The 63,907-nt window shown below is 43.9% G+C and overlaps 2 protein-coding genes across 2 annotated transcripts; both read left to right on the top strand.

The window, feature by feature from the left end:
• The first annotated feature begins 13,303 nt into the window (after positions 1–13,303).
• On the top strand, positions 13,304–22,939 carry DUSP5 (dual specificity phosphatase 5). Its single transcript, XM_058810541.1, has 4 exons — positions 13,304–13,697; positions 17,811–17,953; positions 19,355–19,574; positions 21,344–22,939. The coding sequence occupies exons 1-4, from the start codon at positions 13,304–13,306 to the stop codon at positions 21,742–21,744; spliced, it is 1,158 nt and encodes a 385-aa protein (XP_058666524.1). The 3' UTR covers positions 21,745–22,939.
• Positions 22,940–35,299: 12,360 nt separating this feature from the next.
• SMC3 (structural maintenance of chromosomes 3) lies at positions 35,300–58,651 on the top strand. The gene is made up of 29 exons (XM_058810114.1): positions 35,300–35,390; positions 38,267–38,342; positions 39,892–39,930; positions 40,747–40,814; positions 41,171–41,242; positions 41,430–41,509; positions 42,067–42,145; positions 43,505–43,622; positions 44,167–44,342; positions 44,948–45,028; positions 45,369–45,533; positions 45,681–45,802; positions 46,153–46,366; positions 47,981–48,084; positions 48,303–48,402; positions 48,837–48,997; positions 50,262–50,403; positions 50,702–50,852; positions 51,890–52,042; positions 52,954–53,105; positions 53,307–53,465; positions 54,158–54,265; positions 54,658–54,766; positions 55,244–55,491; positions 55,613–55,825; positions 56,549–56,740; positions 56,902–57,079; positions 57,616–57,722; positions 58,036–58,651. The coding sequence occupies exons 1-29, from the start codon at positions 35,376–35,378 to the stop codon at positions 58,105–58,107; spliced, it is 3,654 nt and encodes a 1,217-aa protein (XP_058666097.1). The 5' UTR covers positions 35,300–35,375; the 3' UTR covers positions 58,108–58,651.
• The last annotated feature ends 5,256 nt before the right edge of the window (positions 58,652–63,907 follow it).

Genomic DNA, 63,907 nt, shown 5'->3' on the forward strand with positions numbered 1-63,907 from the left:
TAAATTTGCTGGAGTGAAATCAAAGGTAACTGAGGTATCAGTCATGGCCTACCTAAACTGGAATACGTGCCCTCACAGCTGCTGGCACTGTAGGACCCACAGGCTGCTCTGCCTGGGCATCTCTTCTCCTGTGTGGAGGTTGGCCATGGACAAGGGACAGAGGAGGGCAGAGCTGCAGAGGTGTCTTGGTGCAAGTGCAGGAGCACAAATGTGGCAGCCAGACCTTTCGTGTGTGTTAGTCAAAGCAAAGTTCCCCTTTATCCTGTCTGCTGGCCAAGGCTTGGTTGGAAGTGTAACCATAACCCAGCTGGGTTTTGTGCTTGTTTCTAATATGGCAGTAAGAGATTTCTCCAACTTGATGGAGGAGAACTTGCTGAAGGATTTTACATTGCACCCACTCAAATTCTTAGACATGGGAAATTAATACAGATTCAGTTAATTGTTTGTGCATGGGTGATCTTTCTGCCCATGGACAGGCGAGAGATTTGTGTTGTCTCACATTTGAGTGCTCTTCACACCAGGACCAAGAGAAATGAAGTTGAAGTTGAAGTTGAAATGACCTCCCTGTAAGGACAAGGTAGTCCTTGGTTTGGTGGAAGCAGAGCTGTACTTCAGAGACTGTTTTCACAGCTGTTGGTCTCAAGTGGGCTGTAATCACAAGAGAGATAAATTTGCAACTTTTTCCCCATTTTTCTGGGTTGTCTGAGGATCTGAACTACACTCTGCATGTTTGGGCCCCGGGGCTACATAAGAGCAGGCACGGGACCATGGGGAATTGTGCTGATGGGGACCTGCCAAGGACAAATCCTCTGTCATTCAGACATGCTGAGGTTGGAAGTTTTTCAAGTATAATGTGTCAGCTGTATGTGAACCTCATCCTTTTATGTGACAGTGGCCATAGTGAGGTGGAATTCTGACTTTGTGGTGTCTTTAGGGGCCCCATTCCCACTGTGAGGGCTGGGGAGGTCAGCTCCTTCTTAGAAGATTGCTAGTGGCACTGCTTGTTGCAGAGACCAGCATCAGGAGCTGTAGGATCCCTGACTGCAGCCCCACACCTGATCACACTTGGTGGCTCTGATCCCTCCCTCTCTGCAGGATGGTGTCCTTTTCCTTATCTATTTCCTTTCTGTAAGTGCTTTGATCTCTGGGTGGATTCAGTGCCAAAGCCAGGTGTTCCCAGATACTTTTTTTTTTCATTTGCAAGTTATCAGTTACTTTGATTACATGTTGCAAGTTTGCCTTAAAAATATTGATTTAGTTGAGGACTGGTGTTGCAAGAGGGCAGGAAGACGCCCTGGTCAGCTTTTAAACACTTAGAGCTGTAAACCAGCAGCTTTCCTGGGAGAGCAACACCCAGCCCAGGATGTGCTCCTCTGCCTGCTCACTGCACAGACACGGGGGCCAGGCTGAGCTGGTACAAACACCTCATGTGTAATTCACTACAGCCAGCTGCTGATGGGCTCCAAGCAGTGTGTCTGATCACGGGACAGCCGTGTGATCCCTGGGTCTGCACAGCACAAGCTCTTCATGGTTTTTGAGGTGTGATGAACTGATCCAGAATTCCTGGTCCAAACCCTGTAACTCCTACTTGACAACAGCATTTTTTGTTTTGAAGACATCAGAGTAGGGAAACTCCTTCACTTCGGTAGTTTTTTCCAGTGGTTAATAATTCTTGCTGCTAAAAATGTGAGTCTCATTTCTCTCATGAACTTGGTTGACTTCTGCTTCCCGTTTTGTCTTTTATGCTGGTCTCATCCAGTGTGAGCAGTGGAAGTTGGCGAGATGACTAAGAGCATCACAAGTTCAAATTCTAGTAATCCAGCTAAATTTTCTGGAGGACTGCAATTTATTTTCTCCAGGGAAGTGATGGTCAAAATATTCTGCAGTAACTGGTGAGAAATAACCCTTCTGACTTTAAAGAATTGACCCCCACGCTCTCCTCTCTCTCTGCCTCCAACACTGTTCTCCAATCTTTTTCTGCAGCTGATTAAGAGGGAATCCCCTGCTGGAAGAAGAAACTGAAATAGAAAAATCCCTTTCCAGGAATGAGCACTCTATGGGTAATCAAGCTGGGATTGCATTGTTAGGAGGAACTTTTCAAAAATCAGGCCCCCAGCAATGCACAGCAAGAGAATCTTTTTAAGATCTGCAGAATAAGCTGGCTGGCAGCTTTGTATAGAGATGCAATCCAGTTCTTGTGTTTGGAAGCAAAAGAAAAATGCTTGAATATAAGTTTAATTACAGTTGTTTTTATAAATCCTTTGCAGTGCACATTTCAGCTAAAACAACCTTGCAATTAATCTGGTAGACGAAAGCCTGATGTAACAAAAATCTGATGTAAAATCTATCTCTACTTCCATGTCCCTTCTTGAATTCTAATCTAAAAAGAGAAGAAAAAAAAACTTTAAGGAGCTGAAAGAGAGAATTTCTGTATCTGGATGTTTTTACAGTGCAGTCCTACAAGCCTGAGCTATTAGCATTCAACAACAAGGAAATATCACCACAATTGTTGCCTGTTGATGGGCTGTATCTCCCACTGACCTGTGCTCACTGGAGAATTGATGATACTTGATGTGACAGCACCACTCTCATAGTGTCTCCTAATCCCAAATCTCAGAGTCAAAACTCCTGTCAATAACTCCTCTGGTTTTTTCTCTAACATATCCAGCTGACATGGGTGCCTGGGAGGACTGGGAATCATTTGCAGCCAAGTATTTATGAGTGTCCATCACCAGACAGGGTTTATTTGTGGCTGTGTGGCCACCTCCTTCTGCACTGAGCTCAGCATGTCACTACAGCCCCTGCCTCCCCAGACAACATCTGCATGGCAGCCAATGTGACAGGCTTCACTGTGCCTTCTCCTGGGGTGTCCAAAATGATCCAATATAGGCTGACAACTTAGAATAAACACACTAGAATAAATATGTATTATGATGATCCTGTCAGTTGAGACTGGACTGGAGAAATATCCTCTGCCTAAGTGTTAAATTTGCAGACAAAAAATTGAAGCTGAGCAAATGGATAGAATTGCCTGCTGTAAAAATGGTAGGTACCAAATGGTCCTAAAGCCTGGACCCAATTAAATGCTTTGGGGTTGGTTTGGGGTGGGATTTTTTTTTTTTCTTTTTGATGGTAGAAGGCTTTCCTGTGTGCCTGTGTCCAGGTACAGCCCTCTGGGGGATGTCAGGATCAACCTGCCCAAGCCATCATCTGGTGTGATGCTTTTCTCACAATGGTTTCAAGACTCTGTCCATGCCAGATGCCTGTGTAGCCCTCTGAGCTCCTCCCTCTCCAGGATGAATTAAATTATTTGTGGTTGCAAGTTCTTGCCTAACTGTAGACAATGCCACAATTCTCCCCTTATCTTCCTAATTTCAACCCTTTTTGTCTTTTTTTTAACCAGAGGTGGTGGAAAAAAAGAGTCCTTTCCACCCTCCAGGGAGACAGTCAAAGAGTCTTTCTTCTATCACTGACTGACATGTGTGACTTGTCCTAGAAGAAATGGTCCTGTGTTTGGCTTTGGACATGGGTTTCCTCCTCCTCCTCTTCCTCCTCTCTGCAGGTCTGCATTCAGAGGGACGTTTGAATCATCCCCATAATTCCTGTCTTGGTTGTCTTGGTGCATGACAGGAGGCAGGAGTTTGTGTTTTTGGAGTGCAGAAACCATTTGTAAAGAACAACACACTGTAGTTGTCCTCTGAAGTAGGCAGAGCATTGCCAGCAGCAAAAAGCTGCAGAATCATACGTGACTTTTCCAAACATCAGGCCCCACTTTTCCTCTTGTGCACCAGGGTAGATATGCAATGCAGGAGACTTACTTAAATGCCAAGTGAAACACAAAATGAGTATATTCATGTCTGAAGCATCTGAAGTGCTCCTCTTATTGAATAAAGCCCCAACACCTCCTACTTCCACACTGTCCCAGAGCACTTCCTGCTGAAGGCAGGCAGCTCTAAGCCCTGAGCACTTGTGCCTGCAGCTGACCAACCCATGGCACCAAAATCCAAAGGGTCTCAGATAGGGAGAATGGGCTTTGGCTGCCTCTGGCCCCTTCCTGGTTTCCAGCTCTTTCACAGGGTAAATTGAGCCTTTGTCCTGCTCAGCATCATGAGGCCAGGCTCCTGCCAGCAGGGACAATGCCCTCTTGTGAAGGAATAAGCCTGTAGGGAGGGGGCTGAGCTGTGCAGCACCTTCCAGCACCAGCCTCTGCTGTGGCTGGTGCCAAGGTGAGTGTTGATGGAGGGAGGGATGCCCACCTGCTGCTCCTTCTGGGGAGTGATTGCCCCCAGCACCCACCTGCACCATCTCCCTCCTGCAGGTGTCTGTCCCCACAGCAAGAGCAGCAGAAGCAGACACATCTACCTCTCTCCTGTGTGTTTTGTTTTTTTTTTTTTTAAACCTGGGAATTATCTTAAAATAGAGCCACCTACACCACACTGAGGTGAATGGCCAGCACACGCAAATTCATCACTCTGGGCTTAAAGCTGCAGCACGGAAAGGGCAAAGAAGGGCTAAAGTGTGAGCTGGCCAAACTGAGGCCTCTGGAAATGTCAGCAGAATCTGTGTCAATCAGAGAGAAATTCCACAGGCTTGTCCCAAATCTACTGCAGGTCTGCACTTGGCAGGGAGGACTCATCAAACCTCTGTTCATGGTCCCTGCAGGAGCCCTGTACTGCTCTGGGGCACCCTGAGGAGAGGGCTTGGACCCACGGTGGGAGAGGGGAGCAGATACTTAAACCTGCCTTTAGGAATGATATTGGGGTATGCCAAAATATGCAAATTGATCTTCTGTGCTCTCCCTGTTGCAGTGAGGATGATTTGTCCCCTCTTTAAAGACATCAGGAGAAGATGCACAGACAGTCTTGTCACGCTACCCTTGTGACAGAGCAGAGTCACCATACAGGAAAGCCACGCTGAGCTGAGATTCTCCAGGCCTGTCTCAGCCTGCTGCTGCCTTTCTGTGGACCCTTTGCTGCCACACCACCAGAAGGGACCAGGCAGAGGTAAGCCCTAAGAAGCTCCATTGTTTGCACATCTCTCTGCTTTCCCTCTCTGCTTCTGGAGGTTTGTGCTCAGGTGTTATACTATGTGTGGGACACCTATAGGGGCTGGTGGTATTTCTGGCTAGCTAGAATGCACAGAGTGCTGTTCTGATCTGTGTGGAAAAGAGTGCCTGTCACCATACATTCATAGCTCAACATGGTGCCAGGCACAGCCCCAGGAGCAGACTTGCAATATCACAAATGTGTTTTATTCCTGGAAAAGCTCTAGTTGTTCCTTACGGGTAGGCACTTCTGGGGTTGTTAGGATAAAAAAAGGAGCAGCAGCTTGAGCAGCCAGTTTTCTGTAGGCTCAGTAGTAGGACAGGAATGCCATGTCTGCACAGTGAGCAGTTTCTCTAGGACTGACCTCCCTTGGTGGAATAATTTCTAAAGGAAAATCTGGGTTTTTTTATCTTTAAGCCCCTTGGGTTCAGGTGCCCAAGGTCTTTCCAAATCAGTCCAAATATACATCTTTCCCTTTCCTGGTGGATGAAGGATGTGTTGTAAACAACTGGAACTGTCAGTGATTCAGCTGGTGGAAGATGTGTCAGATGTCCCTATTCCCAAAGCACTACTGCTGAGGTCTTGGTATATGTCCCAGTACCCAGCCTTCCCAAAAGGGACACTGCCCCTTAATCCACACTCCTGATACAGCACTGCTTCCCAGAGCACTCTGTTAAGGGGCTCCTGAGGGATCCCAGGGGTGCAGGAAAGGAAACATTCACATCTGTGCCACGTTCCTGGAGGAGGAGGTTGGTGGGAAGAGAGATGAGCAACTGCCATGGAGGCTCACTTTGCCACCCACTCCTAAACTGGACTTCCAGTATCACTGTAAGTAATGCTGGACAAATGTTCTGGCAAGTGACAAATTGTTTCCCAGCTCAGCTCCATTCTCTTCCCACCTTTTTTTCCCTGTGAGTCAACTTCTGCCTACACAGATGCTTCCAGAGCAGCCCGAATGCCCTCTTCGTTTTGTGCTGATGGGATGGTGAGTTTGCACTGAGGCACAGTTTCTACCCCTGGATTTCCAGATTTTCCTGCATGTGGGCAGAGAGCAGAATGATGCTGAGTGACTGAAGTCCCTGTTCACAGTTCAGGAATAACAAAGACTGCCAAAGTTTGCAGCCCCAAAGCCACATTCCATGGGACCTCCTGTGCACAGTCAGGCAGCAAACAGCTGTAGTGATATGAAATGTGATGTCTTTGTGCTGATCTTCAGCCAGAGGTTACACTCCTCACCCCAGAGCTGGAGTGGTGATGGTGATGGATGGTCCAGGCCCTCCAGCACGGCAACCACAGGCTCTGTTGGGACCTTTCTGCTGATATCTTGGCAAAGGAAAGCAAAGCTGAATCTGCAGGGTGCAAAAGGGGTGGAGCAAGCAGCAGTTTACAGGGGGAGCATTTTCCTCATGCTCTGAAGGACTGACTGTAGGATGAGACCCTCTGCTAGCTGTAGGCTATAAGGTAGCCCTAGAGATCCTTCACTGTGAGCAGTCTCTGTCAGAATGGTCATTTCCCAGGACAAACTTCAGCAGGGCAATGGGAAGGGCTTGACTTTGAATGTTTTTTTCTCTTTAATAAACAAGAGACTTTTAATAAACCTGGAAATTCCTCTTTTAAATTTGATACATTGGCCTCTTCCAGACTCCCAAGCTTCAGGTTGGAAGCAATAGGAAGTGAGATTAAATGTGCTGGAAGCTGAAGTATTGAAGACCCAAGTCCTGCTTGCTGAGGTGCAGCTTGCACACCAATGGGAAAGGCAGTTTCTGGTGCAAGAGCTCCTGTGCAAGAGGCTGTTTGCCATAGCTGCAGAGGAAATCAGCTGTGTCACCCCACAGGCTTTTCTGTCAGAAGGAAACTCTGGTGAAGGCTCATATTAGAAGCAGCAGCATTGTACTGGCAAGGGTTTCCAACACAAAGTTGACTTAGAAGAAATGATGATGTTGCAGTGGTATAACTGCATGTTTGATGATACCAATACAAATCATTGCTCATTTCCTGCTGGTCTCAGATCTTGTTCTCCCTACAGGACAGAGGTGAGCACAAGCATGGCAGGTATCAGCCATTATTTTTAACTTTTTTGTTTTTAAAGGAATGGTGTTGTTGCTGGTATTTACTTCCATTTTACCTTACCTTAAATATGATCTCCTCTTACTCTGCCTGTGAAATACAGGGGTGGAATGCAGTCCTACTTGCACAAAACACTTTGGTGCAAAGAAAACTATCATTGGCCCAAAGTGATGGGGAAGTTTTATTTTATAAAGATGCTCAAGTGAGCTGTGCCATCAAAAGGATACAAAGTCGAAGCCACATCCTGCCGGCTTGGCTAATCCATAAAAGAGCTTTCAGTGTTTTCCCTTGGAGTAACAGCTTTAAATTTTAATAAACTGTAGTGTACTTTCACCGGATGTAATAAGCTGATACAAAGTTTAAATGGGGTTAAGTAAGTAGATACCTAGGAGAAAGGAACATAAAAGATCTAAAGTATTTCCTCTCTTTTACAAGTTTATTTCACTGAGTTTATTTTGGGAAAAACATATTTTGTTCAAATTATTTTTTTGTTCTCTGGATGATTCAGTATCAGGGGAGGGAGACAATATTTGAAGCAACCAAAGAGCAACTTTAGCAGAGAGGGCACTAGGTAAAAAGAAATAAATTTATCAAGTTATTAATTCAGGTAACTTTGACATTTAATTTTAGGACAGTTACCAAGTCGCAGGCATGTGTGCCTGAACATGACCCACATAATCCTGTAAAACAGGGATTTGTAGGAAGGCTCCATTGAAGGTCATCCAGCCCACCTGTACCCCGAGGCAGGATCGATTCTGTTAAGTCTTTCTGGGCAGAGTTTTGTTGAGCCTGTTCCTGGAGCCCTCAGCCATGCTGAGCTGCAGCCGCAGGGAGCGACCCCAGGGCAGGCTCTCAGCTTCTCTGCTCCTGCAGCGCCTGTCCTGCCTTCCCTGTGAGCTTCACCCGTGGTACTGCTGGGAGAGACAAGCTCTGCTGTATCTGCCCCAGCCTCCCCCAGCCCACTGGCTCCAGCTCTCCCTTTTTCCCCACAGCTGCCCTCTAGACACCCTGAGCAGACCCAAACTGCACTCAGAAACACCCTCCAGGGTGATGTCCAAAGCCAAGATCTACTTTTTGTGTGTTTTCTGTTTGCAAAGGTGGGATAAAGAGCTTTGTGGACATGGGATGTGCAATGCCGTGCTTGTGCTGGAGTGAGTGAGGTGGTTTGTAGTCTGCACCATGACCCTCTGGTTGCCCTGTCCTTGCTGTGTCATGCCTGGGGACCCCTGTAAACAAGCAGGGGCTGTGGGGTGGGAATTTTTCTTGTTACTGGCAGTGCTATAGATAACAGAGCCATATGGGGGTTTACTGAATGTGTTTGTTTGCTTATATCTGTGTAGCCTACTGAAATGGCTCCAAAACATTCTCAACTAAAAGTGTGAGCTGTTCCATTTTGAGCTTAAAAAGTCATTTCTGTACCCAGGAGCTGTACTCATTCTCGGTGGAGTGGGCATAGTAGCACACACTGTGCAGTGGATTATACTTATGTGATTATAGCCTCTAGGCAACAACCTGGTGCTTAAGAAATGAGTCAGTCAGAAAGACCAAGGCAGAGGGAATCAGATTCAGCAACGATGAGATGTGCTTCCAAAGGATCTGGACTGAAGTATACAGCATTCCTTCAAGGTATGCTTGTCCTAATAGCCAATTAAACAGCATATGTAGGAATATTTTACCTTACTTGGTGTCTCACAACAGTGTAAAGAAGCAATAAGCACATACAAGGTCTTGCAGTATGACAGGTTAGTTGGGTACAGAAAGGCAGGAATAGCTGAGAGAAGTGAGGGAAACCCCAGCCAGGCTGGTGAAAGCTGTGTTAGTGCAAGGAGATCTGCCTATGCAGGTTCCTGGGAAATACATCCAGGAAAAGGGAAGAGACAGGATGAGAAGGCAAGAAATGCATATGTGGGGAAGCAGTGGCAGGAAGAGAAAAGAACAAATGAGAACTGGCAAGTTGATAAAAGAACAAAAAGGCTTTGTCTCTCATTAAAGGCAGCTAACTGCAGAAATCATTTTCCCATGTAAGCAATTACTGCAGCTACCCCAGGGATAGTATGTGGTTGGAAATGGGAAGACAGGTTCTTTACATTCATAACTGGGTCTGGCAAGTGTTCCACCAATATGGCTCATGGTGCTGGGGGCCATATCAGGCAAGCAGAGAAATTGAAACTTGATTGTGCAGATAGATGGATTCCCTGTTTTAAAAATTATCTTCCATCTGTATGCAGGGTTAAGCTACCAGCTAGTGGAACAGAAAGAACAGAGGCTTCTAAAAGGTGTCAGGAGGTTTGGTTCATTCCTCTTTCACTGCTGACTGTAGCTGTTGACAGCAGCTTCCAGCAGTCAGTGCAGTCACAGTCACACAGGCATGAGTCAGGTAAAAATCAGACTGAGACTGAGATTCCCTTTCAGCCTGATTTTCAGAAATGCTGAGTGCAGGCAACTCATGTCTGTGTCTGATAGTGCTTTTCACCCTGTAGAATCAGCTTTTGGCAACAGGTGTTCTTTTGGGGCTGAGAGAAATTCATAATGAGATGAATGATCATGATCTGATCTTACATCCTAGACTGTATTTCATGAGTGGCCAAGTCATGACACCAATGAGGTCTGAGTCTGACAATCTCCTGTTGCCACTGCTCAGCTGACCTAAGCCCTGGGTATAAACTTCAGTGTCTTGAGACTCTCCATTTACTGGCACAGGCCTGTCTCACTGCTTGTCCTGTAAGTGTTTTGACATCAGCCACTCCAAAATTAGAAACTGATGAGATGGAAAGCTTAATAATGTTAAAGAAATGCCAACCCATCTTCTCTGCTGCCTTGTGCTATGCTTTGTTCATCTGAGGAATTTCTTGCATTTCCCAACCAACAGGAGGATGTGGGGTGAGGATTGTTCCCCAGCAGGGGTATGAGGCAGCTCAAGCCCCAAACTAGGACCCATGGCATTCAGGTTACTCTCTAGAACACCTCCCTGACCTATCTCCTGTATGATCTTTGGTCTTCTCCTCATTCTCCTTTCCAGGAGCTCACTGGCTTTGTCTCACCTTTGGTCTTGCTGAGGTTTGGCCTTAACTCTTTGGAGTTACAAGCACATTTGTAACATCCAGAACAGAGCATCCCACGTCTCAGCTGAGACAAGTCAAGCCCTAGAAACGTGGCTGAGCCTGTGTCTTTTGCTCCCCAAGAAATGGTGTTCATTTATTCATGTAAGCCTCCTTGTAAAACACGTTTTGAGTTTCATTCTGTCCAAAAGACATTTTTCACTCTTGGGCAATACCTTCTGGATGCTGTTCCCTTGGGTGGAGGTCCAGCCGCACCCCTGGGGACATGGGGTTGGCCGCTCTCCTTTGCAGAGAACAGGCAGAAACAAAGAGCCGAGAGGAGGTGGGGAGGGCAGAAGGGAAGAATGAGCTAGGTTAGGGGAAACAGCCTGGAAGAAAATGAAAGGACCAGCTGATCTGAAAGTCTCGATAAAAGCCCAAGACAAAGGCAGAAAGAGCCTGGGAGATTTTTAGGGGAAGCGGGAGGAGGAGCAGAGAGATGCAGCAGAACCTAAGTGGGAATGATGTAAAATGCTGCAGGGAGGAGGGGAGTTTCCTACCTAAAGCGGAGAGTGGTTTAATTTTCTCAACCACTTCCATTTACAGGAATCCAGGCCCTTTCTTTCTTCTGGCTGGGAGCGCCCGACAAACGAAGGAGCTGCTCCAGCAGGAAAGAGCATCCATGTCCATCCTATACTCCTGACAGCTCAGCCCTGATGGCTCATCTGTTCCCAAGTACAGCTGAGACATTTTGCTGGTGGGCAGAGAAGTCAGGGACACTGCATCCAGCACCCTGCAGCAGAGGAAGCATTAGTATTGCTGTTGTTAGCCTTGTTATTTTCTCCTAATAAAAAGGTGGTCGTGACTCACTCCATTAAGAAACAAAAGCAGAGCTGTAATCTGCTGAAAGGGAGTTGTTTGGATGCTCAGCGTTGGGTGTGTAAAAGGAGGAAGGTCAGCTGCAGGTCAGGTCTGGTGATATACACCCTGCCAGCAGCACGGCCCAAGCTTCAGGTACTCCCTGGAGAACCGATTTTCTGGGCTGGGGTAATTGCCCCGGCTTCAGAGGTATCACTTCAGGCAGGACTGTGCAAGGTGAAAAAGCTCTTCTTCTCACCCTTCCATATTTCAGTTGGGTTTCCTGAGAGGAAATGATACTGTGACTGTGCTGGCCCCCTCCTTCCTCTCAGTTGGGAGGAGCACACCAGCATCTGCTCACAGCACCTCTTCCCTCCCTATGCCCCACTGGGACCAGTTTGCCAGCTGGGCTGTTCCTGGGCTCTGAGTCCAAGGGAAGCAGGCTGCTTGTCAGGCAGGAAACAGTGGCCCCTGAAGCTGGGGGCTGAGAAGCAGCAAAGGCAGGTTGTGTTCAGGTGGTGTGGAGGTTTCCTGTGTGAGCAGGACTGGGTCACAGCACCCCTGCCTATGCCAGATCTCCCATCTAGTCCATGTGAAGGCTTTTGGCACAGCTGTGGTGATCCAGTTCTGACAGGAACCGTGCTGGCACGTGGGTCTCACCCAGCCATGTGGCTCTGCCAATGCCCAGCTGCCTCCCAGGGTGGGTGCAGGGCAAGGGAAGGAGCCAGGCGGCCAGGATGGCAGTGGCCAGGTGAAGACAACACCCACGCTGAGATGTGCTGTGAACATCTGCCCCTACCCACAAGCTACTTCTATTTTTGTTCCATCTCATACCCTGGCTGACTCAGAGGAGGGGAGTGAGGGGGGGGTTAGGTTAGAAGAAGCCAGATGGGAGGACTGCAGGGGAATTGAAAGAGGAAGAGGAGTCGCTTCAAAATCGGTAGTTGCCATTCTTTCAATCAGCTTTTCTTTGCACACTCTTTAGTGCTTCTCTGTTTCAGCTGCAGGCAATTTGAGGCAGGGATGGCACTTCCTGCCTGCTCTTGAGGTGAGCATTCTTTCAGGGCACCATCAGAATAAATGACACCCTGCTCTTAGATAGCTCCACTGTCATCTGCCTGGGCTTTAATGAGCTTGACTGGAGTTCACCCTTTTGCTTAACTTCTTCTAGGAATTTCCACTCATCGTTTTGGTGCCTTTACAAAACTACCTACAATGAAAGGGCAAGTGCCAAATTTCCTAATTCCTGTGTGTCTTAGTGTCATGACTTCTGGATACAGGCACAGTCAGTGGTCTGTGGTGTAAGTCTTGCACGTCATTGAGACACAATCTTGCAGCCACATGGAAAGGGACCCTCCACTCAAACAGCCATAGCAGCAATTTTCACATTTATTGAAGGTGGCCCTCTCATCCTTGTCCCCATTGCTTCAGAGCTTTCACTAATTTTGCAGAAATGGCACATCATGCTTTGTCCCAGTCTACTGCTCTTCGTTTGTTCCTTAGGCTGTAAACCTTGGGCTAAGTACCAGCATCCTCGGGGTTGTTCCCCAGGCAACAACCTGGGGATCGGTGTTCTCGCTGATCACTCAGTTGCCAAAGCTGCCTTAACGCAAACCATGGCCTAAACAGGGAACCCAACTCTTTCCGAGGGGATCCAGGAGCGGGCAGCTCCCACCCCGCGAGCAGCAGAGCTCTCGCAGGCAGGAATGCCTGGGCTCAGGCTTTTCTGGGGGTGAGAACACACAGTGAAGGGGGAATAAAGGGAAATGCAACTCCATTCGCAACCTGGTGCGAGAAGCCTGCCCCAGCGCTGCCCTTCCTTCCTTTCTCCCTTCTTTCCTTCCTTCCCCTCCATCCCCCCGCACGCTTCCCGATTCTCCTGACGCGCTGGGGAGGGGGCGGGGGTGATGTCGGGATGACCCCCATCCGATGAGTGGAGAATTTTTGCAGCGTTTTTCAGCTTCCTCTGCTCCGATGCTGACCTACCGCCGCTAGGGAGGGAGGGAGGGAGGGAGGGGATCCCCGCCAGGGGGCGGGCGCGGGGCGGGGGATCTCCATCTTTGGGAGGCGGGCGCGTCACTCCCCTTATATGGGCAGTGTCGTCACGGCCCGGCCTCCCATTCATATAAATGCCCGGCGGCGCCGGCCGGGATTCCCTGCCCGGGCTCGGTGCGGCCCCGCGGTGCCTCCGTCCCTCCCGTCCCATCGCCGCCGGCTCCGCGCTAGCACCGGGCACCCTCCCGCCGCTCTCTCCGCTCCCGCCCCGGCTGCGGCGGGGCGCGACCCTCGGCCGGCATGAAAGTCACGTCCCTCGACTGCCGCCAGCTGCGGAAGCTGCTGCGGAAGGAGCCCTCCCGCTGCCTGGTGCTGGACTGCCGGCCCTACCTGTCCTACTCGGCCTCCTGCCTCCGCGGCTCGCTCAATGTCAACCTCAACTCGGTGGTGATGCGGCGGGCCCGCGGCGGGGCCGTGCCGCTGCACTTCGTGGTGCCCGACGCGGCGGCCCGGGCGCGGCTGCTGCCGAGCACCGAGGGGGCGGCGGGGCCCGCCCGCCTGGCGGCCGTGGTGGTGCTGGACCAGGACACGGGCCACTGGCAGAAGCTGAAGAAGGACAGCACAGCCCAGATCGTCCTCAACGCCCTGCTGTCCAGCCTGCCGGAGGCCGGGGCCAGGGTCTGCTTCCTGAAAGGTGAGAGGGGCGGCGGGGACCCGAGGGACCGGGGCTGGGGGAGAGCGGCGCGATCCACCCTCAAAACTCCCCTGGCTGGCGGCGGCCGCCCCGAGGTGCTCCCGTTCCCCCTCCTTCGCCCTGCAGTGAACCTGATTATTGGTGGAGGGCAGGGAGGTAACACGGGGATTTTGTTTCTTTTCCACCTACTGGAAATAAATCCCGGATAGACTCTGCGGGCTGAGCCGAAATGCCTTTCCGCTCACCCCCGCCACGCTTTTAAGAGGCCGAGGGGGAAAGCAGAGAATATCAGTAAGGAACAACAAAAGTTGCCGATTATCAAAGGGGGAGAGACATCGGCGCTGTGAGGGGAACAAAATCAGCCCTGAGGATATGAGAGACGAGGCCACCGCTACTCGCTCTCCGCCCGGTGACACACGGACACCCGCACTGGGGACCCGAAACTCGGGGACCGATGTCCGCCCCTCCACCGAGGGCGGAGAGGTTTCTCTCCGTCGGGCACATCGGGACTCTGGCAGGGGAAACCTAGAGGCGAAACTCCGGTGCTCTCCGGGAGACAGAAATACCTCCTCCCCTCACGTGTATTCGGGGTATTCGATTGCGGTTCTTTGTTTTCCTTCCGTGTAAGCCGGGCTAATAAAACGATAAATAGCATAGCGAGCATAGCAGCCCGCCCTTTCCCTGTCCTTCCCCCCGCTTCTGGCAGCGCCTTTGTCCTTCTGCCCTCTCGGTTTCCCAGCGCGGCCCCCACCTGCCCCGGGAGCGGGGCCGTGCCCGGCGGGGCCGCTCCCGCCCGAAGCTCCGCAGCCCCGGGGCTCCCGCAGCGGCACCGCGCCGGAGAAGGAGCTCCCAGAGACCCCCTTGCCATACCGTGAGGCCATGAAAGGGAGGGGAAAACCAGGCGATGTTTCTTGAATGAAGCCTGTCCCCGTGTTCTAATGGGCCAGGGTTAATTCACTTTTGATCAGCCTTTTATCGCTAGTTTTTGGCCTGAGGTACCCAGTTTTAGCTTTCTGTAATGATCTCCTGCTGGGGCAGAGGCATCTTCAGCCTGGGTATTGCCTGGTACCGAGATAGGGGGATGCTCCTCGGCTGTTTGCCACCACCCTGGTTCTGTCCTGCCACTATCAGCCTTTGCTGGGTCTGACAGTCACCCCAAAAGCACAAATTCTGCTGCTGGAGGGTAGAGATACTGGTGCTGTGTCATTCAATTCCTTAGGGACTACAATAAGCTAGAGATGAAGAAATATCTTCAGGGTCACAGTGGGAAGTCTGTGGTAAACTAGGGGCCAAATTAAGCTCTGCTGACTCTCAAACTGCTTGTTTGGCCACACGATCATCCTTTCCTCTTCATGTACCAGCCCCACACTTTGAAGTGGTGACTGTGGGCAGTTTATCCGGAGTGAGGGGTTAGTGTAGGCTCTGCTTTGTACATCTTGTGAGTTGTGAAGTGTCTTATCTTGAAAGCCTGTTGATTTGAGGGTAAAGACATTTCCTCTCAGTGTATGAGAAAGTTTCCTGCTGCAGTTTCCTTTTGCTTTTCTGGAAGTGCTTGGGGCTGCAGGTTCAGGCCCATGACTCAGTGGGCAGCACTGGTGATTCACTGGGGCCACCGACCCCCAGGAAGCTGTTGGCCTGGGGGAAGATCCTTGGCACAGGGGGGATATAAATCACCCAGGAACAGTTTTCTGATCGGAGAAAGGGTCCTTTGGAGGCCTCTGCTACCAACTTTGCAAATAATAGGCTGTAAAACCACCAGGAAAAATCCTCCTTGAGGTTTCCCCTTATATTCCTGCTCTCCCTAGGCATGGAGAGCTAGGAGAAGGTGTTGGCTATTTAGGCGCTAAGGAGGTCTCATGGCAATAAAATATGAGGAGGTCATCAGGATGCTGAGGGTCTAGTCCCAGAGAGGGCAACTGGAACTGAGTCATTGCATGCCAGGCCCTGTTTCCTCGTTGCTTTCTGGCTTGCAGGGTCACATCTTTCATCTGTGTAGGTGCAGTTTCACTGTGGGTGAGCTCAGCCCCAGCACAGTGAGAGTGGCTGTGTGTCAGGGGGAAAAAAACAAGATAAAATAACGGATCCTCCCTTGGTGCTGATAACATTCTATTACTTATCGATTAAAAGGGAAGTGCAGCTCAGCTCTCCTTGATGAGCAACCAGAGTATTTGCAGAAATGACCTCAAGGAAGGTAGGTTGAGTGGGGAGGGGGAAGAGAGGAGATTGCTGGAGGATGGGATGAGCAGATGACTCACTGTAAGAATGGCCTGCAAATATCCTGATCCCCAAGGCTTGTAATTAACCATTCACCAGCTGCATGTTAGCTGCCCCAAGAGACAGAGACATGCATGTCTGCTGGAACACACATGCAAGTTGGGCTTGGGCAGATTTCTGTGTTCATTCAAGTGCAAAAACAGCGACATAGGGTGTAAACGGGGATCATGGCTATTTATATAAACTGGACATACTTTTCCTATGTGATGGCTGTGACTGGGGGCTTGGGGGAAAGATAAGGTCAGCTATGCACAACAAGAGGATTTAAAAGTTCACCCCATGAACTTTTGGAGTTGGAGATCAGAGAATTCTGTAGAGCTTCTTGTGTTTGTTTTTTCACACTCTGAGTTGCTAAGGATATAATTTTTTCAACCCAGTTATTGAGGATATCATTTTATCAAACACCTCCCACCACCACCCTGGTCTCCACGGTCACTTGACTGCTTGGACCGCTGCCTCATGCTGTGAGCTCTGGGATGAGCTGGCAGAATGTGGCTGGGGGTAGGAGGGAAGGTGCAGGTGCTGAGTGCCCCTTTGCTGCAAAGTCACTCTCCTGCCCTCTGCCATGGAAAACAGACTTTCATCACATTCAGGGAGCTTTGGATCGTGCTGGCCACTTGCAACACGAGGACCCCACGGCAGGAATGAGTGGGCGACAGCAGCACGTCATGAATTTGAGCACACAACTGCGCAAACATTGCAAAGAGATGAGACACCGGCACTGTGACAGGGGCTGAGCCGTCCAAGGTGGCGGTGCCGGGCAGCCCCGGCTCTGGGGCTGCTCTGATCCTCTGCACTTCCCTCGTTTCAAAACCCTCCCTCGCACCCGGGCACCCGCACGCAGCTTATCAGGGTGAAACAGTCGCAGGTGAATGAATCACAACGGGAGGCTTTGCCTTCCAACCGTGTTTACTTGAGGGCCGCACTGCAGGATTATTGAATGTGGCTGCTCAGGAGCCATTCATCTCTGCTCTGAGAAAGCACAGGTGGCAGACATGTGGCACACTGCTGACGGTTCCGGGCTGCTTCTGCCACCTGACTTATTCAGGTACTTTTTGGAGATGTTCTTCCATGCAGAATATTCCCAGCCTGGAAACAATTTAGCTGCCGACAAACTTTGAGTAACAATGTAATAATAGGATTAATTCCTTCTCGTTAGCAGCGCACTCAATGAAATGAACGCAGTACTTAACCGTGCAGAATAGCTCATGTGGGGCTATTCAGTTGTCAAACGCTGTCACAGGATTTCATTAAGTTTTATAGCTGTTATTTAACAGATTGGTTTCAGTGGGACCATCTTCATTACTTCACTGTCTTCATGCATTGTGGTGATTAATGAGAACACATGCAAGCATCCCCCTCTTGTGTTTATGTCCATTTAAAAATGCAAATAAAATATCCTGTGTGTTGTTGTAGTGAATGTCTTAATGACAGGTTTAGAAAAGATGATTCTGAGTACAGAAATCTCTGCCTCAAATGCTGGAATTAGTGCTCATGGATAAAACCAGGGGGAAGGGAGTTTAGTCCCCACTGCACTGGAGTTAATGGTTGCTAGACTCAACAGAATTACATTTGCTAACAGCTTTAGTCTGGATTCACTGGGTTTTGGCAAGTTAATAATTGTCAGTGGTATCAGAGGTTTTTCCTTGGGTGCCCAAAATCTTTTAAGCAAACCCATTTTTGCAGAGGAGCACTATCCTTCCTTGACACTCCCCTGTACTCATTGCTGGGCACTGCTGTCCCACTGCATTGCTGGAGCTTTTTTTGTCCTTCACTTGAATTAAACCAATCCTTGGGAGGGCAAATATTCATATTTTCTTCTTTTTGTTGTTTCCCTAGGGGGATATGAAACCTTTAACTCTCAATATCCTGAGTGCTGCGTGAATGGAAAACTCATTTCCCCAGAGAGGACGGAAGCAGAGAGGAACCTTGCCAGCCACTGTGAGAAGCAGGGTGCCAACCACAAACCTGCTTATGACCAGGTGTGTGTCATGGCTGTGGTAGGTGACCTTCCCCTTGGGACTTCTCCCTGCTGCCACCAGGCTCTCCTGGAGGCTGGCAGGGTGTCAGTGGGCCTGGTGCTGCCGTGGGCAGTGAATAAGTTGTCACAGTCCAGGCTGAGCTGAATAAATTTCCCTTGTGTGCTGCTGGTCAGCATCACCTCCACCTGGCTTCAAAATTAGGCAGAAGGAGGCAAAACACTCATCTAGCCCCAAAAACTATTTATGAGCTCTCTTATCACACACCCAGACAGAGTGAGCTGTCAGCAGCTTACACCTCCAGAGGAGACTGAGAATGGGCAAGGGAGAGGCTGCCAGGAGTGTCACTTTTCTAGCAGACAAAGGAGCATGTTCTGCCCATGACTCCTCTGACATCTCAGGAGGAATTTGAGGCTGGCAAGGAGCCAGAGCCTCTGAGAAGTGAGACCCACCCCTGGGCTGGGGAAGTGGGGTTTCCAGAGGGGAAGTCCTGGTGTGGCCCCAGCCCGGGGGCGATGTGCGCTCCGAGCTGTCACCCTGCGGTCCGGGCGCTTCCGCCGGGGCGAGCAGTTCCTGCTGCTCAGGGGAGTCCCCCCGTGACGCCTCTCTGCTCCCCGGGTGCCTCCCACACCAGGTGCCCTCCTGCCATCGGGGCTGCCTGCCAGCTGTCCCTGATGCATGGGAACCACCATGTGGGCGGGTCAGGGGCAGTGGAAAGGCAGTTTCTTGCAGCTGGGGGGTGGCAGCAGCTCCTGTGCATCATGGAAAGTTACCTGCCAGCTCAGAAAGCTGTGTCACATGGTGGCTGTTCTTTGCCATCTCGTCATCCAGCCTTTGCTTGTGCTGAGGAAGGAGGAACTGAGATGACGTCTCAGAGCGGGTGCTGTGCTTCAGAGAGGTGTGGGGTGAAGGCGGATGAGGAGCCCCTGTCCAGTTTTTTTGCTTTTTTTTTTGTTTCACCTTTGGAGATGTGACCAGAGGGGCAAAGCCCTGGCTGAGCCAAAGCAGCCTCTTCCTCTGTCCTGGTCTTCCTCCCTGCTGGATGTGGCTCCCTGCCTTGCCCCATTTTGGTAAAGCCTCAGTGGGAATGGGCACCACCTATGAAAGCACTTTGGGTGCACTGCAAGGGGAAGCACTTTAAAGAAAGCCACAAATATCCTACACATGAGTAGGTTGGGTCTGACTTTGTACCTTGCAGATGTGGACAAGAAAATGAAAACATTTTTCCTGCATGGGCTTGGCCATGGGCCTGATTCATTGGCCCTTGCTGTGGGAGCTATGTCCAGCAGGGAGCAAGATGAGGAGAGAGGGAGGGAGTAGGCACTAACATGGGCTCCCTTGGTCACTCTTGGGTCTCAGGACTTTGGAAAAAAGAACTACATGTTTCTACTCCTTCTCTTCCAGGGTGGTCCAGTTGAAATCCTGCCTTTTCTGTACCTTGGTAGTGCCTATCATGCTTCCAAGTGCGAGTTTCTTGCCAACCTGCACATCACAGCCCTGCTAAACGTCTCCAGGAAAAGCTCAGAGTCCTTCAAAGACCAGTATTGCTACAAGTGGATCCCAGTGGAGGACAGTCACACAGCAGACATCAGCTCTCACTTCCAGGAAGCCATAGACTTCATTGGTAGGTACAAATGAACAAATTTTCAGATCTTCATGTGTTTTAAACTCATTTAAAATGTAAAATCAATTAAAAATACATTTAATTATTGTTAAAATAAAATACACATTGAAGTTACTAAATTTTGTGAAGGAAAAAGCCCTAGTTCCTTGGATTTGCATGCCAGAGTCAGTTATAACCAGGTGAAGCAGTCAGCTCATTGCCTTACTGTGCTGAGATATCCCAAAGGTGTGGGGTCTTAGAAATCCATTGTCCCCCCTTATCACAGAGCTCTTTACATTCCTCCTTTTGATCATGCTGGTATCTCACCTTTTAATCGAATACCCCAATGCAAAAAAGAATGAGGGGGCCTTTAGAAAAGTTTGTGCTATTCCATTTCAAATCTTCCTGTGTTTGGCTGAGTGGGTGAGTGAAGGTGAGCTGTGCCAGGGAGCACAGGAGAGAGGATTCTCCCTGAGAAGCACAACACGGTTTTGTGGGGTGGAGAAGCCTTAACCTGGGTGGAGCTCATGTTGAAATTGGTACTGTTGCTCTCCAGGAACATTCAAGAGAGAAAGAGAATAAAACACTGTTACAGACTCATTGCTCAGCTGAATTTGAGTCCTTCAACAGTGCAGGCAGAATTACAAAAACCTGACCTGAGGGTGCTCTCTAAGTCCTTCCTCTTCCCGGACATCTCTCACCTTTCAGGGAAATAATAATTTATTGCACCTTTCTGTGCTATCCTCAACCCCTTCTGATAGATGTCACTTAGAAATTTCCCAGATTTTGAGGACAACTTTAATTTTCACTTTCTTTTAAAATTGGGCATGTGGTGTAGATGCTGGGGATGACTCAAATCCATGTCTTCCTTATTTTGTGCAGTAGCTAAATATAACTGGTCGTGGTGGTAGTCCCCTGGCAGACAATTGAAGGCAGGCAAATGATAACTTCCTCAGCTCTGTGTGTTTCCTTGAGCACTACACTCACAGTTATCCATAAATTGGAGATTAAACATGTTGCTCAAGGCAATGGAGTAAAGGCAAGTCTATTTTTTGAACAGTGTTTTTGTGTGGAAAGGGCTTATTTTAAGCACATTCTCTCTTATAACAATCATTGTGTTGTGTGAGTAACCACAGTGGCTCCTGTTGTGTCAAATGGGTGCTTTGCATAAGCCTTTTATATCCTGACTTAAGTCCAAGCATCCTTTAACCAGGCTATAATTAGCAGCTGCCTACCAGCGCTGTGTGCTTTGTGGTGAGGCCCCAGGGACTGAGCTCAGCCTCTCCACCCAAGGGTACCTCCTGGTACTGCTGCTTGCTGCCAACTGGCCAGGCAGGGAATTAGGATTTTGAAAAAAAATCCTGTTTTTCTGGCAAAGATTATGACAGCCCCTGCAGTTTTTGAGTGACCAGGTAGTGGGAGGGCTGGCCAGGCTTGGATTTACACAACATTTTGAGCTGCAGGCAGAGAAATGCAGCTACAGCATTGCCTGCATCACAATGTTCTTGAATGTCAGTTGTTCCAAAAGAGAAGTAGGCACAAGGAAGGAGACAAGGATGGACTTTCCTAAAAAATGCAAAAAGAACCAAATCAAGATCCACAGATTCTGAAACCATGCTCAGCTCTGTCACAAGCTGGGTTTTGTGCTCCTTGTCTTTTAATCTCCATGTCACCCTAGTACTCAAGAGAAAAGCAGGCCTCTCTTTGCTGCAGCCTGGCTGTGTCCCCCCAGCCCTGGCAGTGTGGCAGTGCCCTCCCCATGCCCGCTGACGTGTGCCATCTCTCCGCAGAGCAGGTGCGGCGGGCGGGCGGCAGGATCCTGGTGCACTGCGAGGCCGGGATCTCGCGCTCCCCCACCATCTGCATGGCCTATCTCATGAAGACGAGGAAGCTGCGCCTGGAAGAAGCCTTTGATTACATCAAGCAGCGCCGGAGCCTGATCTCACCAAACTTCGGTTTCATGGGCCAGCTGCTGCAATATGAGTCAGAGATCTTGTCTTCCACCCCCAGCCCCCCCGTCACCTCGTGCAAGAGAGAAGCCGCATCGTTCTTTGCAGAGGAACTGACCTTAGGCAAGAACTTTGAGGGCTCGTGCTTTGCCTTTCCTACCTCAGTGTTGAGTTCTGTGCCCATCCACTCTCCTGTCCACCAGCTGAAGCTCAGCCCGATGACGGCGTCTTCGTCCTGCTGAACACCGTGGGGGCCTGGAGCTGCTGTGGTTCTGATCCAAACTGTGATCCCCAACAAGAACATTTCATGAATGTGCAATAGAAAAACTTCATCCGCTTACTCTGAGATGGAGTGGTTGTCATGGGTCATACTTCCCATATGCTGTGACTGTAAGATGCAAGAGGTTTAAGCATGGCAGGTTTTCTGAACTTTTATTGTCCTTTTTTAAAAAAAATACAAAGTGCTTTTTTAGGGTTTTAACCACATAAAGTGCACCCACTACTGTATTTCCAGATTCCTGGGGAACAATGAGAAATCCATTTAGTATGTTCCCATCTCCTTCCAATCTTGTTTCTGAAAAGACCCTTACTTAAAGTTTCAAGCAATAAACAGCAGCAGCAGGGAAGCAAGCAAAATGAAAAGCACTACCTTTGCAACCACAGAGGTGGAGGGAGTGAATATTTGTTCGAATCTTTCTCTGGCTTTCCTCCTCCCCTCTCCTGTGTTGTGTTTCAGGTAGCCAAGGGCTGGAGTGGGGAGGGGGAGCACCTTTTCCAGGACACTGCTGCACAACCAGGTGAACATCCCCTCCTGTGCTCCAGCCTCCGAAGTGTCAGGAATTGTCCGCAGTGTAACTGGATACCAACCCCGGCCAGTGGGTCCATTCAGGTGTGGCATTTCCTGTACTTCTGTATTTGCCTTTGTACTGGATGTGTTTTTAAGTAAAGCAGGGACTTAAGGACTATCAGCTACCCTGCTGAGCTATTATCCTCCCACCCGTCTTTTAAGAACAGCCCTAGAATACTTGAATGTCTCAACAGTCCTCATCACATCCACATCCCAGTTGTAAAACACTGTAACTGCTGGACTTCACACCAAAAAAACCTGACAAGCTTTCAGCTCCAAAACAACTTTTTCTCCATCCCTTCCCAAGTGTTCCCACTGTGTATCGTGTATGGTCAAGTGGTCTTTTTCAGTGTTATGTGACTTGCTTAGAGTGTGTGGTCACCTCTAGTCAGCCTTTGTCCAGAAAAACATTATTTCTGTCTTGCTCACATTGGCTTCTGTGTCCACAGGGAGTTCAGAATGAGTGTCTCTGTCTGTTGACCTTTTTAGTATTTTTCAATATGTAATATGTATGGGAAATGGCAATAATTTCCAGGAGATCTCGTGAATGTGAAAAAAAAAAAAAAACAAAAAACAAACCTTGCAATGGTTTTTATGGTATGTAAAAAATAATAAAGGAAAAAAATGCCAGGAAAATAAAGCTGTTTGTTGTACTTGGATTGATCTGTGAGAGTGCTTTGGGAGAGCTTGGTGGTAGGAGAGGTCACCTGAGAAAAACACCATGGTGTAAGAAGGTAGGAGAGATGGGAAAGTCTCACTGTGCTGTGTGCTGCAAAGCCACCAAGGTGCATCACTAGAGAGGGAAGGTGAGGGGGAGGATTGTTTCAAACAGAATGACATGAGTCACGGTGGCGTCACTTCCCAGCAGCCGGGCAGGCACTTCTGGTTTGATTCATGGGTGTTTTATTTAAGATTTACCATCTTGCTGAAGATGAAAATCTGAACTAGGCACGGCCCCCACTTCCTTCCAACCCACAACAAGGGCTCCTACTTGCCCTGGTCCTTAGAGCAAAGCTTGTGTGTGACGTGCAGCACCTCTGGGTGCCAGGAGCCAGGGCATGTGGGTAATACTCCTCTTTTCACTTTTGTAAATGAAAAAAAATTAAGTTAGAAGAACCAGCATGTCTGATGCATTTCATACCCCTTTTCTTCTTGAATTTACTAGGCTTTTTCTGGCTCATCACTGCAGCACATTTATGATCTGCAATTCCAAATTATCAAGTTGAAAAATCTATGGCAATATCTGGGTTACAGAGCATATGTGCACATATATATCTGTTTGTAACTTCTTACCTCCAGGGCAGTAAATCTGACAGGTGAGAAGGTCTTACTGGAGATGTGCCTTGGATTTGTCACCCAGTGTCAGAGGGATGTGTCAGCAGCCCTGCCTGGGCTCTGGGAAACCTGAACATGGGAACCAGCAGCCAGGGAGGTAAGGCAGATGATCTAGTAAGAGCAGATCAATTAATTTTCTGAAAGATCTAATTGGTCCCCTTGGGAAACTCTGGAAAAGGCTTTCTGCCTCTCAGCCCATGCAAGCACCAAGGCAGAAAGGCTGTTGAGCTTAGTGAGAGTCCAGAGCGCTGAGACCTACAACCAGCCAACATTTCTCATTAAAACTGCACTGAACCCTTCTGGGTGGACAACCAGCTTTGTTTCTTAAGGATTGGAAAGCTGAAACCCTCAGCAGAGTCAGTGATGGAATATTTGCAGGGCTCAAGGCAGTGGCTGAAGGGGTTAACAGAGGAACTGCTGACCTTGAGTTTGACCAAGGCAGCTGGAAAAGATCACGGGCCAGGGGGAGGAGCCAGGTGTTGGCAGAGAGGGAAGGGAGCTCTTATCCTGGGCTGTAAGCACGGTGTGTTGGTGGATAGTGTTAGCAGGGGGAGATGCTGGGCTGGGATTCAGCAAGGATAGAAGGCCACAGCCCTGTGGGAGCCTGAAGAGGAGCTGTTGTCATGCCTGGACACAGGAGACTGATGTTCATGCTCCTGCTCAGGGCAGGAGTCCCCTTTTCTTGGCTGGAGAGGTTTAATTCACCTCTCCTTCTTGCAAAAGGAAGTCCCAGCCTGCAAGTCAGAGTGGGATGCAAGTGCTGCCTCCCAGAGGGTTGTGCTCCCATGCTCATGCTCTGTATTTCAGTGCTAGTGTGAGAGCTCTGCTCTGAGCACTGATATCTGAAGGTGAGTGTATCAAATTGGGTAGCACCTACCTGGGGAAAGGCGATGTGTCTGAAGTCACATATGCAGGGCAGGGCCCCTGGTTCTCTGCTTCCAGACAGCAGCACCCAATAGGTGCCTTCATCCTTGGGGAAAGGAACAGTTCCACATGTTTTTGGTTTGTGCACTAAGGAAATTCACCAGATTTGGTAGGATGGAATATTTAGGAGGCTTTTATAGCCCACATGAGCTTGGGTTTGAGTGGCTCATTGCTGAGGATGGAAGCTCAGAGCAGACAGGTGTGTGGGGAATGTCAGAGCTGAAGGCTGGAAGGCTGAATTGGCTGGTTCAATGCGTCTGTGTCCATCTGCCTGCAAGGCTTCACAGAGGAATAGGGGCCTCAAAACCAAAATTCTGATGGAAAGTAGAGACCCTTTTGGCTATAACAGCAAAGGTAAGGCTGCCATCAGGATGCTTTCAGACTTTAGAAGAGGCAAATGAGGGAAATATGGCAATGCTATACTCTGAGACAAAGCTTTAGTTAGAGTTTATCCACTATGATACCCAGAATCCACAGAAGATGAGAGGAAATGTCAGAGAAAAGGAGATTTTGCAAGTTCTGTGGAAGTTGTCTATGGAAGTGCTAGTTCAGCACTGTGCTGGGATGTGACATCTCTCCATTCACACTCCTGATGGTGCACCCTTGTGTCCTGGACAGCTGGGTGCCTCCCAGGACCTGTTTCAGATCCTGGGGTCTGAACAGGGCTTGTGTCATGGAGCTTTTGGTCCCTTGCTTTGAGGCTTGCAAGGAGCAGTTGTGTTGCAAGCATGAGAGCAGTTGCTCAGCCTCTGGCTCTGCTCTGCACATGCTGCCTTCCCTTTCTGTCTTCAACACAGGCAAGCATTCAAGAAACTGCCACAAAAAATACATATCTTTACATCACTGCAAATCAGATTGTGAAGAAATCTAGGATGGAACTGGATGAGTGGGTGCTGTCCTTAAGTGTCTCTAAATATCTTTTTAGTCCATACATTTGCTGCTGTGATTTGCAGCCTATTCTGGTTACAAAGCACAGGCTTTCTGCAGCTTCTTCCTGCCTAAAGATCTTTCCAATAGGTAGAAATTTCATCCTTACCAGTAAAACCCAGGTAAAACTGATCTGCTCCGTGGGGAGCTGCTCCTGAGGTGCCCATCCCCAGTCCCTGAGCACCACAAGTTAGGGCAGCTCTTCTCAGCTTCTTGCCTTATGGTGGGAGCTTCTTTATTTAGGAGACAAAGCATGAATGAAGAAGGTATTCTGCAGGTGTTGTCATTTGTATGCTAAAAACAACACTTACCTTGCAGGGAAGTCAAAGGTCCAAATGTGCCTGTAACATGGGAAAAAAGATGTGTGAGGCCCCAGGTATGGTGAATTTGACCCTCCATCTCCACTTTTCACAGTTTCATGTTAATTGGAGAGTAGACACACTGCCAGCTCACTCTCTGGGGAGAAAAAGGCAGGAACCAATTTGCAGAGCCACATAAATATGGAAGTAGGATTTTTTTTTTTGACGTGGGAGGTGTTACCAGTACCACACATTACGGTTTCTTGGCTTTATCACATCATAGGCTTTTACTGAGACATGAGTAAGTTTGCTAAATAGGAAATATGAAAATAGCTTGTGAAATAGGTTGAGTCATCAGAGAGAATCAAATGGAGTTCTGACACCAGGGCCTCAGTTGTAAAGTCCTACTTTATTTTACCATTGCATTAGAAACTTTGGGGTCATTTCAATCTTTTTATTTCGGCTTCAAAATTTAAGGTACTCTGACCTCTAAGTAAAGTTTCTAAATCCATTCACGTTTTCCATCAGCAGTGGTGATACATCCCTGTGTCCTGCCTACGAACACTTGCAGGGAATGTAAAAGTTATTGAGACAAACGGATTCTGCAGGAACAGCTGAAAGGCTCAGCACTTCTTCCAGCCTTGTCCAGCCATGGAGAAGTCTGGCCCCTAGACATCCCTTTCATGTACTAGCCTGTGGAAGTCACTGGCTGTTATTGTAGCTTCTGGGAATCCCAGCAGGACACCAAACAATCCCATAAAGGCAGCAACTCCAGATCAGGAGTGACCATGGTAGATAGAAAGGGGGAAAGATCCTCAGGGACAGCATTGCCTGGGGACTCCCAAATTTCTGTCAGGGATTGTTCTCATATCCCAGAATGTGACCTGTGCTGGGCAGATCATGGGTGGAAAGCATCTCTAGGACACAAGCTTTTCTGGGAGCCATGGGATCCATAGGACACACTCTGCATGAGAGGTGGGAAACACCTTTAATATAAATTCTGCCCCAGCCTCAGCCCAGGCCAGCTGCAGTCAGGACTAGGACTTGACAACAGGCACCACACAAAGGTTTGTGATCTGCTGGGACTGTTAGAGGCTCAGAAATGAAAGGCAAACTGATAAAGGCCTCAGTTTGAGCTTCAAACCCCCTTGGCATAACCCTTTCCCTACATTTGGTTTTCTAAACCAATCATGTTAGTGAAGCTAAACATTTGAGTAAGTGTTAGTTCGACCAGGTTTATGTCTCCCAAGTGACATGACAATGTAGTTTTTATGGGGTCTCTCTTTTTTTGGGGAGGGGGTTGGGGGTTGTCTGTGTGTGAATAGTGGTTTATTTCTGTCACAGTGATTCTCCATTTCTGAGATCCCTTTGTTAAGCAGACAGTGGGTGAGTCATCTCTGGTTATTAAATTGCCCATACATTGTGAGCTGCCTCCAGGCCCTGAACCAGCCTGTTGCCTTGGTGGGGAGAAGAGCCCCCCAACACAATGGGATTTGGATCAGGCCCTGGATGAATCTTTCCGTTAAATCTTTATTTTAAGGAGCTGTTTGTTCTAATTGGAGCTAGGACTTGCTTCTGCATTGAAATGGCATTTGAGGTCTCCAGGACTCAACTGGAACAACGAGTATATCCTCTCTGCTCTAATGCCTCCCATCACATTAAGTCAAGTTAACTGGAAAATCAATTGACATGAATTCCAGCATGACCATTAACTTCCATCCATCTGGCTGGGCCCAGGGTAAGAGATTCCTGACAGGGATGGAGCAGAGCTGTGCTCATCTCCTAGATACGCTTGCAGCCCGAGGTCTCCCCAGCAATGCCCACATTGCCCTGAGTAATCACTGTGGCTAACAGAGAGCCCAGGGTCAGGCAGGCTGGGATCACTTGTGGGCTCTCCCTGTGGATTTCCAGGGCAAGTGATGCAGCCGGTCCTGCTGGCACAGCCACGTTTGTCAAAAGCACAAAGGAAGTGAGTGAGACCTGGACTGACCAAGCTGACCAGATGGGTCCCTTGAGTATAGAGAAAAGGACTGTAGCAGCAAAACTGTGTTTTCCACAGGACAGCTCACTTCTGCAGAGGATATTTCTGCTCTGTTGGTAAAACAGAGCTGTGCTGATGTGGCTTTGCTCATGTGAGAAGCATTTTGGTGCTAGAGTGATCCTGACATTCTCTCTTAATGTTTCTCACAGGCTTATCTGTATGTCTCTGGATCCTGTCTTGCATCAGGGATAATGATATCCATCTCATTCTGAGAAAGGCATAAAGCTTTTTTCATGTTTACAATCCATATTAGACCCATGACAAAGACTCTCCTAAGCACAAAATCTTGTTACCATGATGTATTTATTGTACTGTGCTTGTAAGTCCATATGTTCCTTATTAGAAGAGCTTGTTGTGGGGTTTTGCTTTTTTTTTTTTTTTTTTTTTGTGTGTGTGTGTGTGTGTGTGTGTTTTTTGTCCTTTTCCCCCAGGATATAATGTATTACTTAGTTAACAACCAAACCAATTGTGGAGCACTTTCAGAGAGCCTCTGCAGCCACTCTGCCAGGCGATGGGAGCCCTGGGTGGGTGGCGAGAAATTCGTGTGCTGCTGAGTGCTAAAGCATTGACATGGCTCAGTTTACTAAATCCAGCTGTGAAGAGCAGCTGGTTTTCTGGCAGTCAGCACGACAGAGGCAGGCAGATATGCTCGAGAGAATTGATCAGGGACCACCAGGGGAGAGAAGGGGAGGGTAAGATGTTCCCTGTGCTGCTCAGTGTTAAAGTGGCTCCTGGCAGTTCTGATCACTAAACCCAGCTGAGAGGAGTTTTTCTGGGCTTGTCTGTGAAATCTGGTGGGGATTCACTTCAGCCATGAGGAAGGGGGAAGCAGAAGACTTGTGCATAGCCAGCTGCTGCCACACAGTGCTGTGGCTGGTGGGATCCTGGGGAAAGGTTGTCGGGACACGTGGGGAATGTCTGCAGACAGCACGGGAGGCTGCCAGAGGCTTCAGACGGCGTTCCCATCTTGGTTTCTCTTCTCATTTCCTTCTTCATCCTCCCTCTCTGAGGCAGCTGGGGGTGCAAGAAGAGGCAGCTGGCACAGCAGGCCAGGGCTAGGAGAGATCGTGTGGAATAAACAGCAAGACACTTCCTTGGAGGGCTGGAAAAGATAATAAAGATCCTGTTATCCCTCCCGAACAGTGAAAATTGCACCGGTGAAGCCTGCCAGCTTGGGTGTGAGAGGACAATGTCCTGCTGTGTCCCTGGGCTCTGCCTGGGAAGAGCCTGAGAAATGCTGAGCGCTAATGGGGATGAGGCCCGAGATAGTCCCTGGGGCAGTGGTTTCTGTTGCCATGACAAAATTGGAAGTTTTCTTTGTTTTGCTTTGATCTTCAAAGCACAGGGGGACATTTCACACTTAGGGGAGGCCACCCGGTGCCAGGTGAAGTTGCTGCAGCTTGTTAAAGTCAGTCAGATGCCATAAGGTCAGAACTCACCTGCCTCAGTGTGAAAATGCCTTGCAGACAGGAGGGGGGCTGCCTTTTCGTGGGGCTCGTTTTGATTCTCCGGTTAAAAAATCGCGATTGTTTGTGAGTCCCGAGGAGGATGCAGACGGATGGCTTAAAGAGGGGTAAAGCCCAGGCAGTGTGATTCTGATCACTTTAGATATGTATTACTTTGTTGAATGGATGTGGTCAGCCTAAATAACTATTTTTGTCCTAACCTAATTACAAATTTACTGCAGCCACCTCCTTCCAGGGTGCTAATTAGGAGCAGAGGCAAGGGGAAAGGGATTTTTCAAAATTTCAGGATGCTCTGTGGAAATCAGATATCCAGTCTGGCATCCCTGTCAGACACAATTTTGTTTGCACTGGCCACAAAGACTGAAAAAGCTGACCCAAAATGAGGCAGTCTGGGTCACAGACCCACACAGGCTCTTTCTGCCTCAGCCCCACTGTCTGACTCAGCACATGTGCTGAGTGCAGACACTCAGAGATTTCCCTGCATCCATCCCCCAATTACTCCAAGGATTTTCCATGGCCCTCAGTCAGGCTCTGTCCTACCACTGCTGGGAACAGGTTGCAAAATATCCCTTGGTCAATTATGTCATCAAACCAGCAACACCTCCAGGGCCAAGACAGGCACCGCTGCTCCTCACCCATCTTGTGTGAGGGCAAGAGTCAGTCCTCCTGATGGGGCACATGTATTCATGTCTGTGAGGATCTCCTGCTGTTGGGATTGCATTTACTGCTCACTTGAACATTAGGAGACTTTTTGGAAGTAAAATTGACTGCTTTTAATTCCTCTCCCTATTTGCTAGTCTTGCACTGTTGTCTGAGCTGGCAATCTTTCACCTGGAGCTTTGGACTAAACATATGTTTAGATTTCTACCTTTGTTTATGATTTATTTTGAAGAGAATCAGTTGATCTTGTCCTCTGTGGGCTGTCCCTCAGCCCTGCTGATGGATGGGCAGGTGCTGGCCTCAGGAATGTCACCCAGCCCCCTGAAAGAAGGCACTCCTTGCCCTGATGCCTGTGAGCCGGTGCCAACCCAGGCTCTCTTCAGGGCAGCCCCTGTTGAAGCCAAGGGGTGCTGTGGGCTCCCCCCTCACTGCTAGGGCAGCTACTGGGTGCAACAGATCTGTGGGATCCAGCATCCCTGATTTGCTTCTCCTTCGTGTTTATCCATCAAAACCAGGTCTGGGATTGCATCTATGGGTACCCTCCAGCACAGCTGACCCCATAAACAGCTCAATGCAGATCCCTTCCCTTCTCCAGGGTTAAAAATAGGAAAAACAGAGAGCAATGCTTTCTTTCACAACATTTCCAAATGCAACAAAGCTTTTTTTGCCTGGCAGTGCAGGAAAGCACGGCTGGTTCCCCTGGGGCAGGATGTGCCCAGGCCCTGTCGCTGCGGGCAGCGCTCCCGGTGTGCTCCGCGTGTGCGCAATGCCCACGCTCATGGAACCGCCGAGGGCGGGGAAATTCATCAGCCACAGCCACGTTTATTCACAGAGAGCCTCGGCTGAAAGGTGATGAGCACAACAACTGTTTTCTTTAGTAAACCTGCGGCAGATTAATTTGTAATAGCCTATGCTCTTTTCAAAAAGAAGCCTTTCTCTGTTCATTCTATGCCGATGTTTTACCCCACCACTCTCTTCTTGACAAACGTGTTAGCTTTCCTAAAATGTTGTTGGAATAAAGGGCTTATGGATGAATACTTAACAGTCAACAAAAATTATTTAACTTTACCCATTCAAAGGATCATAGTGATCAAGAGAAACTTTAAAAAAAAAATTTTAAAAAGAAGCCGTCTGGTTGTTTTGAGTTGGTTAAAGTGACTAGAAACTGAGTCAGAAAAGGAGAAGCAAAAAAAAAAAAAAACTCTGGTGCTTTTCATGCATATTTTTTCACATAGATGCCTCCCAGCCAATTCTCCTCATCACCCTGGCACCCCTCAGGGCACACTGTGGTAGGGGCAGGGAGCAGGAGACAAAAAAGAGCAAGAAAAGGGTCTGTGGGTGGTGGAAACAGGTACCCACCATGGAACAGAGATGTCACTGGCTAATGCTGTGCAGCCAGCATCTGAACCTGTAATTACATCCACCCCTTGTCAAACTAAGATTCTTTTAAGGCTCTTGCAGGCTTAGGGCTCCCATTTGTAAGTTTTGTGGCAGGCAGTTGCTCAGTTGTCAAAATTACAGATATTTCTGCAGGTACTGCTGAGGAGTCAGACTGTGCATTGCAAGGCATGGGTCACTGCAGGGTTTGAGAGCAACAGAGCTCAGTAATTTGTTCAAGACAAAAAGAAATTGTAGGAAAGGGAGCCCATGTGTGGTTTGCTTGCATTTTTTCAGCATAAGTGCTCCTTGTCCTTCAAAAGCTTGGTGGGTTGTCTGCATTGAGATGGATGCATGTGCCAGGGTCTGTCAGGAACGCACTGGTTTCTCTCACATCAAATGCTGGAATCTCCAGTGAGTTAGAGGTGAGAGAAAGATGCATTGTGGCCCTGCTGCCTTAGGATTCAGGCTTGGGTGTTCTAGGAGGATAAGTATTTTTGGCTGTCCCACTGTTACCCTGCTTGACTTTGGGCAAGATACTTTCTCACTGCCTTTGTTCCCCAGCCTGGAAGCAGAACATCAGAATATCTGTTTGTGAGTTCAAAGGGCCATTGAGCACTGGTTTCTGCAGGGAATAATCAAAATGTCAACCAAAATCCAAGTTCCCTCCTGAGATTCTGCTGCAACACCAGCACTAAGAAGAACTGTCTCCAGAAGTTCTGTCTCCCATAATGATTTCATGTGATGGAGCACAAGAGAGCGATGTTGCAGTGAACCTACTGATTTCTACAGGCATTTGAAAAAGGCAGTAAATACCTCAGTGATTGCACCCATTCATGAATGAAAGCAGCCTATACACTGTGATGGTTCACAACTGAAAGTGGTAATAGAAGAGGTTAATAACACTTAAAGTGCTTTGTCCCTCCCCACAATAGGTTTAACATTTTTTTCTGAAAGAAATTCTACTATTTGAGAAGTGAGAAAAAAAATTCTACAGAGCTGAAATCCCATCTATATGTTCCCATTAAGTTTCATGAAAGAAACGCTTGACACATTTTTATGCTGATGAAGACTAGATGAATTAAAGCAGTGCTCCCACTTCCTCCTTTCTGATGCTAATGCCTAATTCAAGCATATTTATACAAAAAACTCTGCTTATAAAGCAGGGCCATGGAAAAAAATCTCTGCAGCACCTACTGAAGCAAGGTGAACTCCTGGTGCAGCAAGCACTGATTTTGTGTTTGCAGGTTCTGAATACAGAGCGCTGTTTTATGAGCTGCCAGCTCTCTGCACTCCTACAGCCACAGCAGCTTGACAGAATAAAAATGGCATGCATCACACTTGGGTTGGAAGCATATTTTCAGCAAGTACTACAAAACCAAAAGAGTAACAGAAAATATAATACCTACCCCACCACTCCACTCCCTCAAGTGCAATCTCTAAAAGCTATGTGGCAAAACCTGTGTGCAGGGCCTTATTTGAGTGTTTGAAACACTCATTGAACCAGACAATCATTTGCCACTTAATCCTTAATGAATGCCGTTGCTATTTTTGCAAGCACGTCACACTGGTGAGAATGTTTGCTGATGGAATATCAGTGGGATGTGATTTTATTCTTATGAATAAATATAATGTGGTGTCTGTGCACATTTGTATGCACATGAGCCCCTCCAAACTGCCGGAGTGTGCTGTATATCCAAAGTCCTTGAGAGAGAGTGAACACCTGGGGATGAAAGAAATCCCAGGTCCTTACTTGTGCTTGTTCATAATAGAGTGATGCACTTCTTGGTGCACCTCAGCAACAGGAAACTGTCTGGAGCACCAGATGTGGGATGTTTGGCTTGACACAGAGTTTTCAAGAAGACTTGGTGTATTCAGGCATAACAATGTCATTGCAGCAGTCAAGAGAAAAGGCAAATTTTCCTCAGCTGTTCTCTCTGAACCCCTTCTTTAGGGCAGGAAGATTAATTCCTTGCTCTGGGAGTCTATGATCAAGTGAAAATAAGCTTCTGAACTACAAAGGAAATCTCTAAAACATGGCTCAAGGCGTCCTGTACCTCTAAAAGCAGAAGACAAAGAGGAATGAACTTTAGAACCTGCCAATTTAAGAACATTTCCATGCCTAGTACTGCCTTCAGAAACAGGAATGGTCTGTCCACATCCACCTGTGTTTTTAGCTGGAGAAGATTGGTAGTGAGGAGATATCCTGGCACAGGGTTTTCAAGAAGACTTGGTTAACATAAAAATGTTAACACAAAAATAGATGTAAATAATTCTTTTAACCAGGTACAAGATTGTTTAGTTGTGTAGTAAGGAAAAGTGGGGAATCTGACTTTCGTTTTTTTCTTAAACTCTCTTCTCCCCCCTGCCAGGAGTCTCCTTGGATGGGCCAGACATCTGAGACCTGAACTGCCAGCATCTCTACCCAGGAAAAGGGAAGAAGAGTAAATTTAGTATCACAAACTAATCCCAGAGAGATGCTGTGAGACTTATTTGAGGATTTAAAATTCTCTGAAATCCTAAGATGAAAGGGATTTTGAAAATGCAAATAGCAAAAATATTTTTTCCCTCAGTCAGATTGAACTAAGCTAATTTGGCTTATTTAAAAGCCAAATAACACAGGCAGGAAATTTTCGTTTTGAATTTGTTTGTGAAGCAACCATTAAATGCTTTAGTTTTTTAAGCTCTATGTTTTCTGAAGAAACAATGGACCATTTCTTTATAGGTGCTGGTAAAATCTGTTACAATAGCTGTTAGTAAAACCATTTAATTACATGGCACTTAAGAATGTCTGAGACTGGTGAGATTTTCCCATTGGAGAAGAGAGGTAATTCATCAGTCTATTATTCTAGGAGAGGTAGAAACTAGACCTTTCTGTTTAAATGTAGTGTTTATTAGCGTTAAGAGGCTCAGAGGAGGAATTCTATTGCATGTCTGGAAGTGCTGGCTACAGCCGCAGTTTTGAAGGAGCACTGTTAAATCGAAAATTGCATTTGCTCTGAGATGTCGCACCCCGACTGGTGTCACGACAACACCTGAAATCACCATAAGTGGAAGAGATTAGGTGAAAATTAAAGCTTCTCTCCCAGCATTTTGCTTATTTTTGTGTGTTTGACAGTTCCTCGGGGGAGCTGGATAGTGGCTCGGTGGGTACACGAGCGGGCAGGGACCCAGCCAAGCTGTTTTCCTGGGAATGTTCCGCACCATCGCTGTTTGCCCAGCTCACCCCGGGCACCTGTCCGGCCTCGCCCGGACTTTTTCCCTGCGGATGCGGAGCTCGGAGCCCAGCCCTGCACAGCCGGGAGGAGCTGGCTGAGGGAACGGGTGTCCTGGGGCAAGGAGCGCGTCTGCGCAGCCCTAAGACTGCCGGTGCCTATTTTTTATTATCATTTTTATTTTTAAAAATAATTTTTACGCCCTCGAACGGAAGCCGGGTCCTCAGACCGAGCGTTTATTATTTGACCTCCCTCGCAAGCTGCCCCTCAGGGCGGCCCCGACAGCGCCCCCCAGAGGCGCGCGCCGCCACTCGCTCCGCTCGCCTCAACTTGCCTTTGGCGCCCAATCCGCCCCTCGGCGGGAGAAACCACTTTTCCTAACTCCCCGGGGGGACCCCGGCGTCCGGGAGGCAGAGTGACCTGCCTTCCCCGCGACGCAGCGCCCTCCAAAAGACCGCCGAGGCACTTTAGAAGATCGGAAAAAAGAAATTCCCGCTGCTCCACGTGGTGTCACTTTTTCAGCGGTACAGGAGCGCGTTCTCTGCTCCATAGTTCTCCCTCCAAGTGGCGCTGAATGGTTCGCGCCAGGACGGGACGGGGAGGGTCCGCCGCCATTTTGTTTGCGTGAGGGGTGAGCGGGCCCTGTGCGGGAAGCGGGGGGCGGCTGAGGGGGCGGGAAGCGGCGGCGGAGACCCGCGGTCAAGCCGAGCGCTCGGACCGGAAAGAGACGGCGAGGGCGGGCTGAACGGCAGCCTGGCGGGCCTACTGCATCCTCGGCAAACATGTACATCAAGCAGGTGAGGCGGCGGGATTCGCGCCGCCCGCAGTGTGCGGTGCGGCCTGTGCCCGGCCTAGGGGGTTGGCCCAGCCCGCTCCGCCCCGGGGCTGGGGGCTCTGCACGTTCACATCTGCCCGGCCCGCAGCTGGGGACCCGCGGGCTCGCGGCGGGCTCGGAGGCCTTGGCTTCGATCTTTTCTGTCCTGGGGGACGGAACGAGGTCCAGGCTGAGGGAGGTGCCCCCGGCCCGGCCACGGGTCAGGTCCTACCGCCGGCTGGGCTGGCGGCGCTTTCTCTCCTTCTCTGCTCCCCGTTCATTCATTGCAGGTGTGAAGTGCCGCTGGGGTCTCCTCATGGACCCGAGACTTGTTCGCGGGGCCCCTTTGTACGCCAGCCCCGGTGTCCGGGCCGCGGAAGGCTCGTATCCAAACAAAGGGCTCTGCTCCGCTGTCAAAAGCATTTTTTAGCTGTTCACATTGCGGGATCTCTGCCTTGGGGTGCTGCCTCAGGCCCCCGGGCATGAACCATTTCACGTGTTATGCCTCACCCTTGCCAAACGATCTGTGGCTGGTGCTCACTTGAAAAGATCCTGGTGTACACCTTTTTCAAACAGTTTTTGAGGATATCGTTATATTACTTCTGCAGTTTCCCTGCAGCTGCTGTAGTAGCAGATTTGTGTTACTGTGGATGTAAAACACCCTGCGGGTGTTTTTCTTAAGACGAATACTTTATTAGCGTTGAAGGTGAATGTTTTACATAGATACCAGGTTTTCATCTACTGATTGTCTGACTGGGCAGTATTTCAAACACCTTTTGGTCGCACTTTTGTAAATCACTCTTGATTAATCATCATAGATGGGCACACTGCTTTAAAGAGTTTGAATAAGAGTTTTTGTTCTGCAGATTTTAATCACTTGAAAGCAGACAGTAGTGGAGATCTGTAGAGTAAGTCCAAATTAACTCGGAGCAGGGGAAACGTTTCATTTTGGGGAAAACAAAAAGAAGGAAAATTGGGTGGCCAGTAGCCAATACTGTTACAGGAGCTATAGGAGAACGTGTAACAATTCTCATTCTTTTTATTTTATTTGCTGCCTACCTGTATTCTTAGCTTCAGATTCCAGGAATGAAATAATTTTGCAAAGAGAATTTGACCAGAAAGCCATAGTGCCTGGGGAGAGAATGGCTCTCAAGTTCTGACTAAAAGTTAGCTAATGCTTTAAAGTTTTATTTCATTTTGATTTTTATAAATTCCAGTGTTTGATTTGCTGTCTGACGTGGCATTTTCATTCAATATTAGTGAGATGGTTTTAATCCTTTAGTATAAACAGGTGATAAGAGGAGATTAGTGGAAAACCACACCAATACTATCAAGTAGTATATAACACTATATATATACTAGATATACTACTATGTATATATAGATATATATATCTATATATATATAGATACACTATAATACTTATAGTGGCCTGTCTCATAATGGGAGAAAGACTAAAGATCAAACTTGACATGAATAAATATGGGCATTTTTCTCTCCCAGTCTTTTGTCCAGTACTTTTTGTGGGCAGGATTTTTCCCCCACTGTTTGTTTAACACTACCAGAATGTGGATGCAGTTCTGAAGGTAGATGTTTCTTGAGGTGTTTGGGTGTACACTTAATAGAGGCCTTTGTAGCAGTGAAGAAAGGCTTGCTTAAATGTTTGCAGTACTACTTCTAGGCTTTTTGCTGGAGTTTTGTATGTGCTTCTTGAATAAAAAGTGTTATGCTCATTTTCTGGACTATGGGCTCCTTTAACACTTGAGGGTGTGGGAGAAGGAACGACGTGTTCAGACAAATAGAAGATAGTGATAGTACCCTAGACCTTACAAACAAAAAATCGAAGTCATTTCATATCTTAATCTTCAGCACTAATGACATTGAGAAGTGTAGTGCAAGCTGGTTTTGTGTCTTGTTAAGAAGTAATTTTTAGTGCATTGTAGCTGTCCTAGTGAAACACTGTGACTGCTTTAACTGTATCCTGTTCTGTTGGGGAGGAGCTGGGCAGAGAACACAGTTATTAAATGGGAACTGCAATCCTGTTTCAAGTGTTCCTGCTGAAAGATGTGCAGGTGTCAGACCTCCAGGTGCTGCTGCCTCTGTCACGCCGAGCAGAGCAGAGCTGCTGTGCTTTCAGCCAGCTTTGATGTGTGGGGCAGCTTGCTTGGTGCTGCAAGGTGGATTCCTTTTGCTGCTATGCAGAGCTGAAGTTCGAGGATATTGTAACTCTGTACCTGGTGTATTGCTAGGCCTGGCAAACCTCAAAATGCTGCTGAAGTTAAAGAGTTGAAGTTTGATGTGCTGCTTTCAGATGACTGTTTGCTGAATAGCTCTTGAAGTTATTTGTGTACATTTTTGTCTCTTTAGGCTGTGAATTTGAGCCAAGACAAGCTTGCTTTTTGATGTTTCCCTTTAGATTGCACAGTAAAATGAGACTATTGCATGTGAAATAGGCAGTCTAGTTCAGTTTGTGCAGCCTGCAATGGCACTGCTTGGAGAATTCACCAATAAAATTCTCATGCTCTAAGTAAATTGCATTATAAAAATTAAGTGCTTGTTATACTCAGTTTTCTTTCCTGTATATGATACTTTAGGCAAACACTGTTTTTCCAAAAACCTCTTGGAACTCTCTTGCTTGCTGTGCTTTGGCCTGCACAAGTACCAGCATCTCTTGCTAGGGGAGAAATCTGTCCCTAAATCAGTGCTTAGGTGGGGGCAAGTTTGATGTGAGTTTCTGATCTTGAGCTGGAAGGTTGAGTGTGTGCAGGAAGGGTAGGCAAGTTGATATAAATATTCTGTCAAACCTTATAGTAGAAAAACTGAGAGAACTTTGTTAAAATAACTCCTCCTTCTCACCAGGTAATCATTCAGGGCTTTCGAAGCTACAGGGACCAAACCATTGTGGACCCATTCAGCTCCAAACACAATGTCATTGGTAAGTTGTGATACTTGTCTTTTATCACTAGTTAAAATTGCACTTTTATTTCAGATGATATTCGTGTTAGTCTCCTTTATAGTTTTTAATATTCTGGTTACATTTGATGATTGTATTTTCTGGTTGGGGAACTTCTGTACAGCTGTCTGTAATGTTCCACAGCGTGTTTTACACTTACAACTATTAACATTCAATTTTGCTGGGACAAAGCTGAGCCTCCAGAAACTGAGTGAGGTTCATAAACTCCTTCTTGGTGCACATCTCTGTATCAGCCAGACCTCCTTTAAAGGTTGTCCTTGCAGGAGCAGCACCAGAGAATTTGTACAGGATTCTTTTTCTTTTTGCTCTGTGCAAGTGTCATCATTTTTATAAATAAGCACACCAGCTATTATAAACTCCTGAAGAGAAAGAAGATCATCTTTCTTCCAGTTTTAAAGGATGAATTTGTGGACTGTAGACTGTCAAAAAGTACAAGTTTTGAAGTGCAGGTTCTTGAGTAATTCCTATTTTAATAGCATATTTTTTCCCACCATTCTCACACCTCTTCTATTTCTGCCTATGGATGCCTGGCCCTGCCTTTTTTGTCTGCATTGATTTTAGTGATTGTGCAGCAACTTTTGAGACTGCTGACCCAACAGCAAGCAGTCAATTTTGGACATAAAATCTTAGTAGCCAGGATTTAACTCTGGCACTAGGGAAAAAAAAACACGCATATGACATGGATACATGTCTTGTTTAATAATATATTATTTCTACAGGAGCTAAAACTATATCCAGGTATTTATGTTCTTAAAATACACTAAAAAAATCTCTTTTCACTGAGAGTTTTTAGCTTCTTTTTAAAGACTTGATAACAGTTTTTGGAATGAGGTGAGTCTGGATGCTGTGTAGGCAGGCAGAGATGAAAAGCCTGGGATGTTCATTGCTGCTGGAAGACAAGTGGATTTGAAACTGATGCAGCAGGTGCTGATCTTAAAGAGAAGGCTCTGGGCCTTGTTGAAACACTGCAGTATAAACATTGAGATTATATTGGTGTAGTGCTGTGTTCTTACACCTTTCATTTTCTATGTAGAACTAGTATTTATTCCAGTATTTTATGATTAACAAGTGGAGTATTACAAAGTTAATGTGCTGCATGAAGTTCATGCAGTCAACCTGAATGTATAGGAAGTGGTTTCCTCTGGGTAAACGTTCTGGAGCCGGGACACTTTGACTTAGGTTTACTGTTCTTATCCATCAGATTGTCAGTATAAGAACCAAAAAGATGGCAATAAATATGATTGGTTTAGCTGTTATTCTCTTTGTGGAGTAGTTTTGGAGTTTGTAAGTCCAGGTAATGTTTGAGTGGGCAAAGAGCTAATGTCTTGTACTCAAGTGGTCCATCTACCAAGTTCATCTCATTCCCTGGAGATTTCATTTGGCTGTGTTATATTTGGATTCTGCTCTTGAATATTTTCGTGTCACATTTAAAGTACATTGCAGTGTTAACCTATGTCAGCTTAACCTATGTCAGCTTAACCTATGTCATACTTTGTGTTTTAATTTTCAGTGGGAAGAAATGGATCTGGAAAAAGCAACTTCTTTTATGGTAAGCATGGATTTCTTGTTAGCCAAGGGATGCTGCAGATAGCAGGTTTCTTTGCTTGTTTTTGCTAGAACTCGGTTTAATAAATGATCTTCCTCAATAAGGAGTGGCAGAATGGAGATTACTTGACAGTGATGAAAGGCAGATATCAATGCACTTGTTTAATACTTAGTCCAGGTTTTTCCCTAGAATTCAGCTTCTCCTATTAAGGGCCTTCTAAGACTTTCAGCTGGCAAATGTATTTACAGGAGGAAATGGATTCTAAAAGTTGCCCTCCATGAAAGATGATTATGATATTTGCAGGTTTTTTAGACATCCTTAGTGGCTAAATTCTACTCAATAGCAGTTTGGCACAGCTTAGACATTCTTTTAATATAAGGTTATGAGGGGGATTTTGTGAGGTGGGAGCATTAATGGAGGAGCAAAGGTGCTAATTAAAGATGTTAGTATGCTTTGTGGTGGTTGTGTTTATAAATTGTCTAATGCTAAGTACTTTAGCAATATTTTTAGCCTAGCCTGTGTGCTGTGTACATGTAGAAGGATGCTGATGAATCCCTAATTGTTCAGCATTGTTAATGATTATGCAGTGAACCAGTAATGTGGCAACAATGACCTCTTCAGATAAATCCTGCTGTACAGCAGGTTGAGTGATAAAGATCCTGCAGATCAAGGTTTTTAATGAAGAAATATTGTAAGATTTTGGCAACAGCTTGATTGTATTATACAACAGTAAACCAGTGTGTTTTGAGTTAATGAAACTGTTGCATGTCTCCCTGAAGGAAAGAATAAATTTTCTCTTTCTTTCCTATTTTATTACAGCAATTCAGTTTGTCCTCAGTGATGAGTTTAGTCATCTTCGCCCAGAGCAGAGACTGGCTTTGTTGCATGTAAGTGAACGTGTGTAGCAGCACAACTAAAGAATAAGCTAATGCCTTTGAATGGGACAACAAAAATGTTCAATTGCTGGGCTGTGGATATTTCAAGGCAATTATTTTGAAAGTAATTTTCTTTATTTCAGTTGGCAAAAGGGAATTTATTACACAGTACTACATTGTGTTGATAATGGCCACCAGTGAATGCATAGCCAAGATTAGCAGAAATAAAAATGTGTGCTGGAAATTATGTAGATGTTCTAGCATCTCAAGTCTTTGAAAGGAAAGGGGAAGTAGGGTTGTCAAGGAAAAGAGGAGAAGAAAGAGTTCAAAATCTGGCAGCTGTCTAACCAGAACATCTCTTCTCTTAGGAAGGAACAGGTCCTCGAGTTATTTCGGCATTTGTGGAGATTATATTTGACAATTCCGACAACAGGTTACCGGTAAGTTCAGAGACATGCTTTGGACATAGATTATCATTGCATACTCAAGTGATCTCAGCCTTATGGAAGGCTTCAGCACTGTACCTGCTTTTGGGTCATTTCTGCTAAAAAGTGTCATAGACATTCTGGTGTTAGTTACAGCTGCTTGCAGTAGGTCTGTGTGTTTACTGGGTTCTGTTTTCTTAAGATTGATAAAGAGGAAGTCTCACTTCGCAGAGTCATTGGAGCCAAGAAGGACCAATATTTCTTAGACAAGAAAATGGTGACGTAGGTACTTCTTTTCCTTATCTGAATGAGAGCAGTAGTAGTTCTGTAAAATTCTATAGGCAAACCCAACACTTGCATCCCTAGCATGAAATAATTTATTTCTGTTGTGTAATACTGAGTGCCAGTAGTTTGATAGCTGGAATATCAGCCCTTATGCAATAGACAGCACACTTTGAATTGGCAGTTCAATCCATCCATTGGTGTGGTGTTTAACTGCTTGCATAGTATTTCTTTCAGGGTTTTTTGAAATAGAAGAGTTACCACACTCTCAGTGGTTTTATATCCTTCCTTATGATGTGTTTGCCTGTATTTCCCTCCTCTGTGCTTCAAGGTGCTTATTTCTTAATCTCTTCCCATTCTATACTATTTTAGATATTTACCATTTTTATTCTCTCATTTCATTTTAGAATTAGCCATTTTTAAATAAAGAAGGTTGTTCAAACAGAGCATGCATTGCACACGGTGATATTATGTGATGTATAGTTGTGATAATTTACTGCATTTTATAGCTCTCACTTTCACTGTAAGTTTTTAATGGATTCATAATAACATTTCAGGAAAAATGATGTCATGAATCTTCTTGAAAGTGCTGGATTTTCTCGCAGTAATCCCTACTATATTGTCAAACAAGGAAAGGTAAGATTCTTTTTCACAAAGTAGAAGAATCACTGTCGAGGGTATCGTGTTTCCTGGATGCCAAACTTAGTTAAATTATTTCAGAAGTAAATCAAAACCTAAATCTACCTCAACTTGGAATAGCTCTTGTATGTTCATGCTTCTTTGGCAGGTATTATTGTTTTAGTAATTTATGTTGATTTAAAAAAGAAATCATGTCTGTAAATGTTGATACTTAGCAGAGGGTGTTTTATCATGGTGATCTTTACAATCAGGCTTTTTTTTCCGTATACTTAAATACAAAGCAAACTTGATTCCTCTGAAATAGTTCAGTATAAATTCAAAGATTTCTGGGCCTATAGATGAGGCAGCAAAGTAATGGTAGAGAATTTTAAGAGGTTGAAAATACTGTCAATGGGGAATGAATGGAAAGTGCAGAAGTAGCAAAAGTGAGTGCACATTAGGAAAAGAGCTCATGGCATGGGCTGTCTCAACTGGTCTTCAAGACCCAAGCAGCTTTCTAGAACTTTCAAAGGACACCCACATCTGGAGACAAAGCACAGACTACTTGGAATGGCTCACAGGGTGGAACATCAAGGAGTCTGGGAACTGTCACCTCCAAAGGAAGGCATACTTGGAGAGGAATGCAAGGGGAGAAGACTTGAGGAGCGCTTGATGTCAGGAATGCTGACCCATAGTACAGTCTGCCAGATGTTTACCAGGATAAATTGTCCTATACAGTTGAATGTGTGCATTTGAAAGGAACTGCTTCAGCTGGAAAGTCAGTGGTACTGGGGATTGGTGCACACTACTTAACAGCCAAAATACACAAACTGGTTTTAATAGAAGACAAATTAGAAACAGTTACCTTCTTAGAAGAGCATGCAGCCACTGAAATTCTATTGAAAGGAAGTGAGTTTTATGTTGAGTGTAATTGTATGACTGATTTGATGTCATATTAATGAGTGTTTCATGATGTTAATTATTCTAAGATTTATAACCCCTGAATTGTATTGTGGTTTTATGGAGGCATTTAAACTATTTGATTTAGCACCAGGACTTAAAAGCACAAGGTTGAGTTTCTCTAAATATAATTTTGAGTGGTTTATGATTTTTTCAGTGTAAATAGTACTTGTATCCTGAGTTTCAGAAACAAATGGAAACATTTGAAAAGCAGCAAATTTTGTTACAAGCAGAGTACTTGCAGTCCTGAAGTAATTGTCTCAAAAGGAAAGCAGTGTGTGGTGTATGCTATGTATCTGAATCTTCTTACCAAAACCTCAGGCAAGCAGGCAGAGCAAAAGAGTGCAGTCTTTGCTCTGTTGTGGTTAGCCATACATTCAGAGCAAGTTATTGAAATCATAGATCTTGAATTTTCAGATCAACCAGATGGCCACAGCTCCTGACTCTCAAAGATTGAAGTTGCTAAGAGAAGTAGCTGGTACCAGAGTATATGATGAACGTAAAGAGGAGAGTATTTCACTAATGAAAGAAACAGGTAAAACTTCAAGAAATTACTGCTTTATGCCACAGTAATTAATTTAATTCTAAAACTTCAGGCTTTTTCAGTAAAGCTAGATAGATGTTATTTGTGGTATGTTAAACAATGCAGAGCTTGTCATATTTCTTCCTTGAACTTCCAATATCTCAAAAGGTTTAATAAGTTACATTCTGTGTGCTTTTAGTAATAAAACCTTTAGCTAAGCTAATACAGATAAATTTACTGTTCAAAACATATGAGTGATGTCAGCTGGCAGTGATCCAGAAATCAGGATATGCTGCTGTGCAAACACTAAAGTTCATGTTGTGCAGTCTTTGTTAAGTGTGTGAGCCAAGAGAGTACATGCTTGTGTTGTCTTATATAACAAGTATCAACAGTTCTGCTGTTGGGATGTTTTTGTGGAGAGCTTTTGGACATGGGGTGTTTGTACATTTCATGTCTGTTGATTAATTGGGAATCACTGGAGTAGATTCAGTGGCTGTAAAGATGGGGGATTGTGTTAGTGTTTAACTGAATTTCTGTCTTGTCCTGTTTTCTGAAGAGGGCAAGCGAGAGAAAATCAACGAGTTGTTGAAATACATTGAGGAGCGACTGCATACTCTAGAAGAGGAGAAAGAGGAGCTGGCACAGTACCAGAAATGGGATAAAATGAGGAGAGCATTGGAATACACCATTTATAATCAGGAACTTAATGAAACTCGAGCTAAGCTTGATGAGGTAAAATATCTTGGCTGGTACAAAATGTAATGAGCTGTTGGTTTGTTTTTGCTACCATCTCCTTGTGATCCTTGATAGAATCCTGGCAGTGTTAAGGAACCTTTCCTGTGCAGCCATCCAGGAGCCACTCTGGCAGTCAGAACTGCAGCACCTGAGCTAGGACTGAAACCCCTTCCCAGTGCAGGTGCCTCACTTGACTCCCTGCACCACACTCACAGTCAGACCAGGCTTCCCATAGCAGAGTCTCAGATGTCTTGATCCTTAAAGTAGTTTAATCTTGGTGCAATGACTAAATATCAAAGGAACCCAGCAGAGGAAATTGGGTTTTTATCCCATCACAGTGGAAGTGTGGGGCTGCTGTTGCTGCTGTGTCTCTGAGTGCCACAGGTTCCTGTGCCCTTCATTTTGCAAAGGGACATTAGTTCTCTTGCCTGTGGCTTCCACCACCCAGAATTTAATCTGCAGCATTCTGCAGCTGCACACTGAACTACCTGCTCTGTATGTACTTGTCAGCGTCACTGTTCTTCACTAAATAAATTATTTTCATTCTGAAACCACTACTGAAGCAGAATCTGGCTTAAGCTATTGGTGATATTTCCATACAGCTTTCTGCTAAACGAGAGACGAGTGGAGAAAAATCGAGGCAGCTGAGAGATGCACAGCAAGATGCTAGAGATAAAATGGAGGTAAAAATACTTTTAAAAGGGCTCTCCAGAGGTTTGTTTTGCTTTGTGGTTTTGGGGATTTTTTGGAGGAGGTGGGGACGGAGAGGATGAGGGCTGGTGGTGTCTGTGTTAAATCCAGTTGCATGCTTTCATGCTATTTGGGAACTTGGGGGTTTTCACACATCTAGTGTATTGTGATCTACAGACTAATGATCTTGTGAGCTTTGATAAATAGTGAAATGTTCATTCACTATCTTGTGAGCTTTGATAAATAGTGAAATGTTCATTCACTATCTTGTGAGCTTTGATAAATAGTGAAATGTTCATTCATATAAGATACTTTATACTTAAATTTGCATAGGAAATAGAACGGCAAGTTCGAGAACTGAAGACAAAGATTTCTGCAATGAAAGAAGAGAAGGAGCAACTTAGTGCAGAAAGACAGGAGCAGATTAAACAGAGGACTAAATTAGAGTTGAAGGCAAAAGATCTACAGGATGAATTAGCTGGCAACAGTGAGCAAAGGGTACGTAACACCAGTGAAGTCTTAAAATGTCAATGACACAAGGAAGTGTTCATGTACACTGAAGTTTTGGTTTTAGACTGAAGCCTGTCACTATTTTGTAAGGTTTGTTAAATACTAACTTTAAATACTGCTTTGTTTGACTTTCAGAAAAGACTGCTAAAGGAGAGGCAAAAACTTCTTGAGAAAATCGAGGAGAAGCAGAAAGAATTGGCAGAAACAGAGCCAAAATTCAACAGCGTAAAAGAAAAAGAAGAGAGGGGAATTGCTAGGTCTGTGACGTTCTGTGCAAATTTTAACAATGCTATCCATCTGCATTTAACAAAAATTTGTACTTGTTGCTTGACAGCAGGGTAGCTACATGCACTTGAAGATGGTCTGTAAAAAGTCTGCTTTATTGTTGGGGTGGGAACAGTATTTGGCAAGATGATTTTCTAAGCTTAACCACTTCTTGTGGATGATTTTGTTTATACATGATCCTTTTCTTTTTGTTACTGATTTGGTGCTCGAATTTGAGGGCCTGGTATGACATTTGAAAGTTCCAATATTGATTCTTAATGCTTGCTCTTAATAACTTCAAGATTTCTTTATAATACAAGATGTCTTTCCTTTCTCAAAACAGACTTGCACAGGCTACACAAGAAAGAACAGATCTCTATGCAAAGCAAGGTCGAGGGAGCCAGTTTACTTCCAAAGAGGAGAGGGATAAGTGGATAAAGAAAGAGCTGAAGTCCTTAGATCAAGCCATCAATGACAAGAAGAGGCAGATTGCAGCTATACACAAGGACTTAGAGGATACAGAAGCAAACAAGGAGAAAAACTTGGAGCAGTACAGTGTAAGTTTGCAGCTTATTCTCAGTCTTTTTTAGAGAAAGGTTAAATACTCAGTCGTGGACAGTCAGACTTCAGTGCCTATTTATAAGGAAGATGTGACTTTCTGGTTGAGTGTTGGCTTTGAAAAATGCTTATTGAAAACAGCTACAGATAAACTTTCAACTCCTTTAACATTGTACTGTCTTTGCTCTTTATGTTGGCTTTGTCTTCTCATACTTTCCCCAATGTGTTTGGCCTGACTTATCAGGAATAGGCTTCTATCTGCCTTGCTCTTGTCTATGTTGAACATAGCCATTTAATAGAAAACAATTTGTTACGTTCTTATGGAAGTCTGTGTTGGTTGTTTTCACTTCTCTCATTTTCCCAACAGGGAAAGCAACAGGGTCTTTTTGTCTATGAAGCAGGCACTGCACCCTTGTACCATGGCTGCAGCTGGTTAGAAGTTACATCCCTAGGCGTGTTAGAAGATTAATCTGTTACCTGCATAACTTAGATTTAATTTCCATTCAGAAATGGCTCTTACAGTGCAAGTACAGCAAAATAATCCAAAGGTAGCATTCCTGCTAGGAGCTCTAGCTGTGAAAACCCTGCTTTTGTATTGAGGGAACATACAGTGCCAATGCTGATGGTCTTGGTCTTTGTGTAATATACCTACTGAAATTGAGGGTCAGTCTGACACCGTGCAGGAGTGTAGTTGTACAAAGATGATGGTGTTCTGCCAAAATATTGCTTGATTTGGATCCACTTTAGCAAAGTTGTGATTCTCTGAGTTGGTGAATGAAGAAAATGGCATTTACCACTGGCTGATTGCAATTGTACTATACTGCTCAATGGTAATTCTGTAGAATTGAAAGGGTTACATTTACTGTGGATTTTGATTCCTTTCTATAAACATGTCTTGGTTTCCTTTTCCTCCTCAAGGAAGGTTGATTTATGCTTAGGTGAAAAGTTGTACAGCTTGTTGTTGTTCAAAGAGAAGGCATCTTGGGTGGATGTGATTGAGAGCATGCAAGGTTGGTTTAGAATGAGCTGGCTGCATTTTTACAACACAGTTAGTCCTCCTTGTACACATATAAATACATAAACACTATGGAGTGCTAGCCCTGAACTGCTCTGAAAATGGCAGGTGTTAAGTGAGCAGAGGGGGGTGTCTGTGCATTGGCTTAAACAGCACACTGTTGACAGCAGCTGTCTTGAAAGTCTGGTACTGCTGGAGAGCAGGCTAAGGCTTTTGACTAATAGCAGGTTGACATGGTACACAAGATTAGTTGTACTTATCACAAATGTCATTTCAGAGCATGGGAAGTTATATGTGTGTTAGTTACTGTTTTGATTCCTGTTCTTGCTGTGACTTACAGGGATCCATTTCACTTCAATGCCCAGAGGCACAGTTGAACTCAGTGCCTGCCTTGCCATCTGTGTGGCACCTACACCTTGTTACTGCTTCTTTACAAAGCTGTCTTTATTCTTACTGCTTCTGCAGTTTGTTGTAAGCTGGTTGAAGTGTTTCTAGGAATTTTCTGAATTTTTAGTAGTTCAGTATTGAATAAAACAGATTTTTTTTTTTTTTTAATATAGAGAGCTGTAGTTTCATACTGTTGTTTTCTTTGTATTAGAAACTGGACCAGGATCTCAATGAAGTGAAGGCTCGTGTTGAAGAATTGGACAGAAAATACTATGAAGTGAAAAATAAAAAGGATGAACTACAGAGTGAAAGAAAGTTAGTAACTAATTGAAATATGTCTCAATCTCACTTAATGTGAAGGACCCCAACTGTGTAGTTGTTAACATGGCATGTAGGTATGTTTTTGAAATATGGCCATGTATGAACTTCTGCACTTTGCCTTCCCATTAGATTAGCAGCCTTTAAGAAAATAATAATAAAACATTCAGATTGCATTCACATTTAAAAAAAAAATTACTGGCTTTGTTCTATAGTTACCTATGGAGAGAAGAGAATGCAGAACAACAAGCTCTTGCTGCAAAAAGGGAGGATCTAGAAAAGAAACAGCAGCTTCTCAGAGCAGCAACAGGAAAGGTAAGATAACCTCACTCTTGATAACTCCTTGTAGAATATCATTCTTGACAAGTTAGTTTTATCTAAAAGATATGATAGTTACTTTTAAAATTATGGTCTTTATCTCACAATTAAGATGGACAAATTATATTCTGTGCTCAAGTTTTCAAATATTCATAGCTCTAGCACTACTTGAAAATGAGTTTTGTGAGCTCAAGGTAGTTGATATGAGGAGACTAGGCAAAAATGGAATATTTTTAAAATTTCCTCCGATATCTTTTTGATTAAAAAAACCCCAAACAAAACTAAAAAGCGATAGTCTCTCATTTATGTATGTTGTGTTAGGGCTATAGGTTAGTTAACAGGAATTTGGCATAAAACCTGTCACAAAGTTAAAACGAATATTATGCCCATGCATTTTAAATGCAATACAGTAATTAGCTGTATTTTAACAGGCCATTTTGAATGGAATAGACAGCATAAACAAAGTTTTGGAGCACTTCCGTCGGAAAGGCATCAACCAGCACGTTCTGAATGGCTATCATGGAATTGTGATGAATAACTTTGAATGTGAGCCAGCATTCTACACCTGTGTGGAGGTCACTGCAGGGAACAGGTAATTAATTATATGCTATTTAGTGCAGTGTCACAACTTTTCTACTGAAATTTTATTCTTTTGATCTTGTCGTCTTCCATTTTTTTTGTCAAAGTGCTTTCTATATGTATGATCAAACTGCTGTTTCTTTGTGAAGGAACTAAGAAGAATTCTGACTATTTAAATGATAATTCTAGCTGCTCCTGACTTTGTCTAAAAAAACCTTAAACAAAAGCAGAGAGAAAAAAAAATTAAACCAAAAAAGGTCCCAGACCCACACTCCTGACACTTGCCAGGGTCATTGGTGGTGAGACTGAATTATATTGAATAAAATGGACAGCATCTTGCAGTGTGGAGAATTCTACAGTAAGCAAGGCTGATATTTCAGCAAATACTAAGAATTATTTCACTTGTACTAGAAAATCTCATGGTTGAGAATGGTCTCTAAACTGTCAAAAACTGCTTTCTAAAAGTTATCTGAAAAGATGCTGAGTGTTAATGAATCTGTGTAAAATGTTTTCTAGAAGTAAATGCCTGTTGGGTGAACCACCACTTGCTGCAACATCTAACACTTCAAGTTAATTAAGATCATCTTTTTGTGTGATCGGTCCCTGTTCCAGCTTATGAGTAGTCATGAAAGTTCTTGTTCTAATGAAGTGCAGCTAATGGCTTAAGAGCAGGAAAGAGGACAGAGGTGACATGATCTTGCAAAGTGTCACATTGAAATGTTGATGCTCCTGGGATTGGAAATGCAGTCTCTTCTGAAACTTCTATCAGTGTGAACAAGGGTGTCTCTTCCAAGCACTTCACAGTTCTCTGAATCCTGTGCCCCATAGTTTGGAAAATGTAACAAGCAGCCTTAGTTCAAGTTGCAAAGGAAAAATCACTTACTTCAGTCCCTTATAGTGCACAGGGAGATGGGGTCTCTGTCCCTCTGTGTGGTGTATAGAGGAAGCAGAGGCAAACTTTGGAGATCCATGCAGAGAGGGGGGGCTGAATGTTGTGTGATGGAAATGCAGGACACAGGTGTGGACACAGGGGCACTGTACACATACTGAGCTGCTCCTGGCTGGACAGTGGAATGTGAAGTTGTTGGCTCATCCTATTTTAACTGAAGTGAAAAGAGTACCCCACTGGCTTTTTCTAAGGCATGGAGTTGGAAATGCAGTGCAACTTGATAGTGATGTGTTATGTAATGGAATCTGCAAGAATACTGTCTGTATACAAATATGTTTGTCCTTTTAGCATTGTGAAGTTTTGCCTACTTGTTTGGCTTGTTAAACAGGCTGTTTTATCACATTGTGGATTCTGATGAGGTCAGTACAAAGATCCTAATGGAATTTAACAAAATGAACCTTCCTGGAGAAGTTACTTTCCTCCCTCTGAACAAGCTGGATGTTAGAGATACTGCTTATCCTGAGACTAATGTGAGTGAGAATTACTTTTGAACCTGTCTTTGCTTCATAGCCACAAAGCCTCATGCTTTGAACTATGTACATTGCTTATTGCCCACCACTTGCTTTTTGTTAGTCTGCATTTAAATACTACTTCAAATGTATACTTCTGAACATAAACTATGTTATAGAAAAACATTTTTCTACAAGGTATCTGCTCTTTACTAACTGCACTTTACAAGTGAAAAAGCAATACTTAGAAGTAGAGTTTTATTGTAACCTGATACTCAAGATATTACTTAATTCCTGAATTGTAATTCTCTCACTTTAGGATGCTATTCCTATGATCAGTAAACTGAGATACAATCCAAGATTTGATAAAGCTTTCAAACATGTTTTTGGGAAGACTTTAATTTGTCGTAGCATGGAAGTGTCCACTCAGCTGGCCAGAGCTTTCACAATGGATTGTATCACTCTGGAAGGTAAATACTGCAATTTTTTATAGGTTATTTATTGCAAAAATAGGATTCCTGGGAACATGGGGCTCATTAAACATATTCTGTTCAGTGCTGTTGAAATAAAATTATTAAAAATAATAGTGTACTTGGCTGAGATCTATGTACAAGGTTGCACTTGTTTAAATACAGTGCTTAAAAATACAGGATTTCTTGGCAAGGTATGGGATTTTCTTATGTTCTAAATTTTAGTAGCAATTGGTCTCCATCATGAGAATTACAAAGCAGATTAGGTTTGCATTCATCCAGTTTTTTATCCAATTTAACAGGCATTTGTTTTTCTGGAGTGTTTATGGTGTTTTCCCCAAGCTCAAACCAGTGTTTAGGGTGTGAATGAATGGCCTTAATTCCTTAAGGCCATTCCTTAATTCCTTATAAAGGCAATGTGAATTCTTCTATGCAACAGATATATTTACATCTTATGTTCTCTGAAATAATCTATAATTTTTTTAATTGCCTGTATTAAAGAGGGCAGATTCCTTGCAGGCTTATTGTTGTCTCTTTGTGTCTTAAAGTCAATCTGAAAAAATTCCTAAGGGTGTCTGAGGAAGAAATTACTGATTTTTCAGTATCAGCATACTCTATAAGCCGCAGATGCTGCTAATTACTTCATCTCTTTATTTCCTCATAGAGAACTTGAAATTTTTTTTCAGGCTGGTAGTAGTAGACATTTTCATTTTTCCCTTAATATAAATATTTATTCTCTTTCAAGCGTCATGGTTTCAGAAGCTAATTAAAATTAAAATTTAAAAAAAACAACTAATGCTTAAAGGAGATCCTAGCAGTCTGTGAAGATTTTGAGAAAGGAAATAGCACTTAAATTGAATAGAGAAATAAACATTTCCCTATTTACTGTAAACATAAATGATTGCTGAAACATTCAGTGCTTTTGTAGCTTAGTTGAAATGTTCTGGTTAACCTGCTAAGGTGTGATGTGGGAACTGTGCTGGACTTCAGGCAAGTGTGTGGTGTGCATTTTACATCTCATTGTGTTCTGCTCTCAGGTGACCAGGTCAGCCATCGAGGGGCTTTGACTGGAGGTTATTATGACACCAGGAAGTCTCGGCTTGAATTGCAAAAAGATGTTAGAAAAGCAGAAGAGGAACTTGGTGAACTCGAAGCAAAGCTCAATGAAAACTTACGTAGAAACATTGAAAATATCCTTTTGTTGTTAATGGGAAAGGTTGTGTGACACAAAGCTTTTCTTTTGTGGTTACAGTAATAGATGGAAAACAGGAGACTGACTTGTTACATATTATCTGTGGCATTTGTTTTGACTGTTTTGTGTGCAGCCTGGTTCTCTGTGTTACTGTATTTGATATTGATCCTTAAAGCTTAGAGGTGAGGTTAAACCCTAGAGTATGAGGCTTTCTATTCCTTTTAGAGTCTGTTGTAGTAACTGCCATAACCAGATATTCTTATTATCTGTGTTAATCTTCACTGCTTCTTCTGACTCAGGCTATACTTTTAGTACTTGTGTCCTGAATTGATGTGTTACACAGTCCACTTCTGCTGTGGAGGGGAGGTGGGAGAGCATTGTGCTGTAATAAGCTCTGAGTTGCTTGACAGTTTGGTCTTTCCAGTCTCTTTGCACTGTGTGCTTTTGAGATCCAATATCTACATTTCAGGGGTAAGGGAGGTTTATACATTTTTCTTATACATCACTCAGGTCATTCTGTCCTTCAAACTGAACTCCTTTGTTTTTTGACTTGCATCAGTGCATTAGAGACATCTGTTTTGTATTTTATAAGATCTGAGCTTTCCCTGCATGTTCAAATGTATCCCTGTGTTCTTCCAAATGTTGTGTAATAAAATAAGCAAGGAAATCTTCATTTAGCTTAGCTCCTGGTATTGGTAAGTTACTTGATAAGTTGATAATCTGCTCAAGTTGTTTTTGTTGATGATTCTTGATTTTTCCTCTACAAGTGATCATTATGGTTTAGTGGAGTTTTGATTTGTTTGCCATTTTGATGAAAGATGAATATGTCAGATAGAAAAATATTGAAGGTACTAGTAGGAAAAAAATGATTTTTAAAACAAGGACAGAATTTTCCTTAGCCCACAGTATGGATTAATAATGAGATTGACCAGCTAATGAACCAAATGCAGCAAATTGAAACACAGCAGAGAAAATTCAAAGCCTCTCGAGACAGTATTTTGTCAGAGATGAAAATGCTGAAGGAGAAAAGGCAGCAGTCTGAAAAGACATTTATGCCTAAGGTTGGTATGGGGATATTGAAAGCTGTTACTTGTTTATTTTAATTGCTTCATTAATGTTACTGATAAACGTGCATTCCCTTCTGGTTAACATCATAATATCAAATATGAAGAGATAACTAGAAATATGTTAATATGAAGAGGTGAAATTAATATAAATCTAGAGATTGCTTTGAGGAGTGATTCTGTCTGTCTGTCCCACAGCAACGCAGCCTGCAGAGCCTGGAGGCAAGTTTGCATGCCATGGAGTCAACTAGAGAATCGTTAAAAGCAGAACTGGGCACGGATTTGTTGTCTCAGCTCAGTCTTGAAGATCAGAAACGTGTGGATGCTCTTAATGATGAAATTCGACAGCTGCAGCAAGTAAGGAAATTAAAATATCTTGCTATTAAATGTGGTACCTTCTTAGCAATAAACTTTTGTCCTTTTGTATGAAAAGTCACTTACAAATATAGTGTCAGTAAATCAGTGCTTAGTCAGGAGTAGGTAGGTGTGTTTAAAGTTCTGTCATTTGCAAAGGGTATTTGCAAGTTTTTCTCAAACACCAGGTGAAATTTGCCAGTTGATTGTGTGAGAATTAAGGCTATTTGTGTTGAAATCATCACAATTTTCTTGCTCTTGCTATTGACTTTCCAACAATTAATACAAATAGATATCATGTGAAAGGAGGATGCACAGTATGAGAAAGGAAAATTTCTATATGTGAGTGGTAGGTGAGACAAAACTAAGCTTTTGATTGACACATGTTGCTGGAAAAATAGTGCTTCTTAATACACTCTCTAAAGCATTTCTGGGTTTAAGAATTGAATTCAGATACAAATAAAGATTAATAAACTCACTGATTTGTACAGTTGACTTTTACACTAGACACCTTTGAATTTTTTTTTTTCTGTCAGTTAAAATTAGAGGAACAGTCCAGAGAACTGTGAGATTTTAATACACAGAATTGTGTGAAGAGGGTTTTTTGTTGTTGTTTTATAAATTTTTTTCCTATAACAAGGTAAAAATAGTCCTAGTTAGGTAAGGCAACTAATATACTTCTCTACTTTCTTCAGGAAAACAGACAGCTTTTGAATGAGAGGATTAAATTAGAAGGCATTATCACAAGAGTTGAAACATACCTCAATGAGAATCTGAGAAAACGCTTGGACCAAGTGGAGCAAGTAAGGGCTTTCTTTTAAATGTGCTCTTGCAGTCTGGGTTTGGTTTTTTCTAATCACAAATACTAACGCATGTAAATCATAAATACTTATTTGTTACTCTGCGTTATCTGTGGTGGGGTTTGCTCCCCTGAGTATAAACTGAGTTAAGTATTGATTTGAATTTCAGCAAGTTTTTGACAAAAGCTACTGTGAATACGTGGCCTGTGCATCAATAGGACTATCATAATGCCAGATTTGTTTGAAAATCTAACTTATTAGACCTTAGAACATCATGAAAATATTGAGTAGTATATGTATGTAATAGTTATATATAGAGTAGCAGAAAATATCTTTTTTGTCTGGCTTATGTTCCCATTCATGCTGAAGCCTGGTGGCATTTATTTATCCCATAGGAACTGAATGAGCTTCGAGAGACAGAAGGTGGCACAGTTCTTACTGCCACAACATCAGAACTTGAGGCTATCAATAAACGAGTGAAGGATACCCTGGCACGGTCAGATGGTTGGTAACATCATATTTTGGAAAGAAAACTCTCCAGGGTTTTGAAAGTTCACACATGCCATATTTGATTCAGAAATAGATCCCAATGTAATTGACTTGTGTTGGGCTTCCAGCTTGAGGGTGTGGTAGTTAAAAGGCAACTGTCCTACAAGCAAGATCTTGTATAATTGTTCCTGAATTTTGTCTAACCCATTTAAAACTCAGCTGCTTGAGTTTGGTTTGAAACTTCCTTTGCTTCCCTTTCTAGACTTGAACAATATGACTGTAGTACATTTGTTTGGGGTTTTTTAAAGCCATATACTCATGGGGAAGAAAAGAGGGATTTTCAGCTTTCTGCCTGAACTTTAACCATGTTTCTTAATAGATCTTCTTTATCTATCTTTTTGTTTCATAAATACTTCATTGGATAATTACTGATTTTATAGAGGCGTGCAAAACTTACAGGTTTGGGTTTTGTACTCTTGTTCAATATTGCAGATCTGGATAACTCTATTGACAAAACAGAAGCAGGGATTAAAGAGCTTCAGAAGAGCATGGAACGCTGGAAGAACATGGAGAAGGAGCATATGGATGCTATTAACCATGATACAAAAGAACTTGAAAAAATGACAAACAGGCAAGGCATGCTCCTCAAGAAGAAGGAGGAATGCATGAAGAAAATACGAGAGTTGGGTTCACTTCCACAGGAGGCTTTTGAAAAGTATCAGACTTTAAGTTTAAAGCAGGTAAATGGTGTGCTTGGTTTCATGTTTTATGACCTGAAACATTGGTGTCACCTGCATCTTGAGTGTCAAATGTGACTAGAATTGCAGGTCACTTCGATGTGTTCGTGTTTTCTGTTTGCAGTTATTCCGCAAGCTGGAGCAGTGCAATACTGAACTGAAGAAATACAGTCACGTTAATAAAAAAGCTTTAGATCAGTTTGTGAATTTCTCAGAGCAGAAGGAAAAATTGATAAAAAGACAAGAGGAACTGGACAGGGGCTACAAATCCATCATGGAGCTGATGAATGTCCTTGAGCTCAGGAAATACGAGGCTATTCAGCTGACTTTCAAACAGGTAACAAAATGGGAACAATTATAAAGACACTGGTGCTGAAATCAATCAAGTTGTCCCATGGTGTAGCAGCAATATGAGAAGAAGAGGATACCAAATAAATCTGTACTAAGAGAAGGCTGTGTCGTGTAACTTGAGGCTTGTGGGTTTTTTAAAAACTGAAAAGTAAATAATGCTTCCATTTTCAGTAAGTGCCCATCTCCAATACAACTGTAGCTGTGCTTAAAACTTCTGAAATACTTCCTCTCAAGTGAGTTCCTATATACTTACATACAACCCTTTTTGGGAACTGTGGCAAAAAACTGCACCAAATCTCTTCTCCAGATTTAGTGAAAGGAATTTTAATGTTAGCAAAGAATCTTAACTACAAAATGTGTGAATTTTTCTCTTTAAAGGTTTTTTGCTTAACTGAAGATTACTAAGAAAATCTTATTTTTGCTACAGGTCTGTTTTAATTGGACCATTTTATTGAAAAAAATTTTGAAAATTCTCATACTACAAAAACAGTTGTTTTGACTCTTGTTTTAAGCCAAGCTTTGTACAGCATACATTTCTCACTTCTGCTTAAGAGCATGAATCTCTTCTTTGAAGCAGATTCTCTTTTTTTTGTGTTCATGCAAAAGCACTTGTCTGCATTTGATTTCACTCTGTAAAAATGAGTAAGTTTTGATGAGTAGGTTTCGCTTTGTGAAAATGAGGAGGTAAAAATGACTATTTCTTTTTCAGGTGTCAAAAAATTTCAGTGAAGTATTCCAAAAGTTAGTACCTGGTGGCAAGGCCACATTGGTGATGAAGAAAGGAGATGTGGAAGGCAGTCAGTCCCAGGATGAAGGTGAAGGCAGTACTGAGAGCGAAAGGGGATCTGGATCTCAGAGCAGTGTTCCATCTGTAGATCAGTTCACTGGAGTTGGCATAAGGGTAAGGAAAATAATTGGTTTTTAGTCTCTTGAATGTTTGCTTAGGTTGTCTTTTAACTATATTTTTAAAAGGCAGCATTTAGTTGATCCTGTTTGTTTAATAGCAAGTGATGCTGTGGTTTAATGTTTTGAAATCATCTCGCTGGTGCATTGTTTTCTTAGGTATCATTCACAGGAAAACAGGGTGAAATGAGAGAAATGCAGCAGCTTTCAGGTGGACAGAAATCTTTAGTGGCCCTGGCCCTAATATTTGCCATCCAGAAATGTGATCCAGCTCCATTCTACTTGTTTGATGAAATCGACCAAGCCTTGGATGCCCAACATAGAAAAGCTGTGTCAGGTACTTGTCTGCCTTTTATAATCTTCATTGTGGTTGAAGGTAATAGTTTGTTTTCTCATCCCTGATGTTTAAGAATAAAGCTTTTGATCATAAAAACACATTTTTGAGAAGCCCAGTGTGTGTATGGAGAAGTTCTCATGAACTTGGTTTAATGTAGAAGCCGAAGCTCTGTTCTGTTACTGCATCTAAAGGGTCTCCTTACTGCACTTCAGTGTGTTGAAAAACAGTCCTGTTTTGAAGTCTGTTTTGATTTTAAAAAGGAATAGAAAAGTGCATTTGTGGTTTTTCATCATAGAAGTTGAATATACTAGGTTTGCTGAGTGACTGGACTTTTCAGAATTCATACTGGAATTAATGAGAATACTTGTATGTATTATCTGGGAAATAAAACTGCTATGGATACTTTCTTGATTTATGGGGTTTTTGCTTCATTAACCAAAACCTCATTTTGAATAAGGCAAAGACTTTGCTATTTTTGTCTGTCTCACTTTATTGAAAATGTTACATTAATAAAGAATTTTTGTGTTCTTTTTTAGATATGATTATGGAACTAGCTGAACATGCTCAGTTTATTACAACAACTTTTAGGCCAGAACTGCTTGAGTCAGCTGACAAGTTCTATGGTGTAAAATTCAGAAATAAGGTAAGTAGTATGATAGATAGGCTTCTCAGTAAACACCATAATTAAAATAAGTTGTGCATTTGAGACTTAGCAAGAATTCAGAGTGAATCAGACTCACTTGAGCTGATAAATTTCTGTTTATGACACAGTCTTCTATAAAGAGTTCTCTTGTTCTTGAAAGAGAATTTAAATGCCTCCAAATGTCCAGTGTCACATTCTTTAAAGGGATTATAAATCAATCATAGACCCATTGCTGAGTCCTGGAGCCTTCAGAAATGTCTGTCCTATTCTGCAGAAAGTACTATAATAACTGAATAATTCTTTGTTCCACCAGGTCAGTCATATTGATGTGATCACAGCAGAAATGGCCAAAGACTTCGTAGAAGATGACACCACACATGGATGAAAGAACTTGTAATTACTGCTTATTTGGAAGATGTGTATAGTGCTATGTTTATGCCAGGGACCTGTACATTTAAAAGATGAAGTATTTAGTCCTTGTTTAAAGTAGTTTTTGAGTACACATTTTAACCAAGACCCCAGAAGGCTTAGTTTCAAATGAGTTTGAGTATCCATTTTGTCTCTGTTGCTGTATTTTATAAGATAATTGTTAATGTTACCTTTATACAATACCTGTAGTTTGGAAATTTTATTCTCTTCCTTCAAAATTTTTGTAAAGTGTTTGTTGCTGTTTTAAAGCTTTTCAGAAAATGCTAGCTATTTCTTCTTAAGTATAGTTTTATCATTTATATTGCCTCACACTTTTTTTTTAATGGCTTCAATTAAAATGGTTGGTTTTATGGCTGTAACTTGTATATATTAAATTTTTGGGTTATATTGTCTTTCTGAAGAGGAATCCACCAAGATGGAGTAAACACTTCAGTCATATTGAAGTGGCATATTTCAGATTATGAGACAAAGCAATTCTCCCAAGCCACTCTTTCCCCCTCTTCTGCACATTGCCAGTGCCAGAAGAAAACTGCCCCAAATCTATGCTTGTCCAAATCCATCATGTTCTGGTTATTGAAGTGAAAAAAGGTAAGTATCAGAGAGTCCTGAAATGACCCTAGAACTGTGTCAAAACAAATCACAGCCCCTTTTCCTGCACATTGTCCCGTGTAACAACCCCTCCATTACATCCCATTACAAAACCAGCATAACTTGAGCCAAGTGACAGTCCCCAGTCAAAAAGTGAAATCTTTTCCTGCTGTCTACAGTTTTGGCAAAGGGATGTTGAATAGCTTGATGCATTCTCCTGAAACACTTAAGAATTTACCACAAACCATGAATTTTGTAGGTAGCAAAGCAGTTGTAAAAAGAGAATCTATTGATGTTAAAATACTACATTTATAAAAACATAATAACCTTAAAGAATAGCTTATGTAACTTTCAGTACTACAGTGAGGAACAGTGAATTTGTATGTTGCATTTATTCTGTGTAGGACACATTCAACAAAGCTGAAGAATAAAGCTCTCTGATAGGTTTTGATCTGCACTCACTCTTACTCCCCACTGAGAACTTCAGGAAGTGCAGGAAAGGAGAACATGAACTGATGGCTGGGCTCAGGAGTGCTTATCCTTGCATCACAAGGTAGGGTGAGAGAAGAGTACTGAAGCTGATATGGAGCAACCAGGTAGTGATAGACATGTGGGAAATTACTGTCTGCAGTAAGTCTTAAGCTTGAAGGAAGAGGATGTTGTGACATAAAGTTTTCTGTAGTTCCAGGGACTCAGTAGCTGCAGAGAAGACTCAGCTCTAAGTGAAGAGAAGTAAAAAATGTGAAACAAAGTGTCCCAAATGCCCCCAAAATTTTCAGCATGGAAAGAGACTGTATTTGAGAACCCTGAAAAATCTGAAATTTGTCCTTCATACAGAGCTCTCAATATATGCACATTAGGGTGCCTGCTGCGGACCAGAATGTTCCTGAATTACTCACAGGTGAAGCCAGATCAGAGTTCAGAGAAGGACCCAAGGAATGTGGCCACAGGTTCACACCTCAGGTTACTGATTTGGTGCTGTTTGGTCCAGTGTTTGCAAGGACACACTTGATGTGTCTAATCCATGACCACCAGGTACATAACTTGCTGTAGTGGTAGCAAGCTCTGCTCTCAGCTGATTAGGCTTGCTAGTGCTAGGATAGCAGCACAACAGTTGTTTGAATTTTTGGAAGAGAGAAGTAGTTCACATGTCATTAAGCTAATTACTGTGTTAAGAAGTGTCATACTAAATCCATCTAAGACTGATCATGAATTTTATCACATAATCTCATTAAAGTGGAAGTAGATTAGAGCAAGGGCTTTTGTTTTGGTGATGTTGGGTTTTTTTCTACAATGCTCAGCCTAGAGAAGCCTAAGTGCAGCTGAGTAACTTGGACAACTTCAGCTGTGTTAGGAGATCTCTGGGTTGGGTGTGGCATTAAGTTGGGTTAACAAGCACAGTAGGAAAATGGGTAACCAGCAGTCTGGTGGGAACAAGTGAACACAATGTTGTTAATAGTGCAGAGGAAGAGTAGGCCTTTAGCTATCATTCAGTTTCTTATCTGCTAAAGAATAAGGTTTGAACTACTTGCACAAAATTTGGGAGATTTATCAAGATTTTCAGGATCCCTCTTCAAGGTAAGTTTGGAGGGGGTGGTGGTTTTTTCTTTTAATTGCTGCTGAACTTCATTCTGTCCTTGAAAAGGCATTTTTAGAGAGGCTACTCTCTAAGTTGACACTTTGTTGCCCTGTGAGCATACTCCTTCCCACATGCTCCTTAATGCTGTGCTGCTTCTCTGTCGTGTAGCCAGTGTGAAAAAACATGATGTGACCAGTTGTTTCATCGGGTGTACTGAGTGTGTTGCAGTGATGTTGGTACAAAGAGGACTGGAATGGGAAAAGCTGAAATTGCAGCACCTCCTCAAGAAGTCAAGTACAGCCTCTAAAGTGCTGTGAATGCCCTGCACTGAGCTTGGCTTGCTAAGTTAAAAGTTACAGTTAGAATTAAAGAGAGCCTCAAACAGGGATGAAGTCAGGCAGATTATGTAGCAAAATCCATGTCAGCCCACTGTGTTGAAGAGTTAATTGCATGGGAGAGAACTGTGTGAAAGTAGGAAAAGTAGAACCTCATTTGTTACTGAATTTTTTTAAGGAAAGTTCTTACATGAAGGTGAAAGTATTTTGGGAAAAAAAAAAAAAAAAGAAAAAAAAACCAGAAAAAAACCTAGAGGAGGTTTTTTTCCTCAGACTGTTGTTAAAATCAGGAGTAGCAGAGAAGTTTTCCCTGCTGTTTGCTTCAGATTGCTATGGAATGCAGTGATTGGAGTAATGTTTCCAAGGTGGATGATCCAAGGTGGTGTTTTCTTTGTCATGGTTCATGTCTGCTCCATCCAATATCAGAATTTACAAGTTGCCTTTTCAGTCTGTTAGTGCTTTAAATTTTCTAGAGTCTTAAAAATAAGCTTTGTTGAGAGTTGCTGCATCCCTGAGTTTCTTCAGTGTCCTGTTTGTTCCACCTGGAATTTTTAAAGGCAGAATTCAGTGAAGCTACAAGCTTTTAAATGTAGGACAGCTCAGGAATTGTAGATATCCAGAATGCCACTGGTTTCACCAATATAGGTGTTCAGTTTTTCTTTTTCCTAATTATCAATATGTGAAACTTAACACCTGAGTCACTGATCACATCTAATATCTTAGGATAGTTTTCATCTCTAGCAAACATTCTTCAAGTACTTTGTAAGATTAACACCTTTGAGGTTCATATTTTTAAGCTTATCTAAATGTTACAATATGTAGTTTGTAACTTTGAGCAGGAGATGGAGCCAAACTGGACTAAATGCAAAATGGAAGTTTGCTTTATTGTTAAAGTTGAGGGTTAAATCATAGCTTTCCTGTGAAGATTTTTGGAGTTCCAGAGACTCTTACAGCTGTTGCAAGGATTCTGAACAAATTGAGAAATACTAGTTAGTTTTACATGGACATGAATGTAAAAGGAAATAATTCACAGTTTTTGCTTTAAAAATTTATAAAAGCCTTTAACAGTTTAATAATTTGCTAAAATGTCCTTATTGGGTAGAACTTCACCAATCTAGAAAAAAGTATATATAAATTTATGTAAAAATAAACATTGTTCAAATAAAGTAAAAATAGGGAAAATTATCACAAAGTTACATGATTCTGGTTCCTCTGTGAGAAATTACTAATAATTTTTTCTAGTGAATGAGATCCTTGTTCTCTTCATGCAGATGAGCTTGTGGGTGTGGGAGGTGCTGATTCCCAAGGCACTGATGATCAGAGGGGGTGGGCTGCTCCTGTTCAAGTTCTTCTGTCAAATTCGAGGAATGAAATGAGTTACCCTGACTGTTGAAGTCAGTAACTGCTGGGATCCTCTCAGCTGCTCCTATTTGAGTGTATTTTTCCATAGGCACACAAGAGCAGAGCCAAAGAACAGCTGCTCTGTGCTTGGAGCACCAGGTTCTGATGGGTAACAGTTCTTCATCTGGGGGGAAATAGCTGTTGATTTTGCAAGCTGAGAGTCTTCAGACATTGATCTTTATTTCCAGCATCTGCTTGCTTTCTTCCTTGGGCACAATGGATGCTTTTACAGTCTCACTAATAGCCAATAAAAGTATTCCCAGTAACAAGATGAAAATATTTTTTCACATGTGTGCTAAAGTTCACTTCACCAGTGATAGCTTTTTAACTTCCAGGAGGGCTATGAAAGAGGGAAATTGGTTTTACAGAAAAGCAGATGTGTAACCACTTCCTTCAAGTGCAATCATAAATATGTTTGGGGACTATTTTAGTTGGAGGTATTTCTCACCTCAGTCCTGGCATTGCATCCCTCTTCTCCCTCTTTACAGTCAACTGAAGTGTAGAGGGAAGCCAAATTAGGCTGAGATCCTTATTTCTAGTTACTCTGCTTTTTTTCCTCCTTCAGTGTCATTTCTACTCTTTCCTTCTCGATCTCTTTAGTTTCCCATATTTTGGCTGCAGCCACAAGAGGACAATTTGTGGATTTGGTCACCTTGACTGCCTTGAGTTCAGCTTTTTGATTTTAGTTTTCTGCCTATGTATTTTGTCTCAAGCAAGTGTTTCTTACATAATGCAGCAATAGTGAAGAACAAAAGTCATTGTTCAGTTGTCTTTGACATTATTTTTATTTTTTTATTTATTAAGTACCTCAAACTTCTGTTTGCTAATGCAGATAAGAGCTTATAATTTCTTACTGTAGTCATGGCTTGCATTTGGGATGGCTTAATTCCTCTGTGGGGAAATGTAATGATGAGAAATGACATGCAGGTTCTCAGGTTCTGATGCCTGACAGTTCCCACCATTCTAGAAATGAGATTTACATCGGGTGGGATGAGCATTTAGACCTCACTTGTGCAGCTATGCCTATTAGATGTTTGTTGGGTTACGGGATGTCGATGATATAGAATCTGCGTGTACTGGGCTTTAAATAGGAGGCATTCCAGACAGAGCATGTGTTTGAGTCAGAAGTACATCTAATTGCTGTTGATATCATTAAAGGTTGTAGGCAGATGCTGCTGGAGCTATGAGCACAATGAAAATCTGCCTCTGTTCCTTCACAGGTTTTTCTGCTTACATTTTGAAGGATAAAAATGCATCTGTGACCTTCAGAATTCAGATCTGGCCAGCTGGATGCAGGCCCTCACAGTACAGAGGAAAACACCCCCTTGCTTAAACTGGGGGAAGTCAGCTTGTGAATGAATTTCTGGCCAGTTTTAGAATTCACACTTGTAAATATTGACTAGCTGGGATCTCTCAAGTACAGCTGTAGTTTGCAGCACTGGTTACTTGGGAATAAATTGCATTCTCATTGCTTTGTAATTACATTCAGTCTGACAGTACAGACACCAAAAACTGCTGGGGTTACTCTATGTTGCTTCCATAACAGCTATGAATTCTATAAAATATATAAATTATAAAATAAGTAATATTAAAAGATATAAATAACATATATATAAACATCTAGAATATATAAAGACATAGTAAGGAAATAGTCTTCTTAAGTTTAGCCTATAGCTGTATTCAAAATTTTGTCTGAGTTTGGACAGAACAGCATAGGGTTTGCATGCTTAGAGGATAAAAGCACTCTAATGCAGAGGAGGCATTCACTCAGTTTTTGCAATGTACAGTGGTGATATCTATGACCTACTTTAAAAAACACTTTTTATTTAAGAAAGCTCAAAAAGAGATGTGCC

This window comes from Ammospiza caudacuta, chromosome 9 (assembly GCF_027887145.1).
Source record: "Ammospiza caudacuta isolate bAmmCau1 chromosome 9, bAmmCau1.pri, whole genome shotgun sequence".
Lineage (NCBI taxonomy): Eukaryota > Metazoa > Chordata > Aves > Passeriformes > Passerellidae > Ammospiza > Ammospiza caudacuta.

Excerpts from the sequence above, each read along its gene's own strand:
- DUSP5 (XM_058810541.1), top strand. The coding sequence starts at position 13,304 with ATGAAAGTCACGTCCCTCGACTGCCGCCAGCTGCGGAAGCTGCTGCGG. Across the intron at positions 13,698-17,810 it reads CAGGGTCTGCTTCCTGAAAG|GGGGATATGAAACCTTTAAC; the intron begins GTGAGAGGGGCG and ends TTGTTTCCCTAG. Across the intron at positions 19,575-21,343 it reads GGAAGCCATAGACTTCATTG|AGCAGGTGCGGCGGGCGGGC; the intron begins GTAGGTACAAAT and ends ATCTCTCCGCAG.
- SMC3 (XM_058810114.1), top strand. Across the intron at positions 38,343-39,891 it reads CTCCAAACACAATGTCATTG|TGGGAAGAAATGGATCTGGA; the intron begins GTAAGTTGTGAT and ends TTTAATTTTCAG. Across the intron at positions 57,723-58,035 it reads GTGTAAAATTCAGAAATAAG|GTCAGTCATATTGATGTGAT; the intron begins GTAAGTAGTATG and ends TTGTTCCACCAG.